The 60741-nt window shown below is 41.9% G+C and overlaps 5 protein-coding genes across 15 annotated transcripts in view; 3 read left to right on the top strand and 2 right to left on the bottom strand.

The window, feature by feature from the left end:
* Window positions 1–3963, top strand: part of LOC139537229 (immunoglobulin-binding protein 1-like) — a 5936-nt gene extending 1973 nt beyond the window's left edge. Inside the window, exons 5-6 of the mRNA XM_071338322.1 lie at window positions 2450–2559; window positions 2708–3963. Coding sequence (XP_071194423.1) covers window positions 2450–2559; window positions 2708–2856 — 259 coding nt within the window. The 3' untranslated portion in view covers window positions 2857–3963. The remainder of the gene's footprint in view (window positions 1–2449; window positions 2560–2707) is intronic.
* A 3566-nt stretch (window positions 3964–7529) lies between these two features.
* LOC139537228 (gap junction beta-1 protein-like) lies at window positions 7530–11677 on the top strand. 5 transcript variants are annotated; one of them, XM_071338320.1, is made up of 2 exons: window positions 7530–7665; window positions 9976–11677. In XM_071338320.1, exon 2 carries the CDS (start codon window positions 9990–9992, stop codon window positions 10710–10712), a length of 723 nt encoding a protein of 240 aa, XP_071194421.1. In that variant the 5' UTR covers window positions 7530–7665; window positions 9976–9989; the 3' UTR covers window positions 10713–11677. The 5 variants fall into 5 exon arrangements, with proteins under 5 accessions (XP_071194421.1, XP_071194418.1, XP_071194420.1 ...); XM_071338317.1 differs by lacking the exon at window positions 7530–7665 and adding an exon at window positions 9382–9553; XM_071338319.1 differs by lacking the exon at window positions 7530–7665 and adding an exon at window positions 9440–9869.
* A 2664-nt stretch (window positions 11678–14341) lies between these two features.
* LOC139537227 (gap junction alpha-3 protein-like) lies at window positions 14342–18828 on the top strand. 2 transcript variants are annotated; one of them, XM_071338316.1, is made up of 2 exons: window positions 14342–14727; window positions 17336–18828. In XM_071338316.1, the coding sequence occupies exon 2, from the start codon at window positions 17360–17362 to the stop codon at window positions 18440–18442; it is 1083 nt and encodes a 360-aa protein (XP_071194417.1). In that variant the 5' UTR covers window positions 14342–14727; window positions 17336–17359; the 3' UTR covers window positions 18443–18828. The 2 variants fall into 2 exon arrangements, with proteins under 2 accessions (XP_071194417.1, XP_071194415.1); XM_071338314.1 differs by having other exon boundaries at window positions 17311–18828.
* A 905-nt stretch (window positions 18829–19733) lies between these two features.
* LOC139537226 (zinc finger MYM-type protein 3-like) lies at window positions 19734–37263 on the bottom strand. 5 transcript variants are annotated; one of them, XM_071338310.1, is made up of 26 exons: window positions 37111–37198; window positions 36661–36757; window positions 35623–36487; window positions 35291–35361; window positions 35148–35208; window positions 34647–35031; window positions 34321–34501; window positions 33243–33455; window positions 33002–33152; window positions 32794–32906; window positions 32096–32182; window positions 31798–31948; window positions 31484–31656; window positions 31011–31185; window positions 30787–30836; window positions 30435–30591; window positions 30122–30237; window positions 29006–29177; window positions 28769–28918; window positions 28528–28628; window positions 26820–26967; window positions 26508–26647; window positions 26226–26331; window positions 25870–26127; window positions 24050–24164; window positions 19734–22824 (listed from the first exon to the last, which is right to left on the bottom strand). In XM_071338310.1, the coding sequence occupies exons 3-26, from the start codon at window positions 36476–36478 to the stop codon at window positions 22638–22640; spliced, it is 4317 nt and encodes a 1438-aa protein (XP_071194411.1). In that variant the 5' UTR covers window positions 36479–36487; window positions 36661–36757; window positions 37111–37198; the 3' UTR covers window positions 19734–22637. The 5 variants fall into 5 exon arrangements, with proteins under 5 accessions (XP_071194411.1, XP_071194410.1, XP_071194413.1 ...); XM_071338309.1 differs by lacking the exon at window positions 36661–36757 and having other exon boundaries at window positions 37111–37263; XM_071338312.1 differs by lacking the exon at window positions 36661–36757 and having other exon boundaries at window positions 29030–29177; window positions 37111–37263.
* Window positions 37264–41466: 4203 nt separating this feature from the next.
* LOC139537225 (TBC1 domain family member 8B-like) lies at window positions 41467–60253 on the bottom strand. Of its 2 annotated transcripts, XM_071338307.1 has the most exons (21): window positions 59966–60253; window positions 57012–57122; window positions 56336–56454; window positions 55696–55921; window positions 55302–55542; window positions 54950–55157; window positions 54683–54850; window positions 54397–54558; window positions 52907–53057; window positions 52531–52745; window positions 52316–52433; window positions 51902–52187; window positions 51591–51723; window positions 51410–51508; window positions 51248–51316; window positions 50821–51061; window positions 50587–50652; window positions 48650–48742; window positions 44573–44620; window positions 44368–44465; window positions 41467–44210 (listed from the first exon to the last, which is right to left on the bottom strand). In XM_071338307.1, the coding sequence occupies exons 1-21, from the start codon at window positions 60090–60092 to the stop codon at window positions 43776–43778; spliced, it is 3414 nt and encodes a 1137-aa protein (XP_071194408.1). In that variant the 5' UTR covers window positions 60093–60253; the 3' UTR covers window positions 41467–43775. The 2 variants fall into 2 exon arrangements, with proteins under 2 accessions (XP_071194408.1, XP_071194409.1); XM_071338308.1 differs by lacking the exon at window positions 48650–48742.
* Between the last annotated feature and the right edge of the window lie 488 nt (window positions 60254–60741).

Here is a 60741-nt window from a genome sequence, read left to right as displayed (position 1 = left end):
CATATCTCAGACTGGCTATTTAATGAAGCTGCCAGTTAAGGACTTGTGAGGCGTTTGTTTCTCAAACTAGACAATTTAATGTACTTGTCCTCTTGCTCAGTTATGCACCGGGGTCTCCTACTCTTTCTATTCTGGTTAGAGCCAGTTTGCGCTGTTCTGTGAAGGGAGTAGTACACAGCGTTGTACGAGATCTTCAGTTTCTTGGCAATTTCTCACATGGAATAGCCTTCCTTTCTCCGTACAAGAATAGACTGACGAGTTTCAGAAGAAAGTGCTTTATTTCTGGCCATTTTGAGCCTGTAATCGAATCCACAAACGCTGATGCTCCAGATACTCAACTGGTCTAAAGAACGCCAGTTTTATTGCTGCTTTAAACAGCATGACAGTTTTCAGCTGTGCTAACATAATTGCAAAAGGGTTTTCTAATGATTAATTATCCCTTTAAAAGGATAAACTTGGATTAGCTAAAACAACGTGCCATTGGAACATAGGAGTGATGGTTTCTGATAATGGGCCTCTGTACGCCTATGTAGATATTCCATACTACAGCCGTTTCCAGCTACAATAGTCATTTACAACATTAACAATGTCTACATTGTATTTCGGCTCAATTTGATGTTATTTTAATGGACAAAAAATTTGCTTTTCTATCAAAAACAATAATTTCTAAGTGACCCCAAACTTTTGAACGGTTGTGTGTGTGTGTGTGTGTGTGTGTGTGTGTGTGTGTGTGTATATATATATATATATATATATATATACATATAAACTCAGCAAAAAAGAAACGTCCTCTCACTGTCAACTGTGTTTATTTTCAGAAAACTTAACATGTGTAAATATTTGTATGAACATAAAAAGATTCAACAACTGAGATATAAACTGAACAAGTTCCATAGACATGTGACTAACAGAAATGGAATAATGTGTCCCTGAACAAAGGGGGGGTCAAAATCAAAAGTAACAGTCAGTTTCTGGTGTAGCCACCAGCAGCATTAAGTACTGCAGTGCATCTCCTCATGGAATGCACCAAATTTGCCAGTTCCTGCTGTAAGATTTTACCTCACTCTTCCACCAAGGCACCTGCAGGTTCCCAGACATTTCTGGGGGGAATGGCCCTAGCCCTCACCCTCCGATCCAACAGGTCCCAGATGTGCTCAATGGGATTGAGATCCGGGCTTTTCGCTGGCCATGGCAGAACACTGACATTCCTGTCTTGCTGGAAGTCACGCTCAGAACGAGCAGTATGGCTGGTGGCATTTTCATGCTGGAGGGTCATGTCAGGATGAGCCTGCAGGAAGGGTACCACATGAGGGAGGAGGATGTCTTCCCTGTAACGCACAGCGTTGAGATTGCCTGCAATGACAACAAGCTCAGTCCGATGATGCTGTGACACACCGCCCCAGACCATGACGGACCCTCCACCTCCAAATTGATCTAGCTTCGGAGTATAGGCCTCGGTGTAACGCTCATTCCTTCGACGATAAACGCAAATTCAACAATCACCCCGGTGAGACAAAACTGCGACTCGTCGGTGAAGCGCACTTTTTGCCAGTCCTGTCTGGTCCAGCGACGGTGGGATTGTGCCCATAGGCGACGTTGTTGCCGGTGATGTCTGGTGAGGACCTGCCTTACAACAGGCCTACAAGTCCTCAGTCCAGCCTCTCTCAGCCTATTGCAGACAGTCTGAGCACTGATGGAGGGATTGTGCGTTCCTGGTGTAACTCGAGCAGTTATTGTTGCCATCCTATACCTGTCCCGCAGGTGTGATGTTCGGATATACCGATCCTGTGCAGGTCATACACGTGGTCTGCCACTGCGAGGACGATCAGCTGTCCATCCTGTCTCCCTGTAGCGCTGTCTTAGGCGTCTCACAGTACGGACATTGCAATTTATTTCCCTGGCCACATCTGCATGCCTCCTTGCAGCATGCCTAAGGCGCGTTCACGCAGATGAGCAGGGACCCTGGGCATCTTTCTTTTGGTGTTTTTCAGAGTCAGTAGAAAGGCCTCTTTAGTGTCCTAAATTTTCATAACTGTGACCTTAATTGCCTACCGTCTGTAAACTGTTAGTGTCTTTACGACTGTTCCACACGTGCATGTTCATTAATTGTTTATGGTTTATTAAACAAGCATGGGAAACAGTGTTTAAACCCTTTACTATGAAGATCTGTGAAGTTATTTGGATTTTTACTAATTATCTTTGAAAGACAGGGTCCTGAAAAGGGATGTTTCTTTTTTTGCTGTGTGTGTGTGTGTGTGTGTGTGTGTGTGTGTGTCTGACCACTGCCACTATATGGCTCATGCACGCAACTAAACCAGCCAAAGAAATCTCAGGAATGGATCTTTAACCATAACAACTGTCTGGATGATACGTTAAAAATAAGTGGAAAATTAGGTCTAACATGCTAAAAAACAAAATATCCCTTTTAATGTGTAATTTTTAATCTCAGAGTATTTGGGGCAGGCTATCCCAGCCTACCTACTATGTCAGTGGATGACTGGTATGAACAGCACAGGAAGAAAAATGCCTTGCCAGACCAGGGGATCCCACGCAGCGCTGGTAGGGTTAACAGAGATGTTCATAATAGTGTTCTATTTACAGTTAACTGTACATCAATTGTTTTCAGGAAAACTCAAATAAATGTTCATCAACCATGTTTTATATCCACCCTGTCTCATTCACCAAATACAATTTGTCTCCCTTTCAGAGGACTTTGATGCAGAAGAGCGAGAACAAGAAGAGAAAGAGAAGCGGGTTGAAAACGACGATGAGGAGGCCTTGCAGAAAGCTAGAGACTGGGACAGCTGGAAGGATACGCATCGGAGAGGCTATGGGAACCGTAAAAACATGGGCTAACAACCATCTAACAAAGCAACAGTGCCATGCCTGGTCTGCAGTGTTCATCTACTCTCTGTCCCTCTGTAATACATAAAAACGTTGCTGGTGTGTAGAGAAACATGGTCTTGAAGAAAAGGGAGGTTTATACAATCCCAGACAGAAACGGTGTAAGTGTCTGTTTATGGTCTCTTTTTATTCTGATGCTGCAAATCACGGCTTTAATTGTGGCCGTATCAGAGGAAAATGATTTATTGGCAGCCATTAATATTATCTGCAGCTTCCATACTAATATACAACCAAGTATTTCCACCAAGGCGTAGTCTGTCGAGATGGTGCAGTGCTATGCTTGAGAAGATTAGTAAAGTGAATTTGATGATCAATTGATTAACAGCTGTTCCCAAGTGGATTCATATTTCCTGAGAGTATCCAACAGTACTTAGAGAGACTTTGTGAAAAACTACAGAGGTGTTGGTAACAATCTACAGTTCCAAAAAACTGCTATTGTATATTGTCATCCACGCTTAATGTGTTTAGTGATGGAAAAGGTAGCTTGTGTGCTTATACAGTCTCCTGAAATGTGGCTCTATACTCCAGCATTTTGGTTTTGAGAATAGTTGTTTTCTGATCAGGTGACAGTACAGAATGTCACCTTTTGTTTTGAGGGTGTTTTCATAGCTGTTTTGCCGTTTAGAAATTAATTTGAAGTCCTAAGTATTTTGACAGATTCACTTAGTGTATTCAAAAGTTGGGTATTTGGACCCATTTTTACGTTTACATTTTAGTCATTTAGCAGACACACCTATCCGGAGCGACTTAGTGCATTCAACCACGTATCTCAGACAAAGTAAGTACATTTTTGTCAAAGTGTTATTGTGCAGTTTGTTTTGGTTGTGCTGTGGCTTATGTTTTGCCCAATAATAACTGAATGGGGTACAACAAAATATGTGGGAGGTTAGCATTTTGGGGGGGGGGGGGGGGGGGTTATGATCTTTGTAACCTCACTCATCATTATTCATTCATGATTATCCATAATCATGGTATCCACATGAATGTCGAAGTATTCAGAAAGATCTATTCTTACAATAAAAATGAAAGTGACTCCAAAATGGCACAAGTCGATCCCGGTCCCTGAATTCACCATTCTGTTCCTATTGGGCAAAACCGCAAATGCATCCAAGTTTGTAGTAGCTTGATGTAGCCATTGTGTGTGAGGAATATGGGACCAAATACTAAACTTTTGACTACTTTAATACACTATAAGTGAATTTGTCCAAATAGTTATGACTTTTTTAAATGGGGGACTAGATATATTAATTTATTTAATTTTTTAATTGTACCACAGACCCTCGCTGCTGGCATTCTGTATTGTCGCCTAATATGAAACATTCTCAAATCTAAAATACTGGAGTATAGAGCCACGTTTAAAATGGTTTGCTTCACTGTCAGAATACATATGGAGTATATACAATATTTTTTCCTCTGATTGATGTCCATTGTAACACTGAATAATGGTTTTGTAATACAGGTGTGATGCACTTAATTACAGAGAGCCACTCCCTTTTCATCTTGTTTTGCTGAATACTTTTTTGTTGTTAAATAACTTGTGTGACAGCCAATTTGCTCTTTTCTCAAAATATATGGCTGACTCATTTGATTTCTTTCCCACCTCTTACACATGTACAGTTTGAACAGGCACTGATTTTGACAGACTTGGTCGATTCCTTTGTCAGAGTTGATAATGACTAGTGGTTGGTCTATTTTTTACAGAATAGCAGGAATGCTGTGTGCAAAACCTGCATGGTTCCCATTGTAACAACAAATTATTTGAGTGTTTTGTACTTTTCTCATTGTTTCTTAAAGAAGTTGCTAGTGTGTATAAAAAATATGGATACAGTCCAGAATAAATATGATAAGCTGCTATGGCCAAGCAAATTGTTATTGGCACACTGATATTCACACGCACAAAATGTGCATGAATCAAAATCATATATATATTGAACATGACTAATATTGCTCCCATGTAACTTGATATGTGTCTTTTGGTGAAAGCATCAATTGTGATCTCAAAATGTATTTCTGTTTCGAAGCCAATTAAATCAATATATTGGACATGCTCGCTAAAAGTTTCCTTTATTTGCTACCCATTGGACAGCTGTGCTAAAGTGAAATCATACCCAGTACACCACCTCAATTCTGGGCCACCTAGTTCTAGCTTCATGTCTCTTGATGTACAGTGATATTTAACCTCAGTCAGTAGCCCGATTTATACCTTGTTCTAACATGCATCCTTTGTCCTGATCTTGTCCACATTCTGATTGTGCCCACATTTCCAGACAGGTGTAGATTATTAAAAGACACATTATGGTCTGATTGTGATCAGATCTTCCTGACCACCTTCGGAGGTAGACGGGCACACGTTATGTCTGGATATCTTACAAGTGTAGACTCACTCTCTCCTGCACCACCTGTCTCTACCTCTGAATGCTCGACTATGAAAAGCCAACTGATGTTTACTCCTGAGGTGCTGACCTGTTACACCCTCTGTGATTATTATTTGACCCTGCTGGTCACCTATGAAAGTTTGAACAACGATTTGACCTTAATGGCCATGTACTCCTGTAATCTCCACCTGGCACAGCCAGAAGAGGACTGGCTACCCCTCAGAGCCTGGCACCTCTCTAGGTGTCTTCCTAGGTTCCTGCATTTCTAGATAGTTTTTCCACTGTTCTTCTATATCTGTATTGCTGTCTCTGTGGTTTTAGGCTGGGTTTTTGTATAAGCACAACTGTAAAAAGGGCTTTATAAATACATTTGATTGATTGATAGATGGAACTGGACAGTGAAACCATTTAAATCAATATTTGAAAGGTGGCACCATAGACTTATGGATCAATATGTGTCTTAAAATAAATAAATATTATTTTGAAAGAATTTGCGTATAGGGAGGGGCCAGGAAATGTGGGCACAATGTGGAAACAGTTGACAGAGACACATTTGAATGCCATGTGTAGACATATTTGACAAAATGTGGGCACAATCAGAATGTGGACAAGAGCAGGAAAAAGTGAAATAAAATTAAATCAAGCTTTATTTATATAGCACATTTCAGACATTACTGCAACGCAATTCACTTCACAGGAAAAAAACAAATAAAAAACAAAGACAATATAAACTGAAATATTTACTGCACAACAAACATAAGAGGATAAAAAACAAATGAATAACAATAAAAACTGAGAGACTAAAATGCACCCTAAGGAAAAGCAATGCTAAAAAGGTGTTTCAGTCTCCTCTAACCGAAGCTAATTGTGTGGATTTTCTTCTATTAATAATGTAAAATTAACAGCCATACAGAAAGACTCATGTGAAGGTGAAATTACAGAGGAACTTCTTGATGCAATTACTACCGTTACTACTACCGTTCAAAAGTTTGGGGTCACTTAAAAATGTCCTTGTTTTTGAAAGAAAATACCCAAAAAATTGTCCATTAAAATAACATCAAATTGATCAGAAGTACAGTGTAGACGTTGTTAATGTTGTAAATAATAATTGTAGCTGGAAACGGCAGATTTTTTATGGAATATCTACATAGGCTTACAGAGGCCCATTATCAGCAACCATCACTCCTGTGTTCCAATGGCACGTTGTGTTAGCTAATCCAAGTTTATAATTTTAAAAGGCTAATTGATCATTAGAAAACCCTTTTGCAATTATGTTAGCACAGCTAAAAACTGTTGTTCTGATTAAAGAAGCAATTAACTGGCCTTCTTCAGACTAGTTAAGTATCTGGAGCATCAGCATTTGTGGGTTAGATTACAGGCTCAAAATGGACAGAAACAAAGACCTTTCTTCTGAAACTCGTCAGTCTATTCTTGTTCAGAGAAATTAAGGCTATTCCATGCGAGAAATTGCCAAGAAACTGAAGATCTCGTACAACGCAATGTATTACTCCCTTCACAGAACAGGGCAAACTGTCTCTAACCAGAATAGAAAGAAGAGTGGGAGGCCCCGGTGCACAACTGAGTAAGAGGACAAGTACATTAGAGTGTCTGGTTTGAGAAACAGACACCTCACAAGTCCTCAACTGGCAGCTTCATAAATAGTACCCACAAAACAGCTGTCTCAATGTCAACAGTGAAGAGGAGGCTCCGGGATATTGGCCTTCTAGGGAGAGTTCCTCTGTCCAGTGTCTGTGTTCTTTTTCCGATCTTAAGCTTTTTCTTTGCAACTCTTCAGCGGCAGGCATAAACAAGGCTAGTGTGTCATACTTGGACCTAGCTCCCTCTAGATGTGGATCTGTCTGAGGCTTCTTTAAGACTATTTAAGAGTATTCCTCTGAACCTTTTGACAGCAGGTGGGTATACAAGGAAAGGTTAGAATGTCTTTGGAAATATCGCACACAGCAAGCATTTATTTCTCAACCGTTATCTATAAGATTTACTCCCTCTGCATGTGGTTAGACTTTCTTTGTTTGGATTTTGTACTTTTTACTCCGTATTGCGTCAAAAGGAGCCTCCACTTCCCTTGCAGCACAGTTCACAATAGATAGGACAGGCTTCTTTGTGTCCACACAGATTATTTCCTTTGCTGAGGGTAGGCGAATTCTAAAGGGGCTTGTTGGATCCAATAAAAGCAGCTATTGTATGTAAATTATTCACACAAGAGCATATGACTGACTGTGCAGGGCAGTGGCTAGTGTGAGAGAAATCATTAGCAATGCAAACTCATGGTGTTTTGTCTCACATAGTCACTAATGGAAAAAACTATTTCTATACTAATGGCAACTCAATTATTGCTTGGTGTGTTTGTGCAGTACTTCTACTGAAGGTAATGTTATGCATTTAATAATTTGTTACAACTGTGAAATCTAAATTAAGTGTACAAAAAACATTTTTATTTTCCTTTTGTTGTCATGATTTACATGTTGGTGAATAGGTTTCTAAAATTCTAAAACTATCCTTAAAAAGCTGTATTTGATGTATTAACATGATTTAAACGCACCATTTGGGTTCTATTTAATTTTTCATAACCAGTAACAGCCACACAATAGATTGCTTGTAAAATAGACTACATGACCAAAAGTATGTGGACACCTGCTCATTGAACATCTCGTTCCAAAATCATGGGCACTAATATGGAGTTGGCCCTCCCTTTGCTGCTATAACAGCCTCCACTCTTCTGGGAAGGCTTTCCACTATATGTTGGAACATTACTGTGGGAACATCCTCCCATTTAGCCACAAGAGCATTAGTGAGGTCGGGCACTGATGTTGGGCGATGTGGCCTGGCTCGCAGTCGGCATTCCAATTCATCCCAACGGTTGCCACAAAGTTGGAAGCACAGAATAATCTAGAATGTCATTGTATGCTGTAGCATTAAGATTTCCCTTCACTGGAACTAAGGGGCCTAGCCCGAACCATGAAAAACAGCCCCAGACCATTCCTCCTCCACCAAACTTTACAGTTGGCACTATGCATTTGGGCAAGTAGCGTTCTCCTGGTATCCACCAAACCCAGATTTGTCCATCGGACTGCCAGATGGTGAAGCGTTATTCATCACTCCAGAGAACATGTTTCCACTGCTCCAGAGTCCAATGGCGGGGAGCTTTACACCACTCCAGCCGACACTTGGCATTGCGCATGGTGATCTTAGGCTTGTGTGCGGCTGCTCGGCTGCTCGGCCATGGAAACCCATTTCATGAAGCTCCCGACGAACAGTTATTGTGCTGACATTGCTTCCAGAGACAGTTTGGAACTTGGGAATGAGTGTTGCACTCGAGGACAGACAATTTTTACGCGTTACATGCTTCAGCACTCAGCAGTTCCGTTCTGTGAGCTTGTGTGTCCTACCACTTAACAGCTGAGCCGTTGTTGCTCCTAGACTTTTACACTATACAATAACAACAGTTGACCGGGGCAGCTCTAGCAGGGCAGGAATTTGACAAACTGACTTGTTAGAAAGGTGATATCCTGTGACGGAGCCATGTTGAAAGTCACTGAGCTCTTCAGTGAGGCCATTCTACTGCCAATGTTTATCTATGGAGATTGCATGGCTATGTGCTCAATTCTATACAGCTGTCAGCAACGGGTGTGTCTGAAATAGCCGAATCCACTAATTTGAAGGGGTGTCCACATACTTTTGTATATATAGTGTATCTAAGAAAATCAGGGGTGCACACTGTAAGAAAATAAAACATGCACATCTTGAATAATAGCTTTAAGTAAAGGTTTTATTTTGGAAATCATAATCTCTTTATTTTGGAAATCATTATATATTGATTTGAATGAGTTAAAGTGAAATAGACCTGAACCCTGTTATTTGTAGGGACAATTTGCATTGACATATCATAGTTTTTGTTATCGCACTTCAAATATTATAGAACATTTAATGAAAGTCACCACTACGACCCCAGTCTGTGGTCAGTCTGGCTGTGGGAAGACAACAGATATACCATGCAGGTTAGTGCCAGTGTCAACATGGCACAATGGTCACATGGGGGCAGTTACACCCTTGCCAGTGACTTTGGGAAAAAAGATCACATGATGTGTTTTGCCAGACCAAAGACTTGCGCTCTTAAGCCGCACACCAAAGTCAGGGCTGGTAGAGAGGCTTGGTTTTCCACTGGACGCACATCAATGTCCATGCTACACCGGCGGGTCAACGTTGTCCTCCACCCTGGGTGCCGCCTATGCCTCTTACACCTCCTGTTGAGCTTGGTAACCTCTCCATCTCTCCAAGTCTCTTCTTCTGGCATGGCAGGAATGACTGGAATGGAATTAAATAGATCTGAAATTTAGCAAGCTGGAGAGAGCTCAGTTGCTGTTGGATTTGAAGAATATGGAATTAGTCTTGGGGGATTCTGCTTTTAAAGAATGGGATGGCTTTATTGAGATTTCCCAATATCTCAGTCGCTGACCAGTGCTGGTCGGACAGTGTTGTTGACTGGTGAATCGGGTTATGTGAGATCTGTGTTTTTAGTAACAATCCGTGCAATTAGTATTTGTATAAAGAAATCTTGTGGAAATAATTAACGTATGTAAGGCACATTTTTTTATGCAAAATTATCAACAAATGATCAACATTGTTGACCTATTAGCTTCTACAATGAAATCATTTTAATGCTATCCTTGTTTTTCAGACCTGGAATCGAAAATGAACTGGGCGTCCTTTTATGCCGTCATCAGCGGTGTAAACAGACACTCCACGGGCATCGGTCGCATCTGGCTCTCTGTCCTCTTCATCTTCCGTATCCTGGTCCTGGTGGTTGCAGCAGAGAGTGTGTGGGGCGACGAGAAGTCCGGCTTCACCTGTAATACCCAGCAGCCCGGCTGCAACAGCGTCTGTTATGACCACTTCTTCCCCATCTCACACATCCGTCTGTGGGCCCTGCAGCTCATCTTGGTGTCCACCCCGGCCCTGCTGGTGGCCATGCATGTTGCCCATCGCCGACACATCGACAAGAAGCTCTATAAACTGTCTGGCCGGGCCAGCCCCAAGGACCTGGAGCAGATCAAGACCCAGAAGATGAAGATCACAGGTGCCCTCTGGTGGACATATATCATCAGCCTGTTCTTCCGCATCATCTTCGAAGTGACCTTCATGTATCTCTTCTACATGATCTACCCCGGCTACAAGATGATCAGGCTAGTCAAGTGTGACTCGTACCCCTGCCCCAACACGGTGGACTGCTTTGTGTCCAGGCCCACAGAGAAGACTGTCTTCACTGTGTTCATGCTGGCTGTGTCAGGGATCTGTATCCTGCTCAACATCGCAGAGGTGGTCTTCCTGGCAGGGAAGGCTTGCGGTAGGCACTTAAGCAATGCTGGAGACTCATCCATGGGGGCATGGATCACCCAAAAGCTCTGCTCTTACTAGAACAAACTAAACGGACCAGGGCAGTATAACTCTAATTGGTTACATAACATGCGCAAAGCTCAAGGTAAGGGCCTTAACAACACTCATTAATCTGCTTACTGCACCATGATGAGGTGTCGACACTTTTTCTATACTTGTTGAAATGACACTTCAAATGGATGTGATTAAAATGACAATATCAATTTGGATATAGACACAAGCTCGACAGAAGAGGAGACCGAAGAAAAGTACGGTAAACTGTTTTATTAACGTGCCCTTAACTTGCAACGCCTCAAATTCAGCTGAATTCAATATACCGTCTTCGGTATGCTCTGCAAGATTCAAGCAACTAAACCATCTCATCATCTATTCTATATTAGGATTTAAACATATTTTTCAATCCCTGACAGCCAATTTAATCACTGATAATGTAGCGTGCTTAGGACAGCTTGGGCATGGGTTCAATTGTCCATTGTAAATATTAACCCAAGAAAACTGTCCAAGTGGTTAATTTAACCAACATCTGGTGGTTGTAGTGGAGTATTACTAATAACAATGAGGCCATTCCAAAGCACCACTAATAACTACCTCACTTTCATAGTGAAATATCAAGTGGGTGCTTCAAGACATCTGAATGGTGGTTTGAATGCTATGAATGAGACTGATTATGCAAGTGTATAGAGTAATATAGAATGGATAATGAATGAGAAAATGTGCTTAACTTTCAACGTTTAAGTTACGATGGAAGAACCGAATGATCAGAGAACATGTTTAAATGTCTATCTCATTGTTTTTCTTACCAGTATATACAGCATTGCTGTATAAGGATAATAGATGTTTAGAATTTGTGGTACTGTAAAGTTTTTACTTCATAATATATATAGCATTTTAGTCCCTGTTTTGTTGTATACCATGCCTTCTTATATTGAATGTCTTGCACTGGTTTTTATTGCTGTACCTAATAAAATTAGAAATTCCTAATAAAATACTCGATTTTAATTATGTACAATAGCCACATGGAAATATTATAATGAGCTGGTAGTAAACACAACTATATGCATATATGCTTGTGAGTGTATTCTGAATGCTTTATGTACAGATAACTGCCAAAATATAGGAAACACCAACATAAATTGCCTTAATAGGGCGTTGGGCCACCAGGATCCACCAGAACAGCTTCAATGCGCCTTGGTAAAGTTGGCATAGATTCTACAAGTGTCTGGAACTCTATTGGAGGGATAAGGCACCATTCTTTCACAAGAAATTCCATCATTTGGTGTTTAGTTGATGGTGGTGGAAAACGTCATCTAAGGCACCGCTCCAGAATCTTCCATACGTGTTCAATAGGGTTGAGATCTGGTGAGACAGATGTGAAATCATACCCCTTTAAGCATCAAATTGTATGGTCAGATAAGTCAACAGAGAACACATAACACACACACACACACACACACACACACACACACACACACACACACACACACACACACACACACACACACACACACACACACACACACACACACACACACACACACACACACACACACACACACACACACACACACACACACACACACACACACACACACACACACACACACACACACACACACACACACACACACACACACACACACACACACACACACACACACACACACACACACACACACACACACACACACACACACACACACACACACACACACACACCCCCCCCCCCCTTTAAACCCCCAATGCTCCTTTGAGACCTCTCTTTCAGTCACAGAGATCTCTTCTTCTAGGATTGGTAGCCAAAACAATGAGCAACTGGGCATTTTTATACATGACCCTAAGCATGATGGGATGTTAATTGCGTAAATAAACTCAGGAACCACACATGTGGAAGCACCTGCTTTCAATATACTTTGTATCCCTCATTTACTCAAGTGTTTCCTTTATTTTGTATGTGGTCTTGCATTACAAGGTGATGTTACCTTTATGTAATACTTCAGAACGCCACAGGAGAGCAGCATTAACATATACAACTAAGCAAAAACATTAGGTACTAATGGTTTATAGATTCTCTGCTGTTATGGTCATCAATTGACAGTGCCATTGAGTAAGAATTGAAGGGGGAAAAGTTTAATTCATAGATTTATTATTTAAACACAATCAAATAATGAAGTCTCGGGAAGCTTTCTAAAAGACAGAGGTAGGCTGGAGTTCTCGTGAGCTGTCAGACCGCCTGTGAGGAAATGTCTGAGGCAGCCTCAGTGATTAAAGACTCAGACAGGCTGGGTAGAGTGCATGGTCCCAGGTTATCAATAGCATAGCCTTGTGAGGGGTCAGCCTCTGAGCCTAAGAAATATTCACCCTTGGGACAGCTGGACCTAGCAGGGGCAAGAGTGAGGGCATTTCTCTTTTTCTAGAGCACGTCAATAGAGACCATATATAGAGTCTATGAGGTGTGAGGTCTGACAGAAGGAAGACATTTAATCACAATGATTTTCACTGTCCGCTATGTATAGCTCCACTAAATGTAGATGTTATCTGGAGTTATTGCTATCAGACTCTTGCTGGATAAATACAGCAAATTTTGGTCATATGAAGAGCTTCATTCCAAAATGGTATATATCCACTTTCAGAAATGTTGTCAGATTAGCTTTAATTGTCTAAAGAAATTCTAAAAGAAATGTGTTTTTTCACTATCTAATCATGGCATGGGGTTCAACGACGATTTGTTTAAAATCTATCACTTGACGGTTTCATTTCAAAAAGATAAATAGTCATGTTTTTTTGCAAAATACTATATATCCACCTCACTCTCAGAGAAATAAGTACTGCTAGGTTTTACACAGTCAAATGTAACAAATATCTACATTTTGTGACATCAATATAATTATAATTGTAATAATTCAATACAGTCATATTTGATCTGTTTGTAAAACATTTAGATTTGACATTTTTGTCATTTAGCAGATGCTCTTATCCAGAGCGATTTATAGTAAATGCAAAAACAAAAAGTAAAATCTATTCATTAAAAATCGGAGAACAGTAATATTTTACACACACGAAAGTACCCATAAACAATCATTTCTGATGGTTAGCATTCATACTGTGCCTTTCAAAGTGCAGATTTGCAATGTACCATATTTTTATTTATTTTACCTTTATTTAACTAGGCAAGTCAGTTAAGAACAAATTCTTATTTTCTTATCTTATATGTGCTATGTGTTCTCTGTTGACTTATCTGACCATACAATTTGATGCTTAAAGGGGTATGATTTCATCCCTACAATGAACCGAGGTCAGTTTAACCAAACATGGTTTTGTCTCTTTTAGGGAAAGTAAATATAACTGCTTCTGTTTGGAAGGATGTCCTCTGCTGAATTTACAACCACCACAGACTGTGAGATTCCTGTCAGCCTGTCAACAATGACACAGTACGTGCCAGTCAATCCCAACCATAACAAAGAAGGGAGGGTCCACCTTTTTCCATTTTCTGATGCTCTCCCACCCCCACACAGCCACAGGACTTGGAACACTTCACCTTTCAACTCCAACCCCCCCCACCCCACCCCACACACACATCCCCTTTAGTGATAGCAAAGTCACTCCCTTCACAGTGAATTATATTTAGAGCCAAACCACGCAAGATTTAAACCCACCCCCCATTGGACTACTTACACGCCACTCAGTTGTAAAGAAACACCACTTTAGCAGTGGGCTTTATAATTCTCTACAGGGAGTGAGTGCTCTCATCCTAGCTAACTGACAGTGAAAAAGGGTTCTTACAGAGGTCCTATTGGTGGTTACTTTTACAGGACACATTTATTGGGCGTAAGTAAGCAGATTCAACAAGAGCTAAAAACTTGTCGAAACCATTTGTAGAAAATATAGCTTAACATTAGAAGTCTAGTGTCATCACTATCCAAGGACATGGTCTTGCCGGGAACAGGATTACCACGGTATAGACTGTGATGGATAGCGACCAAAGTGGAGACGCCACCACTGGATCTGCAATTTCACTGGAGATAAGCATCATGGGAAGGTGGGTCTTGACACACTGTGTCTATAAAAGTTTCAGCTGAAGAAACATACATTGTAAAATCATGTTTATTAGTGGTCCCTGCAGTCATACTGCAAGAGGCCAGTAATTGTGTCATTTCACTGTATCATAATAAAGTGTGTATTACAACTCCAAAAGCAGGTTGGTCAGTATTAGTGTCTGAATTTCTGAAATGGTTCAACTTCAAACTGTAATGAGGGAAGACAGCCATTTCAGTGTAGTTGCAGTCCAGTCTACTAACCAGGCCAGTGTTGTTATAAAATATGATTTATTGTGTAATAAGAGCAGAATTTAACAGATGAAGTCAGAGATGATTAGATCATGGACTATGATGAATGTAAACAGACAAGTCTTAGATTGAGAAAAGTTATTGGTGATCCACATGTACACTGTCACGAAAGGCTATTAGGTAACAGCAGCCTCGTTTTTTTATCATTTTAAAATCCCTGTGGGGAAACTGATCTGGGAATCTGACCGCAACTTCCAGAGGCAAGTTTAACTTGCATCAAGGACTAGGTGTGTTTACTAAAGTATCCACTCAACCCCTGGGAATGTACCATAAATCTATATCTAGGGAGAGGAGAGTTGCAACCTGCCATGTGTGTGTCAGTATGTGTGTCTTGGAGCTCCTCCATCTGATCTTCAGTTTACACTGCCTGGCAGTAAGCTAGAGTGGCCAGGCCACCACCTGCTCCAGGGCATACTCTCTGGGTAGTGGGTACAGTCAGTACTTAGTCTTCATGCAATGGACATTCATACATGATACCTGTATTACTAAAATGACAGGCAGGGGACTATTCACTTTTGGGACTATTAACAGGATCAGTATGAGATACATATACTGCTCTATAACCTTTTAAATGGGAGACAACCTATTTCTATGATCTGTTCCTGATATGCTATCACATACTGTATACACTAAATACAACATATAAAGTAGCCTACCATTAAATACAAGGAGTGTGATTAATATACAGGTAACTGCCAAAATGAAGGAAGCACGAGTAATTGAGGGTTCTGGTGGCTGTTATGGTGTGGGGTACTTTTTCCTGGCATGGTTTAGGTCTGCTCAACCCCTTAGAGGGCAAGGTAAACACCAATAAATACACAGATATTCTGAATGATCGCCTTCAACCTATGGAGAATCATTTTTATCCTGGTGGGAGTGACAAGTGGTCACTGAATGGTTTGATGAGCATGAAAATGATGTAAACCATATGCCATAGCCGTCTCAGTCACCAGATCTCAAGCCAATTGTGGGAGATTCTGGAGCGACACCTGAGACAGCGTTTTCCACCACCATTAACAAAACACCAAATTATGGAATTTCTCGTGGAAGAATGGTGTCACATTCCTCCAATAGAGTTCCAGACACTTGTAGAATCTATGCCAACTTTACCAAGGCGCATTGAAGCTGTTCTGGCGGCTCGTGGTGCCCCAACGCCCTATTTAGACACTTTATGTTGGTGTTTCCTTTATTTTGGCAGTTACCTGTACATCATCCATTCATACATCGTGCTCATATCTCACCTATAATGAATAAAATTACATTGTAAGGCTGCAAACTTTCCGAAATTCCCAGAAATTCTGGTTGAAAGATTCCCGTAATAAAGTGACAAAAAACAGGAAATCTGTAATCCTCCAACCAGGATTTCTGGAAACCTGGGAATTTGGGGAAAGTTACCAGAATTATGCAACCTTAGATAGTGGTCTGCTTGATGGGAGGTTTCTCCTCAAGGAAACAGGTGTTACTTTAAGGGTGGATATCCTGCTGTTGCCTGGGGTGTGTTCATTAAATCAAACATGCTAATAAAAACAGAGGAACTTTGAGGAAAAGTATTTATCTCAGGATAATGAAGGGAAAACCCCAAAATATGCATACACACCATCCTGAGCTTTTCTACAAGACATTTCACAAGCATATGGCAATAACCTAGGAACATGACCAACATTACACAATTTTTCATGTTTTTCAGAACTTCTCACATTTTGGAGAAATGTTAAGGATTAGGGCTCCAGGTTGTGAAAAATAAATTGTGTGGAAATGACAAGGCCATAGGTTGGTAATGATTCAAAGTCTGGACATTACTTTCTCTTCAGATAAATTATGGCAAATTATTACCAGGAAGCACCAATCTCACTTATTAGTTGGTCTCTGCATGGTGCATAGACCAAATTAAGTTATTGACAAATGTTTTCATGCTAGAAGAAACAGAACCACATAAACTTGAAGCAGAACCTCATATATGATAGTGAATCCGGTTAATTTACAGAAACCCTCTCAAAACACCTCAGCCAAAAACTAGAAACAAATTATTGAGTTGGAAAGGCCACAGTAAAAATATTTGGCTCTTATCTTCAAATGCATGAGTTTACAACCAAATACATTACAAATGAAAATGCATCACGTAGGTACATTTATTATGCCACCCTAGGTGTAATGATATAGTAATGGCGAGGCATTTTTCTCAAGCTCTCCAAGTTATTATGCAACGGTTTTCAATGCAATTGTGATGTTGTTTCTTATGCAGTGCATTAGTTTGTATGTTTTTATTCTGATTGCAGGTTCCTGTTTTGGATCTCTCTGTAGGACTGAGCCTATGAGTGAGCCACTATGGGGGACTGGAACTTGTTGGGCAAGCTGTTGGAGAGTGCCCAGGAGCACTCCACTGTAGTGGGCAAGGTCTGGCTGACCGTGCTCTTCATCTTCAGGATCCTGGTGTTGGGAGCTGCAGCTGAGAAGGTGTGGGGTGACGAGCAGTCTGGCTTCACCTGCGACACCAAGCAGCCTGGTTGTCAAAATGTCTGCTATGACAAGACTTTCCCCATCTCTCACATCCGCTTCTGGGTGCTGCAGATCATCTTTGTGTCCACGCCCACTCTGATCTACCTGGGCCACATCCTGCACCTGGTGCGCATGGAGGAGAAACAGAAGCAGAAGGAGAAAGACTTGGCTGCGCAGCTGGCCATCCACAATGACAAGCAGCAGCTGCTGCCCGACACCAAGCCCAAGAAGCCCCCAGTCCGGGACGATCAGGGCCGCATCCGCCTGCGAGGGGTCCTGCTGCGCACCTATGTCTTCAACATCATCTTCAAGACCCTGTTTGAGGTGGGATTTATCGTAGCTCAGTACCTGCTGTATGGGTTTGAGCTGAAGCCACTGTACACCTGTAACCGCTCACCCTGCCCCAACGTGGTGAACTGCTACATCTCCAGGCCCACAGAAAAGACAATCTTCATCCTCTTCATGCTGGCAGTGGCGTTCATCTCACTGCTACTGAACCTAGTCGAGATGTATCACCTGGGGTTCACCAAGTGCCGCCAGGGCCTCCGGTATAGACGTGCCCAGTCCACATTTGAGGCAGGGTACAAGGCCCCCAGCGAGGCAGTAGTGCCCTTTGACCCGAACTATAACTACTTCCCCAGGCACCTCCCAGCCCCCGAGCCCTACCATGCAGACGAGTACATCTTAACTGAGCCTGACACTGCCTACCACCCCTACAGCAGCAAAGTGGCTTACAAGCAGAACAGAGATAACCTGGCCGTAGAGATGAACAGTAAACCAGAAGGGGGTGACACCACAGAAAATAAAGGCTCCAGTTCTGCTCCAGGGTCGCCTGCAGAGAACCAACGGCGACCCAGTCGATCCAGCAAGCACAGCAATAATAAGACTAGACTAGACGATCTAAAGATCTGAGGGACAGTTTTGGCTTATTTCCACCACAGGGTTTTATACAGTGGCTTGGCCTACAGATCTAAACTTTTGTGTTTCCACCTGAGGTGGCGGGAAAAAAGTATTGGGCCTTGGACCTAATCTGACTTGGGGCCAGACCAGAGCGGGACTGTCGGAGATGCATTAAAGCTGGAATTCTTAATGGTGAAACTGCCACGGCTGTTTGCGATATTACTGCAAACAAACCCTGTTTTCCCCTTCTGACATCATTGCACACATGATAGCACATCAGCATATGTATTGGAATTTTTTGGACAATTTCCCAAGTATAAAACCAGGGTTTTACACAACACAGGTATCAGTCAAAACACAGCATTAGCCCATTTCCACACCCTAAACATCACCCTGTACCAAAGTAGACCATGTGCATTTCATAGGAAACATTGTATCAGGAGAGAAAGGTTAGGGAAGGAACAATATGGAAGATAATCTTTTCTCCTCTCGTGACATTCTCTACAAGAATGGAGTCATGTCTGCCTTATCTAAAAAATAAATAAAAATGTACACCAGATTTGACATGAATAAGAAACATTTTAAAGATAACATTTGAGGGGTGAAAACAAAGACTTAAAGCAGGATAAAATCACATTTGTCAGGGTCCAGTTAACAAAAACCTTTTGTAGACGCTTAGGATCATTTTGTTTACTTGTTCGAAGTAGTTCATTCACATTAAACATTTTACTCCTGAAAACAGAACTTCTCCAACTGAAAAACATCAGATGTTTGAGGCATTGACTCAATGCTGTGTCCGATGTGCAGTGCTACAAGCAGAGGTGGGCCCATGTTAGTAGTTACGTTACTGTACAGAGCAATCCCGTGGCCAGCAGACAAGACCCAAGTACGAGGTAAAGGGTACTCCCTGGACAAGTGCCATATCTCTATCTGGAGAGGTTTGCCAGGGAGTCTGCATGCAGAGAGGCCAAACGAACTCCAAAGCTTCATTAATTAATTAGGGCATAAAAATAGCAACAGTTGGAGGTTTCTCTCCCACCATCTCCCAAACATTTACCATGTAGAGTATAATATTTCAAAGTGTTCAAGGCAAGTTGTTTTATGAACCCTTAATAGGCAGATTATTCTGACTGGAAATAATGACAAAGCAAATGCTTGTCTGTTTCATATCACTGCGTAATCCTTTGGCAGACCACATACCAGAAAGAGTTTACATGTGTCTAAGATACAGAACGCATTTCATTGATTTTACAACCATGAATAATGAACTGTATTTTTATGATAGAATTTGTACAAGACATTCTCAATTCTATATGCATCCTTTAATTAGAAAAAGACAGAAAATAAACATTATAGTACATATTCAACTTTTCTCAAGACATTCAGGACTGAAAATGCATTAAAACATACTATTTTGTCAATTAAAAACAATCTAAGCAGGATTAAAATGAAGTAAATAAAAAACTATTCTATCACGATGTTAAGCTTATTTTGTTTAATGAATGGTTATGATTGTTACAATAAATTATTAAACGAGGGGCAATATACACTACATGTCCAAAAGTATGTGCACTCTTCCGGGAAGGCTTTCCACTAGATGCTGGAACATTGCTGCAGGGACTTGCTTCCATTCAGCCACAAGAGCATTAGTGAGGTCGGGCACTGACGTTGGGCGATTAGGCCTGGCTCGCAGTCGGCATCTGCCACAAAGTTGGAAGCACAGAATCGTCTAGAACGTCATTGTATGTTGTAGCATTAAGATTTCCCTTCACTGGAACTAAGGGGCCCATTCCGAACCACGAAAAACAGCCTCAGACCATTATTACTCCTCCACCAAAGTTTACAGTTAGTACTATGCATTCAGGGAGCGTTCTCGAGGCATCCACCAAACCCAGATTTGTCCATCAGAGAGCTTTACATCACTCCAGCCGACGCTCAGTATTGCGGATGGTGATCTTAGGCTTGTGTGCAGCTGCTTGGCCATGGAAACCCATTTCATGAAGCTACTGACAAACAGTTATTGTGCTTAAGTTGCTTCCAGAGGCAGTTTGGAACTTGGTAGGGAGAGTTGCAACAGAGGACAAACTATTTTTTATATTTTTTTTCTCTCCCAAATTTCGTGGTATCAAATTGTTAGTAGTTACTGTCTTGTCTCATCTCTACAACTCCCGTACGGGCTCGGGAGAGACGAAGGTCGAAAGCCATGCGTCCTCCGAAACATAACCCAACCGCACTGCTTCTTAACACAGCGCGCATCCAACCCGGAAGCCAGCCGCACCAATGTGTCGGAGGAAACACTGTACACCTAGCGACCTGGTCAGCGTGCACTGTGCCCGGCCCGCCACAAGAGTCGCTAGTGCTGTGATGAGACAAGGATATCCCTACCAGCCAAACCCTCCCTAACCCGGATGACGCTAGGCCAATTGTGCGTCGCCCCATGGACCTCCCGGTCGCGGCCGGCTGCAACAGAGCCTGGGCTTAAACCCAGTCTCTGTTGGCACACTTCGATGCAGTGCCTTAGACCACTGCGCCACCCGGGAGGCTAGGACAGACAATTTTTTACATGCTTCAGCACTTGGTGGTCCTGTTCTGTGAGCTTGTGTGGCCTACCACTTCGCGGCTGAGTCGTTGCTGCGCCTAGATGTTTTCACTTCACAATAACAGCACTTACAGTTGACCTCTAGCAGGGCATAAATTTTACAAACTGACTTGATGGAAAGCTGGCATCCTATGACAGTGTCATGTTGAAAGTCACTGAGCTCTTCGGTAAGGCCATTCTACAGTCAATGTTTGTCTATGGAGATTGCATGGCTGTGTGCTCAATTTTATACACCGGTCAGCAACGAGTATGGCTGAAATAGCCCAATCCTCAAATTTGAAGGGGTATTCACATACTTTTGGACATGTAGTGTATACACATTAGCTATGAAGTAAAAAGTCTGCCATTACTATGAGCTTCTCGATACTGTACATGTGAACATCTGGCAGCAATAAATGGTTTTCTCCTCACTGGCCACATGGTAAACACAGATTTAAAGTGTTTAAGTTGAAAATGATTGCTTATATAGGGTCCTGTGTCGCTCAGTTGGTAGAATATGACGCTTGCAACACCAGGGTTGTGGGTTCGATTCCCACCGGGGACCAGTACAAAAAAAGTAAGACGAACGTATGCACTCACTACTGTAAAGCCACTCTAGATAAGAGCGCCTGCTAAATAACGAACACGTAAATATCATCACTATCTGAACATTAAGCTTTTGAATGAAACAAACTCCAGTGAGGCTGGCGTAGGGGGTGAAATGCAGTGTCAATTAAATGGATTTGTGAACTAAAGTACTTCTATAATACAGCTGTTCTGTACACTTCATAAAAAAACAAATGTATGAGTTTCAATACGAACAACAGACATGAAGTCTCAACTAGTTGTCGTTGACAGTGCCCAATGTACTTGAGCATTCAAAATAGATTACCTGAACTGATGGTGGTATACTACAGTGCTATTAAGTTTCTGTACATACACTAATTGTACAAAACATTAGGAACACCTGTTCTTTCCATAAAATAGACTGACCAGGAGCTATGATCCCATATAGATTTCACCTGTAAAATCCACTTCAATCAGTGTAGATGAAGGGGAGGAGACAGGTTAAAGAAGGGTTTGTAAGCCTTGAGACAGTGCCATTCTGGTGGTGAATGGGCAAGACAAAAGATTGAAGTGCCTTAGAACAGGTTATGGTAGCACGTGCCAGGCCAACCGGTTTGAGTGTCAAGAACTGCAGCGCTGCTGGGTTTTTACACACTCAACAGTTTCCCGTGTGTACCAAGAATGGTTCACCAGCCAAAGACATCCAGCCAACTTGACACAACTGTGGGAAGCATTGGAGTCAACATGGGCCAGCATCCCTGTGGAACGCTTTCGACACCTTGTAGTCCATGCCCAGGCAATTTGAGGCGGTTCTGGGGACAAAGGTGGGGGGAGGGGTGCAACTCAATATTAGGAAGTTGTTCCTAATGTTTTGTGCACTCAGTGTATAATGGTAATTCTATGGGGGGAAATGCTCACTGAACTATTTGTGTAGGGGTGATATAGAAAAAAAACATGGAACAAAAATGCATTGTAGTTATGCTTGTCATCCCTTGTGCTAGCGGCTTCCATGTCAGCAATGTACACTATATAAACTTGTTGTGCAATCTATCAGTGCGGCTGTCAGTCCATGTCTTCCTGTGCTGGGTGCTCATCATAGACATCCTTGACAGCCAGGATCCTGTTGAGCATAATTCCCAGCCTGCCCTTGTCCATGGGGATGTCAGAGTACCAGCGAGAACTCTCGGCCATACATGTGCCCTCCGGCTGCAGGTAGAATGCACTGCAGCTGCTCCGCACACCATCAGAGCTGTAAGAACACAAAGACAGACACCATATGTGAATCTAAAAAAGAAAACTGTACTGTTTTATTTATTCATTCCAATCAATGTTACCTCTAACGTTTTGGGGCACCGAGCAAATTTTAGGCCTTGTGAGCGGAAACTTGAATGTTGTGAGAATTTTGTGCAACTTCCGGCACGTTTACAGTGAACACTGAGACGGCAGGTAGCCTAGTGGTTAGAGCGTTGGACTAGTAACCGGAAGGTTGCAAGATCGAATCCCCGAGCTGACAAGGTAAAAATCTGTCGTTCTGCCCCTGAACACGGCACTGTTCCTAGGTCGTCATTGAAAAGGTCAAATAAAAACTGAGGCTGTACCACTTACAGTAGCCAATAGGCTATTGTGGCTATTTGATCATAATGTAGGCCTACTAACAAAACCAATGGCACAGATCCCATATTTTCAAATGGAAATAGCTTTTGATTTCTACAATATAGTAGCCTATATGTGATGTTCAATGCAGGCATACATTGCATGAGGCAAAAGAGTATATTATGAAGGGCTTGACATTACTGATTTTTGACTTGGTCTGTAACACCATGGGCCAAATAGGTGACTAAACTGCATAGTATGATGCAAGAAACCACTTTACAAAATACAATTCATTATTACTACCATACAGAGAATTAGACAAATGGCTTATTTGCATATTCAAGCCTGTCTCAAAATAAAACACTGTCACTAATTATGACAAGCTTTTTGACCTGACTGGTTTTTCAAAGACAGCTTGAAGTATAGCCTAAGCCTACACGTTTTGTGCTGACCTATACTTATCTAGAACTGGGCTAATAACTCGCTAACTTGCAAATAATATCAACAAATGCGCACATACACAGCTCTGTGCTCTGATCTAAAAAGCGCATTCACTCCCGGGTTATTGAAAAAACACTCGTGGGCTAACCCGCAATATAATTTTACTCCTTTGCGCTCTGGCTCTGCCTACAACAAAGTCAGACTCAATCTTGCAAAATTTGATTTTTGGGGTTTGTTGCATATAATGTTGATTCAATCACAGTCTCGTTTCTTCTGCACGGCAGTCCTGGAGGTGGTGCGCGGCCACCCGCAGCTTAGGGGGAACATTGGAGTCAATGAATCAAACAAATTCCAAATCTTTGACAGCCAGGGACAGTCCAAGGCCTTTAACTGGCATTTTAAACCCTGCTTTGCATACCTGGACAGTCCACATTGCTTACCATTTGGAGAGGTAGAACTCAAAGAATTTGACGGGGCATCTGAGAGGGTTCATCCGGTTCTCTTGTTGCTCCAGCTCAGAAGCCTCATCCCGTTTCCTCTTTCCCAAGCCGACCTCTGTGTGAACAGAACAGAGTACAGGCTCACTTCCCTGTCTGACCCCTGGGCCTTTAGTTTAACAATTGGCTTCAGTTACAGTTAGGGCTATGTTAAACTGATGAAGAGGATGGCCGGACAGTTACGGGGATCAGTGTTGAGGTTTCTGATGAAAATAACTTTGTTTTTTATAAAACCATGTCATTGTCATACTTATAAAAATTGTTAATAAAAGGAATATTATTTTGCACTGGACAAGGTCTTTCCTACAAAGACCAGGGTACTTTGATGTCATGAATTTGTCAGAAACACACATGATATATTCAACATTGATGTATGGACTTTACTTTATTATGGACTTTATTTATTGTGCAGCTACATCTAAAACACGTTAGAGACATTCAGTCAGATTCTCTAGTATCATGTTGCACGACTGAGTTGCTCCACAGCTACTTTAAGATTCCTGGTTTTCCCTTGGCAAACAGTGTTCTAAGACACATACCACAGTGTTCTGAGATACCATCGTACACCTCCTATGCTGAGACAGCTCTTCAAAAGAACTCCATTCTGTGGTATAAATAGCTGTCAGACACACTGAAAATAGCAGTATGACTGAACCAACCGGGGGGGAGAGAGCAACATCCTTCTCCTACATCAACAGCTGCCTCACATATTTGTAATATTTAAGACAAGCACCCATAGAACAAACTGTCAACAGGTGACAGAATGTAACTAAAAGCTTTTTTTAATTAGTATTTTGTCCATCAGCATAAAACCGCAAAAGTAGTGCCAAACGTATCAATTTCAAACTGACCTACAAAGCCACTGAGGAATCTAGCTAGTGACACTGATATGCAGAGAATGATGGTCGGGCCGAGTTCAAAATAAACCTATGTTTCAGTCAGAACATGCCAGTAAACATAAAAACACTGAGGAGGATAGAGGTGTGGGTCTAGGCTAGCCTATATGTTTTAAATAAACAACTGGCACCAGGCCAATTTCACAGACATTGCAGTGTTATCTTCCAGGCAGTCCAACTCATTAGCAGCATGTTATTTGATTGGTGGAAACCAATGCAATACAGAGGGTTAACAGTTCAACTGTTTTTACTCATTTAGCTTCAGTGGAAGCTCTTTGTGGTCAGCAGCACCATGTTAAGGAGTGGTGGTCTCTCCCTACAGAAATTACCCATCATCTAATTGCACTTTAAAAACACACTTTAGTGATAAGGATAAGAACAACCCAGGCTCTAAGAGTTACTTTAAGACAAAATGTCATCCCATATCATTCCTCAGCAGATAAAAGCAAATGAGTCTACCACACATTGGTCAGGAATATATCCAAATTATATGTACAGTACATTGAGGATGTTTTGGAAAAAAGCCAACATTCTTACCACTCAACTGGACCTCATAACTCTAAACTATACATGTGTACTCAAAAATGACATTTGAGCTAGTTGCAGTTTGTGTAAAACACCTCCATACCCTAGCCCTGGTCAGCCCCTTGGAATTCAGCAGAAAGGTGGCACAACTCAAGATAGGTGACCTGCTTCCCCCCAGATTGGGGTCACGGTCCAAAGGAACTCGATGTCTCAACGGTTACTGGGAATGACAACTAGCCTATCTTTCAATGGGCTACGAAGCATACTGACACTTCTCATTCACTAGGCTTCTTATACCAAAATAATACACAGAAACCACACTGTAATTGTAAACTCTCTCACCTTTGCTGGTTCTCTTGTGATGTGATTTGGGGTGGTAGCAGACACTAGATGACTTGACCATGCCATGTGGTGTAGACCTCCTCTTGGCCTGGCGCGTGACTGTAGCAAAGGAGAGCTGGAGGTGCTGCTCCACGGTGGTTAGGCCAAAGGACTTGGTGTTGAAGAACATGAGGGTGTTGAGCAGGACGAAGGGTGAGTACACACCCAGCTGTTTACATTCCCACAGGTGCTCCTCCAGGACACGAGACACGAGACCACCTGCATCCCCCACAAACACACAAATACATTACATACACCCCAAATACAGCACGTACATAATGTGTGAAAAAGAAATAGAAATGTTATTATGAACCCACCATTAGATGGCAGCCATTTGTTGACAATCTTATTCAGCTCCTGGGCAAAGGTGACATATAACTGGTCTGTGAATATATTCACCATCCGGTTGTTTTCGAGGAGATACTGGAAAATAGGCAAGACAATTGTGAACAAATGTGTTGGTTGAACACAATGTATATCAAAATTGACATTGCTAAACAATCACCTTTTCTAAAAAATGTAATTACTTAAGATTTGAATAAGGGTATTCTTAGACAAGTTGCATAGATTAACTACCTGACTGAAACATTGGGACTGACCTGTTGAACACCAAGACATAGATAAAATATGCTGTCAGGCTTGTAGCACGGTCCTCTGGGATGAACAATGTCTTGGACAAACTGTGACAGGCCATGGTTCAGTTCCTCAGGACTACACAACAGAAGGTCTAATGGTTTCTCTGTATAGGAGAAACATTTAAAAGGTGCCATTGTCAGGATTACATTGAAACGTTACTGCCCATTTTATTCATAGGAGATCAATCAAACTCATAGGAGAGCCATCAAAGAGCTATCTACCAGTTAAGAGGTATCGATTAACTCAGCTTTCAGACTACAGCTGAAAAGTCTTACGTTTTCTGTCATCAGCGTCCGAGTGCTTGCTTTGGGACCATGACCTCCAGGCTTTGACCCCAAGGGAGCTGTTCAAGCCAGCACCAAGAGGCTGACTGTCCAGGGGATCATGTAAGGTCATCTCTGGCATGGCCTGACGCTTGGGACCCTGTGACATAAAGCCTATATTAGACATAAGTGCTATGACCTGTTAAGGGATAATTACTGTAGTTATTTATATTTTCTTCAGAGTGCATTATTACATACATTCAGAGTCCAGTTTATTAGGTACACTCATTTAGTATTGGGTCAGACACCTCTTTTCCTCCATAACAGTCTGAATTCTTCGGGCGTGGAAACGTTGAACAATTGGTATCAAGAGACCTAACGTGTGCCAAGAAAACATTCCTCATACCATTACACAACCAGCCTGTACCCTTGAGTCCATGGGCCCCATCCTGCCTGGGCACATGATCACCAACACTGGACAATTGAGTGGAAAAACATAGCCTGGTCAGACCAATCCCGTTTTCTGGTGTCATACTGATGGCAGTCAGATTTGTCGTAAGCAGCATGACACCAGAAAACGGGATTGGTCTGACCAGGCTATGTTTTTCCACTCAATTGTCCAGTGTTGGTGATCATGTGCCCACTGGAGCCGCCGTTTCTTGTTTTTAGCTGATAGTAGTGGAACCCTGTGTTGTCATCTGTTGCAATAGCCCATCCATCACAAGGATTGACGAGTTGTGCGTTCAGAGATGCCGTTCTGCACACCACTGTTGTACTGCGCCGTTATTTGCCTGTTTGTGGCCCACCTGTTAGCTTGCACGATTCTAGCCATTCTCCTTCGACCTCTCATCAACAAGTTGTTTTCGCACACAGGACCGCCACTGACTGGATGTTTTTTGTTTGGCGTCCCATTCTCGGTAAACCCTATACACTGCCGTGCGTGAAAAGCTCAGGAGGCTGGCCTTTTCTGAGACACTGGAACCTGCGCGCCTGGCACCGATGATCATACCACGCACAAAGCCGCTTTGGCCACTCGTTTTCAATCGAACACTAACTGAATGCCTCAATGCCTACTTAATTAAGCCACGGCCACGTGACTCACTATCTGTAGGAGCGAACCATTTGTGTGAACGGGGTGGTGTCCCTAATAAACTGTACTAAACAAATTCTTCAACATGTGCAACGATCATTAAGACGTTGTCTGGCCTAAGAGACCACCAAAACTCAAGAAACAGTAAGTCAGTAAATATGTCAAATAATTTCCGAAGACACTGTCCATTGGTAAGCAGTCCATCTTGCAGGTTTGGTGACTGTTACATGAGCCGCGTGTTTGGGATCATGCCTGCCTGCCTGCCGCCAGGGATAGATTTGCTTTTCAACAACCATTTCACCTTTGGGACCCTGTTGCACCTGTCTAAGAATGTAGAACATGACCTCTGGTCTCTGGTAAGTCTGACACCAAGTCATTTGTCATGTTTATGCCAGCTATTTTCAGATTTCCAGCATACCATGTGATTCCTCTGTCTCTCTCACATAAGTCGAGAGTCAACTATTTTCTGACACTATTTAATGCAATACAAAATTACAGTCAAAGTTAGGTCTATAAAAGACTGCCAAAACTAAAGGTTTGTCAATTAGGGAGAGGATAATCAAAGTCCTGCCTACGGGGCAGTCAAAGCAAACAGAATGCACTGCTGTTTGAGGCTGTGTTTAATTATACCTTCTGAACAGCGACGTTGGAGCTCTGCTCTGGTGAAGTAGCATGTGGCGGCATCCCACAGTCAAAGAGAAAATCAACATTGGGGTTCAGGTCCAGGGAAGCTAAAGAGCACAAATTAAATGACAAAATATATATCTCAGACATCCCGTTGTTGAGAGTATGTGTGAAATTACAGTGAAAGTTTACACATCGCAGACTGCAAGGCAAATTACACCTTTCATATCATGAAGGTTGAACCTGCCTTTGGTGAGCTCATCTACTGGGTCTTGACCTGGCTCAGTCAGCACATCATCCATATTGACAGCCATGGAGAGGATGTCATCTTGGGATGAAGACTCAAATAAGCTGTAGTCCCTCAGCAACGGGCCTGCTTTCTGTTCACTGTCCAGATCTAAAGATAAACACAATCATAAAGTTACAATTGTATATAGAACAGCAATAGCGAGTTGACTAAGAAGAGTAAGTGCAGGAGCATTACCAGACAGATCAGAGGAGCCCTTGCCTTTACTCTCCTCTGCTATCATGTCTGCCATGGCCAGAATGTCAGCCTCCAGTGGATCAGACGGGATCTGGAGTTTCAGCTCTTTTATATATTCCACAAGCTTATCGATATGATCCAGTGTGACAGGTAGGAACATGGGGACTGGGAGCTAAGAGAATAAGAAGCAAAACAATAAGCAGACAAATAGGGCAGTCACTCTAGAGAACTATACACTATTGCTGATCGATTAACCGAAATTGCATTTATTTTTTGGTTTTTAAACAACTAATTGGCCGACTCAATTAAATTATTAGAATTCCATTTAGTTATTTTTTGTGCGTGAGCTCTGTTCACAGTTCCTCTAGAGATAAATCAGATCCTAGCCCAAACTGTGCAATGCAGTAGGGAGTTGTAGTTTCCAACAGGCCAATATTCTGCATAGTTTAGCGCAGAAAATGTTGTAATTAACTACATTGACCATAATCCATTACGCGCCTACTTGGCCGGTCTGTTTCTCTTTTGTGCCTGCTACGTAAAAGAGAGAAGAATGGGCGCCTGAGAGCAGCTGCTTCATGAGGTATCTCAACGTGAACATACATTATCTGAGTGATTGATAGTTGATATTCAGCAGTCATAAAAGTAATTTACTTTGAAGAACTACTTAAATAGTGAATGTCAGACAGCATAGGCAGCAGCTCTAGAGAGATGAGATATAAAAATAAGGTCATCAAATAAAACTAATATACACAACTGAAATATTTTATTATAGTAATGTGAATAAATTGTTAATAGGTGATACTCAGTAATGGGCAGTCACTACCATCATGGGACTTAATTGTTTTATTTATTGTGTTATAGCACTCAACAAAAACAATGCATAGTGCATTTAATGTTTTTAAAATAATAATAATTGAAACCCGTGATTATATGTTAATAATCAAACAGAAACTGAACCGACCTCAAAATTCGCTCAGCACTAGTGTGCAGGCAACCATATCGAACACATTTGGGTGGATACTAAGAGTTACTCTTGTCTAGACTCTAAATGAATGACGATAACCCTAGAGTCAATTTTGCACAATACTCAACAGGACCTAGACAAAACCAACTCACCGGCAGAGGCAGGGCCATTGTTATGGGAGTGTATTGACAGTACATATTCAAAGGCACAGGAACAAACACAGGCACAGGGACTGGCAACATCGCAGGTGGAGACTGCAAGAAATCATCTGAAACAGACAAACAATTTATGAAAACCATGAAGTTATGTTTTTGCCATTGCTAATTATAATTGTTGTAGGATTTAACAAAAAATGCTCTTAATATATGAATAGGGATATATTGTATAAATAGTATAATACTATACAGTATAAGACTAAATCAGTGAGTCCCATAGAGAGAGACATGGGTTTACGTTAACCATTACCTGTCTGGGAACTCTGGGACTTCATCTCAGGTTTACATGTGACACCGGTAGTAGTCATCATGGGTTTACACATGGAGGATTTGTTCCTTTGGGAGATAGGTGGAGTGACGGGAGGAGCAGGCTTGGCTACAGTCCTTGTCAGTACTCTTTCTGTGGCCTAAAATAAGAGAAACATTAAAAAATATATATCAGAATTGGAATGGTCGCTCAGATGACTGAAACTAAGCAACGTTTTTTTCCCAAGCACAATAAAATGTGTGGTGGTGAAAGCCATGATTAAATGCATTTAGTCATCTTTCGGTGGTATCCCCCCCCCAACCTTTCGGAGCATCGAGTCAAAAAGCACACTTACTTCACTTGTCTTTGTAGCAGCAGGGGGAGGCGTAGAATCTGAGGAATTACCTGTAAGCCCAGTAAACATATAGAATTTTAATAGCCAATTACTGAGAGACGAACACATGTTCACAATTTCACAAAGGCATTCACTGTAACACCAAACAATTACAAAGTGTACTTATAAAAATCATTCCCATGTATGGATTGAGTTTATGAAAAATAGTGTGCGCATTTGTGTACATGTAGCACTGTTGAGCAGGCTCTCAGGGCCCTGCTTGGTGTCTAGGTTGGGCTGGTTCTGTTGGCTGTAGAAGAGCAGGAGGCACGGCTCGTCACAATAGTGTTTGATCTCTCCCCTCCAGTGGATGGTCTCCAGGAGCTGCCCCTGACGCTTGCAGGCATGGCACTTTGCTTCCTAGAAGAACAGACACGGCTCAGAACACCCATACATACAGCACGTAGCATGTTAAAAGAGGACACTGCTCACACAATTTGATCGCATATCATGCATATTCTTCTGATTCATTTTCCCCCCATGCATGAACATATTCTGCCAGTTTGCATTCCGAAGCTACCATTCCTATATCAAGTCTAGAATATCACACACAAATGTACTATGTACAGTGAGAGTGAACTGAATGCAGCCTGTGTACAAGCAGGTATCTAAAACTTATCAGGGCCGGTTATATAGCATTGTGATTGATTAGACATACTTTCAGGGACCACAGGAAGTATTTGCTTTTACAATCTTCGCTGCAGAAGTCCCACGTGTTGCCATCCTGTTCCTCTGTGACCGCCCGTGAGCAGGTCTGAGAACAGTATGTACAAGTTATACAGCACAGGCCCAGTTGTTTAGCAAAGTCTTGCTTGTATAGTAGTATGCAACCTTGGTAAAAAAAAAGATATAAAAAAAAGAGAGACAAAACACTTATAAGTCTCTGCCTAGACACATAGGAAAGTGTTTCCATGTAAACCAACAATCCATTAAATCTGAAAATGCACACAGAAACGCATGCATTATCCTAACCGTCACTGCAGAACGCCTTCTCCACCCCAGAGAACTTCATCTTCTCATGCAGAGGTTTCTCTTGCTTGCAGTGCTCACACACAGAAACCACACCATTCAGGCGCTTGTAGTCCTCACAGCACTCCTTACAGCAAAACTGATATATTGAGTCCTGAAAGCAAATGAAATAGAATGGTGCATGTACTTTTTATTTGAGTAGTCTTGATAAAATAAGTGTTCACTAAACCAGCTGTAAGACACATTTTTGCCACAATGTTGAGACTAGTAAATTAATAAACACGTATGTACAAGGAATTACCTGCCAATCTAAGATTACTGGTTTCCCATTGAACATGTTATGACAGGAGACACAGTTGAAGTAGAGATCTCCATTGGGACTGTTGCGCTGTGAAGAAGCAGTGAGCATATTTGTTAAATTGGGGATTAAACAAGAAAATGAGCAGCAAAGCATTTTAGCCAAGGCAAACAAAACAACATCACAGGACAAGTATCAAAGACAGACTCAAGAATCGCTCAGAGGTTTCGCAAGAACAAAACAAACCCTAATTCATAGGTTTTTAGGTAGAATAAAGGTGAAAGCTTTCAAAAGGTGACCTTCTCCACATGAAAGCGCTTTAAGATGAGCTTTTATTTTAATGGGCTCCAGGATTGAGGCGGAGCGCCCCACTGCAGCCGCTTGGTGTGCATTTTAACTAGCATTTTTCTGTTTACAGGCACCTACGGCCAAGCCTGTACATCACTGTAAATATTAGCCGTTCCTTTTTTAATCACTTTCAGAATCCTTCACCAAAAATCTCCTTTGAATGATTTTTTTTATTGAACAACTGAGGCATAAAAAAATGTACGTTTAAAACAAATCCACATAAAATAACAAAATGTTGTATAAGCATCTGGCAGACATGTTTTAATGCAAAAAACATACTTAGAGTAGACATGACTAAACACTGGATGATGCATATGTTGATTGTTATTTTGTCTCAACTCTATTCAGGGTACCTGAAATGTGCTCCAACAGCTAGGGCTACAGAAGACGTAAATGGTCTCATTTGCTTTACAGTAGTACGGTTCAGAGGGGCTTCTTTTGCAGAAACTGCAAGAGTCACTGGCAACTGGAAAAGAAGCAGATTAGTAATAATGAAGACTAATTCAGGCAGACATCACACCATTCTGATTGTGTAAACAAGCCAAGGAGAGTAGAATGTACCTGTGTCCCCAGAAGTTTTCACTTTATGTGAAGCAATACAGCACAAAGAACAGAAGTGTTTGGTGTTCCCATACTGATCCACTTTAGACAGCATGTCAAAGATCTTACACAGAGTCCTACACCACTGGCACGAGAGCACCTTAGTGTTTTTCTGAAATCAAAAGACAACACAGCAGCCATTGAGATCAACACCATATCATTTTCAGGTAGAAATATGCCTAAAGTACATTCCTCCACCCACCATCTTATAGAGTCTGAGACAGGAGGAGTTACAGAACCTCCTCTGTTGGCCCTCATGCAGTAGGTACTCAGGCCGGGAGGTGAAGGTGTTAATGTAGGTGCCACAGGCGTCACAGCAGCTGGTCTTCAGGCCCTTGGTGGCCCGGAAACGGTTGAAACAGGCATCACTGCACATGAGGTGAATCACATTGCCCATGGTTACCTCATGGTTGATCTGAGGCAGGAGAGGAAATAAATGTAGGACAGGCTCAGAGATCATTTCAATCAAATCTAACTTAAAATATCACTTCCCTTGGTGTTTACATCAGTCCACCAAAATCTTGTAGCTGGCTATGATTTATTCTGGTGCATGCTCATAGCATACAAAGACCCACAGCAGCACAAATGACAGAATTCCCTCCTCCCCTATAATCACAGCATGCAGTACATCTAGTTAGAAACATACAAGTCGGTATTCAATTGTGAAATTATCAACACGAGGACAGTGAAATGTGTTTAGGCATTCTTTATTGTCACTTCTGGGAAAAGCCCATGGTTTGACAAATACTTCACATCAACACAGGTGGTTGGTGGCCCGCCCTAGATAGACTGAGCTCGGATTGAAGCGTGCAGATCAGATCTCTAACCAGTATTTCTAACACAAAAGGCAACTTTAAAGAATGTATACCATAATCACATCATTGTGTGGTTTTGCAGCGCTTGGCATTAAAAAGTGCTTACTTATTTTGAATACATTTTATTGTACTAATTTACAAATGACTAACAGATGGTGGGGGGAAACAAACTAGAATAGGTAAGGCTGGTGCCAGCTTTTCAATAAATTGTTGCAAGAGTAGAAGCTGCAGTCTTTAAAATAGCTTCAATATAAAGTATGGTTCAATATAATGTACACACAAAAAAAGCCTACTGCATTTTCAAATCAAAGGCATTGTGGAAGTGTAGTCATCCTGTGTTAAATCATCATCCTACTGTCTACTGGAGCTCCCTCTTACTGAGACTCCCTGCCACTAATGTGTTCAACATGAAGCCAATCGGCTGGGAGCAGTTCATTCAAAATGTTATGGTCAAAGCTTTGGTACCTCACGCATGTGGTTGCACACACTGCATCTTTGGCCAGGGGTACTTGGTTTGGGGGGCTGTTTCGGACCCTTCTCCAGCCGGGCCTCATACATGGAAAGACAAGTGTTGTTGCAGAATTCTTGGAAGGATTGTGACTGGCCAACCTGTGCAAGCATGGTGTCTTTACTATTCCCCATGTCCCTAAAAGAGACATTTTGTTGAGATCAAAACAATGTACAAGGTTTACACTTTACTGTGAAACATGAGGAATTGGTTATGGATCCACTGTACTTACTGGAAAGAGAAGCTACAAATACATTCATTGAATATCTATTGAGAAGCTTACCTTTTACAGAAAGCACAGGGCTTTTTCTTGGGGGCTTTCTTGCCAAAGGAGTTAAGGCAGGTGGAGCTGCAGAAGAGCTGAGGCTGACCCCTGCGCTGGTAGGCTGTCTGTCCGCTCTGCAGCATTCCACTGCAGTTGGCACAGAGGACTCTGGTAGGCTGGCGAGGGGGTGGCAGCCGGGGTGGAGGGGGTCCTCCAGACCTCTGGGTGTACCCAGGGGTAGAGGCAGGGCAAGACGGCTTGGGAGCAATGAGCCGGGGGGACAGGGTGTTTTGGCTCCTTTGGGAGGCCCTGGTGGAGCGTCGGAGGCCTGACCGTGCAGGGTCAAAGTCTGTGTCCCTCGGATCGTCAGCTGCATCGTCAGAGTCGCTGTCTGTTAGCTGGTCTGCAGCAGGAGACAATGCATTTAGGGCAGCATGATAATCATAAATAGACAAATAGTCATACATAATGAGTTATTGAGACTAAACATAAGCAGCTTGTGAAGTAGTGATGTTTAACCTCCATCAGACGTAATGTTTTTCCTCACTTCTCCACGACGAGGACGGCCTCTCTTTCTCCCCTACAATAAATCAGAGTAAATAAGGTTAATTCACTTACTTTTAAAGAAAATGTCTGCAATGAATGGGAAGTCGTTTTTGTACCGTAGTATTTTGACCACTTTGAGAAACTTTTGGATCCTCAATGGCGACCTCAGTTTCAGGTTGTTCCTCAGCTGAAACAAACACAATCATCAGTAACTAAAGGCTGTTCATGACATAGATATGCAAGCTGTATGTGAACTGTGATGGCTATTTGAAGTAGTGATTTCAAATTTTTTCTAAAAAACATGTAATGTAACCTAAATTAAGTTTTACATTTCACTTTATAATTCTCCAACTATTTCTGTGGCACTGAGACTTCTGTGTGTGACATTGAGACAAGAGTTAATAAAGTACTAGGAAGGAGAAAGATCCTACAAACAAAAGTTACTTACTAGTACACATACCTTCACCTGGTGTCAATGGCTGGGCCCAGGATGATAGTGGGGACATACTGCCCCTCACTGGTTGTTCTCTCTCATTCTTTTTCTCTGCTGTGCCTGTGTCTTCTACCTTTGGCACCAATCCAAAGAATGATAAGGCTTCCTCTTTGCCTGGACCATCCTCAGAGTGTGAACCCTCTACGCTGACTATAGAAGGCATATTTGGATCAACGTCATCTTGAGAAGTTGCAGAGGGATCTTCTAGTACTATGTCCATTCGCTCCTCTCCAGTCTCCGGCATCGGTGTACCAGTTACAGTCTGAGTTCCCTCTGTGACCTCCAGCCTGTCTGTCCCTGGCTCAGCGCCCATTTCTGGCAAGGCTTCTGTGTGGCCCTGCCCGCTCCGCTCATCCTGACTGAGGCCTGTAGCTGGGCCTGAATTTTCGGGAAGGTCTGAGGGCCCGGGAAGGTCTGAGGGCCCGGGAAGGACTGTGCGGCTGTAAAACTCCTCCACCTGGGCTTTGGACAGTTCCAATGAGTCTGGGTCCCCCAGGATGCTCAGGCTGTCCTGAGTTTTCTGCCTCTCTCTTTCAGATTGGGTGAGAATGGTTGTCAGCTCATCAAGGTTCTGCTGCTGCCCACTTTGTCCCTCTGTTCCCTGTGAGCAGGTCACCTCCATATCAGTCTGTAGGTCCATATCACTCTGTGGAGACAGTAGGTCTACATCAGTCTGAGCAGGCAGCAGGCCCATATCGGCATGCCCAGAAAACAGGTCCATATCAGTCTGTGTTGATAGAAGGTCTAGGTGCACATTCTCATTGGCCATCTGAAAAGAGCCAGAGGTTTCTGGATGCTCTGAGGGTTCCATACTCTGCACCTACATAAAGAAAACAAAAACACAATGGTTTGATTTCAGTCTGAGATGTCATGTCAATCAAATGTGGTGGTCGCTAATGTGGTGGTCGCTGGATAAAATTACAGCCATAAGTAGTTTATTGTGGCTCCTCTATTCTAGACAATGAGGTCCCACCAGTGAATGCATCTACTTACCTAAGTACATTTGCTAACTAAAGTTCGCTACTAGCTAGTTCCACCCATATCAATGTTGCTGCCTTTTGGCGCGCCTCACCTGGCGGCGTCTCCATTTCTGTAATTTAGAATGCTAGTTAGCAAGCTGGCTATCTGGAAATCTATCTAGCTACATGTTAGCCCATTATTTGCTACACATAATGCATCTCAATACTAGCAATACAGTAGACATAGCTTGCTACTCGCAAGGGAGGCGTGTGTTTATGACTCTGCAAAGAGACCGGTACTGGCTAAAGTTAGCTAGCTTAAAATAGGCTATCTGCTAACGTTACGAACCTAACGTTTCCTTACGCAATCTAGCCGTCAAACTAATTCACTAGCTGGCTAATTACAATATCGTAACTTTATTACAAGATACTAATAATGATTAAACAAATAATTATAGACTTCAACAATATATGGTGAATTTACCTGAAAATATTAAATGTTACTGTAGCTAAAATGTTGCATGCAAGCGCCACCAAACTGCGGTCTAGCGTGCGTGCCTTATTGGTTAGTTTCAAGCTACAACTTCTTCTACTATGGCAGCCTGAAAACAAACGTTATGGGTGCATGCCGCCACCTACTGTACTGGAGTGTGTGGTCAATCACAGGTTACAGCCTTTAGAAAAAAAGAAAACATACATTAAAATTAAATAATACCTAATCCTGTACTATTAAGAAAATAATAAAGAGCCCTACTAACTTCTAACAAACCCTCCCCCATCACCCAAATCCCTTCCTACCGCCCCCCCCTCCAACCTCAATGACCCTTATCAATCTTTGTCTTTCTTCCACGTACAATACAACAGCACGTGCTTCACCATTTCATTAACCATGCACTCCAGACACAAACCATTTACATGCTTGCCAACCAGATCACAGGAGGTTGGTGGCACCTTAATTGGGGAGAACGAGCTTGTGGTAATGGCTGGAGCAGAGTAAGTGGAATGGTATCAAATACATCAAACACATTGTTTCCATGTGTTTGATGCCATTCCATTAGCTCCGTTCCAGACATTATTATGAACCATCCTCCCCTCAGCAGCCTCCACTGGACCACAAGTTCAATGTACACTGAACAAAAATATAAACTCAACATGTATATAAACTCCCATGTTTCATGAGCTGGAGTAAAAGATCCCAGAAAGTTCCAAACGCACAAAAAGCGTGTTTCTCTGAAATATTTTGCACAAATTTGTTTACATCCCTGTTAGTAAGCATTTCTCCTTTGCCAAAATTATCCATCCACCTGGCAGGTGTGGCATATCAAGAAGCGGATTAAACAGCATGATCATCACAATATGATAATTGACAATCAAAGGACACTCTAAAATGTGCAGTTTTGTCACACAACACAATGCCACAGATGTCTCAAGTTTTGAGGGAGCGTGCAATTGGCATGCTGACTGCAGGAATGTCCACCAGAGCTGTTTCCAGATAATTTTATGTTTGTTTCTTTATAATAAGCCAATAACAACAATGTTGTTTTAGAAAATTTGGCAGTACGTACAACCGGCCTCACAACCGCAGACCACGCCAACCAAGGACCTCCACATCCGGCTTCTTCACCTGGGGGATCGTCTGAGACCAGCCACCAGGACAGCTGATGAAACTGAGGAGTATTTCTGTCAGTAATAAAGCCCATGTGTGGGGAAAAACTCATTCTGATTGGCTGGGCCTGGCCCCCCAGTGACGTGGGCCTATGCCCTCCCAGGCCCACCCATGGCTGCGCCCCTGACCAGTCATGTAAAATCCATAAATTACAGCCTAATGAATTTCTCTCAATTGACCGATTTCCTTATTTGAACGGTAAGTCATTAAAAACATTGAAATTGTTGCATGTTGCGTTTATATTTTTGTTCAGTATACAATGGGCCAGTTCCTTTTGTGCCCCGGGTTGGTGGAGATTTCACTTAAGGACCAATGGAATGGTCTAAAATGTGCAAACTCCGCCTAACCGGGGCACCGGCCCACTGTCCCAGGCGCAACTTCTTAGTGACCCCTTCACGCGGGATTGATTTGACAACACCCAGTGAAATAGCAACGCGCCAAATTCAAAAACAGAAATACTCATAATAATAATTCATAAATCATACAAGTGTTATACACTGGTTTAAAGATAAACTTCTTGCTAATCCAGCCACAGTGTCAGATTTCAAAAAGGCTTTACGGCAAAAGCAAACCATGCTATTATCTGAGGACAGCACCCCATCAAACATACACATGAAAATCATAATTCAACCCGCCAGGCACACCACAAAAGTCAGAAATAACATATAATTCATGCCTTACCTTTGAAGATCTTCTTCTGTTGGCACTCCAATATGTCCATTAAACATCACAAATTGTCTTTTTGTTCAATTAATTCTGTCGTTATATCCCCAAAATGTCAATTTATTTGGCGCGTTTGATTGTGAAAATACTTCGGTTCCAACTCGCGCAACATGACAACAAAGTATCGAATAAATTACCTGTAAACTTGATCCAGACATTTCCAACAACTTTCCTAATCCAACTTTAGGTATTTTTAAACGTAAATAATCAATCCAATTTAAGACGGAATAAACTGTTCAATAGCGCATAAAAACAAAGTGGAGCGAGCATTCAGGTCGCACGCCACAACCACAACAGTACACTTCACTCTACCCTCGTTCTGAACTGCCCTACTTCTTCATTTCTCAAAGGAAAAACAACAACCAATTTCTAAAGACTGTTGACATCCAGTGGAAGCGATAGGAACTGCAAGCAAGTGCCTTAGAAATCTATTTTTTTCACTAATTGGTCTTTTGACCGATCTGATTAGCTCTGATAAAGATCTGACGTGATCGGTCAAAAGACAAATTAGTGGGAAAAAAATCTGAATTGGGCTGCCTGTGTAGATGCAGGCTACCCAATGAAGCAAAACATATAAATTAGGTCTATACCTCGTTTAAAGGCCCAGTGCAGTCAAAATGTTGTTTTTCTTGTTCATTTTGTATCATATTGTACAACAGCTGATGAAACGAACGCTGTAAAAGTGTGAAAACATTTGATCTGTGTTATTTCCTGATTGAAAATACAATCTACACTTCACATGGGTGGAGTTTCAGCTTGCTTGGTGACATCACCAGGAGGTAAATAAGTTAATAGACCAATAACAAAGAAAGTTCCAAACCTCTCTGCCAATTTAAGCTAGTTTCCCTACTCAGACCACTCCCAGACAGTCCTAGCAAAATTCTTGCTTTTGTTTCTTTTAGACCATTTTAATGGAAAACTATTACAGTAAGGTACTTCATTGTTACTCAGAAATTACTTGATATTGCTATAAAACAGCTGCATTGGGCCTTTAAAGCATTTTGGCTCATAGTAGTCCTTTCTTCTTTTGTGTTTGAAAAGTGTAAGGCTTATATAGAGTACCACAGTATGAGTCATAATAACTATAAAACCTAGAGGTCAAACGTAGGGGATTTTAGAAACACTTAAAATAAGGACACTTGAAATAAGGTCTGTGTTTCGTGTAGGCTTAACCTGGTGTGATGTTTTGATAACTGTGTTAATCCCTCTAGGACAAGGTGATTTATCAATAGATTTGCCTGCATTTACCCCCAAAAGTGAAATAAATGCTAATTAGCTGCTAATGTGGCTATCATAAAAACCTGCAAATAAAATGATCTGGACGAGATTGACGAATCGAGGCAAAGGTAAGAATCTCTGGATTAACTATCTAATGTTAGTTAAATGTAATAATGAATAAATAGGCTACATTTCTTTAAATGGACAATTCTGTGAACTGTCTTGTGAAAGTTTTAAATTGACACAATACCTGTTTAGCAAAAGTGTCAGCTAGAGATGACGTGGAGGAGCTTGCAGGGATTTGTAGTTTTGCATGATGTCTACGTTGATGCTAATTAGCATTTTCAAATCTGAGAGTAAATAGAGCCAAATATTAGTAAGTAACCTTGTCCAAGAGAGATTTACATGGTTATCAAAATGTCACGCCAGGGTAAGCCTACACGAAACACAGCCCTTATTTTAAGTGTTTCTAAAATCCCCTATGGGAAAAATGAATGGTGGAAAAACGATTGGAACCATATCCCCGTTTGAGTCCGAAACCAAATATTGTAATTTATATATTGTGGACACTAGATGGCATTAAAGTCATTTACAAACCATAGATCCCAATTTGAAGAAGACAACACTGCTCTGATCATTGGTTGTTGCTCCCAACCTACAGGAATCGCCACCCAGTTGACTACTTTAAAATGGGGGAAGCCCTCAATGACAACTGCTAAAACAGGTTATATCCTATTTGAGTACTCTATACATATCTACAGCAGTTTGGGGGGCACCAAGACAGAGTTTGGGAAACTCTGCTCGAGAGGGATACATGTTAGGTCAAGGGTGTCAGACTCATTCCACGGAGGGCCTAGTGTCTGCAGGTTTTCGCTCCTCACTTAATAAAAAAACTCAAACCTGCAGACAGGAGGCCCTCCATGGAATGAGTTTGACACCTCTTGCTATATGTAAGCATAGCCTACTACAGGGGTAGGCATTTTATGCTTTTTATTTAACTGACCTGGAAGACCAGTTGTTGAATTTATTGAACTGATCAATTAGCTCAGTTGGTCAAGTGTGTTGCCTAGTTGGAACAAAATCCTGCGGAACTCCAGGAACAGTGTTTCCTATCTCTGACCTTTTTTGACCTGGAGTGGTTCAAATCCATCCTGGCTGTTCTGTTCATTCACTTGGCCTATTTGCAAAACAACTCATTCATTCAAATAAACATATTTGATGTCTAAGACAAACTCAGATTTTTTTATTATAACTTTATTTCATTTCAAGACGTTTGACATTCACATAGTGTCACTTGTGGTAGGCACAGGCAGATCAAAAACGACATAACATTTCAACGGATTCATTTTCCTCCAGAAACCCCCCCCCCCACAAAAACAGGCAGTACACAGACTGTAGACAGTCACCATATAAATGTGTTTAAATGAGAGTACTGTAATTAAGACCATTAATTGGAAACAATGCCATTACATTTACAAGTTATCTTAAGTCGGCCTAAATACATTTGTGCTATGAGTCATCTTAAAGCGTAAACAGCTTAAAGGGGAAATAAAAGGTCACGTAATATAGTTTCACTGGTAATAAGTACACCATTATCCTATGTATTGCATCAAGTTGATAAAAATCTGACTACAGATGTCTACTGCATAACTGATAAAGCCCATAGACAATGTCTCTTTATTTCTAAATGTGAGTGTAGTCTACAACAATCTATCATGAGAACTGTGTCATTTCAAATGGCAATTTCCCTGCAAATATGTTAAGACTTTCATTTAGTTGACTTGTTCACAGGTGAATTAAACTTCACACTCAAGAGTCACTACTAATGCAATGTAGAGTAAACTGCTAATTTTAAACAGTAACACTTGCTCTCCCATGAATAAGTATTCATTACTAGATTGATTAAAAAAACTGCAAAATAGCTACATATTGACCATATTTTATGATATTGTGCTGTCAAGTAAATGCTTTAAAGTGACATATTTATATTAACCTTAGCATCTATTATAACAAGGAATATCATTTTAGAGGACTATAATATAACTGCAAGGTTTGATTTTACACACAGATGGCACTGAGGGAAAACGCTCAAATACAGAAAATACAAATCATGTAAAAGTTGCTCAGCTGTCCTTTTCCTGACTCATTTTGAAAATAAATATTTATAACTGCTCATGTAAAATAGAAATATCTATACTACACAAAGGACATTGAAGCAGGTTTTATTCCAATCAACATCTGACTAAAATCCTGCATTTTACAGTCCACCACATCAAACCTAGAAATAAAGTAACACATTCAAAGCCAACTGTGTTGCATTTGGAATAATTAGTTATTGTCATAATTTATCCATGCCCATGCATCCTTTCATGCTTAACAGCATTTCAAAAAAGTCTAACAATTTATAAAGGAATGTGTAACAGGATATACACTACCAGTTATGCACGTGAAAATATTTTTTCTGCAGTCTGACAAATATAATCAAACATAACAAGAATTTCCTGTTACAAAACATTATAAATATAACATTTACTCTGACAAATATTTAGTAATTCCTTTGCAACTCAATTAAATGTACAATATCAAACAAGATAATATAAATCATAAGACAGTTAAGTACATTCTTCTGTATATCAAATTATATATACATTAACTTAATTTCCTTTAGACTCAGACATTAGTTAGAATCTAAATATTGCACAATGTCCTCATTTGTGGTTGCCTCAACAACAACTATACAATTCGTTTTTAGTTTGTGTCCTGAAAGTGATTTGACTTGGCAATGACAACATGCTCTTGTTCCCTCACTCATGATATTTCAGCAAAACAAATGGATATTTGAAGACAAAAACATAAGATATGTCATAAAAAAAACTGAAATGTAGAATTCCAACTATTCAGCACTCTCTTGGGCCTTTAGTAAGTAGTGGTCCCATTGTTTTCAAAAGCCCCCCTCCATAAAATGACCAGAAATAAACTGGCCACATCCCTTCATTACAAAGTAAACCTAGAAATACAATAACAGTGGTCCCTCTTTCATCTCTCCATTCTAGGTTCCATTCATTGCATAATTATGGATGAGCAACAGTAAGGGTCTCATATACAATTATTAATCCCATCTACATGCACCGGTATCAAGCAATGATTGACTTCCATTGTTGGCTTCAAGTGACTACCCTGGAGGGTGCTCCCTATATATTCCACACAGGTCAACTGATCACTCTCCCCCCAATTTGAAAGGCTGGTGTTTCTGAAAATTAGCTGAGAGATTTATGGCTGCATGAGAAAAACCACTCTGGCACATAGAAGCAAGATGCTTGAGCAGGTTCGCTGGTGTGCAGATGACAGGACAAACTATGAATCTACAAGATACAACTGGAATTTATACAAGTATATTTCTACGTTTGGTTACAGTGAACAGGGTTGGCTTAGGATCCTTTCCTGTTACCTGACCAGGCGGAGAAATAACAGTAGAAAATAGAGAGGATAGTGAACAGAGACTTAATGGCTTTGATAAGAGGGTTAAACCCACAGTGGATCCTTCACTTGTTTGTCTTGGCTTTCAACTGAGCACACTTGGCATGGTCCAGCCGGGCTTGAATGTCTACAGGCCTCTCAAAGAAGCGCACAAGGACAGGCTCGTTGAGCAGGGATGCCAGGATCTGCTCAAAAGCGAATGACCACTCGACCTCCTGTGGGATGGAGCCTGCCTCCAGAGTGATGGGAGTGCTAGGGGTGTCAGAGCTGCTCTCAGGAGTGCTGGAAGCCTCCCCGTCAGGTAGAGCCCCCTCTAGGGCAGCCTGGATGGGGCTAGTGCTGGACTTCTGGGGACTGGTGGGCTCCTGGAGCCTGCGCCCTACTTCTTCCATTCTCAGCAGAAGACTGGTAACTCGAGCCACAGCACGGTACAGAGACTCTTCCTCTGGGTCACTATGGAACAGGTTGTAGAGCGTTTTGGAAAACTGGATAAACTGAGCCTGACAACCAGAAAATAAAAGAGATGGATTAAATTAAGACTTTTGTATAAAAGGAATGACATGTGGATTAAATTGTTCAAAGTTGATCTGTTCAAAAGATAACTATTTCATAGTCACCAGATTGACTTCATGTTAACCTAGATAGTGGTGTATTCACCTGGTTAATTCTGGGTAAATCCTTTATGCTCTCCTCTTTCTTTAGTATCTCATCTTGCCATTGTTTCAGGTAGGCCTGCAGATCCACTTTCCCTCTGCCTGTGGGAGTGAAACAGAAAGTGCAATGTGTATTCTGACACTCTGTTCAAATTAGCAACATTGTGAAGCTTGGTAAAATAGAAAAAGAGACATGCCAATTAAAATACCTCTTTCAGGGCTTTTTCTGATCACGCCATCTTCTGGAAGATCAGACACTACATAGTAAGAATGGAGTACATTCACATAAGTCAAAGGAAGTCATACAGTAACTGTAAAGTACATTTTGGCATTCTAAACCATAACCAGTGAGCAATTATATCATATATACAGTTGAAGTCAGAAGTTTACATACACCTTAGCCAAATACATTTAAACTCAGTTTTTCACAATACCGGACATTTTATCCTAGTAAAAATTCCCTGTCTTAGGTCAGTTAGAATCACCACTTTATTTTAAGAATGTGAAATGTCAGAATAATAGTAGAGATTTATTTCAGCTTTTATTTCTTTCATCACATTCCCAGTGGGTCAGAAGTTTACATACACTCAATTAGTATTTGGTAGCATTGCCTTTAAATTGTTTAACTTGGGTCAAATGTTTCAGGTAGCATTCCACAAGCTTCCCACAATAAATTGGGTGAATTTTGGCCCATTCCTCCTGACAGAGCTGGTGTAACTGAGTCAGGATTGTAGGCCTCCTTGCTCGCACACGCTTTTTCAGTTCTGCCCACAAATTTTCTATAGGATTGAGTAGAGCTGGGCAATAAATCAAATATCAATAATTATCGAGGTAATTACTTCCCTCAATAACGAATTTTTTTGGGGGATTAATTTCCGATAATGTCGATATAGAATAATTAGGAACAGCAGTCCATTTCACCTCTGACGCAGCAGGAACGCGAAGTGACAATATGCACGTGGAGAGGTATACGCCCACTAAAAACCACTTAGCATCTCGAGTGATGGAGTAGCCACTATTAACCACACAAAAAATGAGTGATGTAGGCGAAAACAGTGGCAGTGATAGCCATGGAGAAGGAGCAGCTTCCAATTTGGAAATTATTGATATAAAGGGTTAAACTGTTTCAGTAATTTGGAAGTGGTTTGGCTTTTTGAAGTCCGACTCAGACATTAGGCATTCCTTGAGTTTGAAGCAGATATGCACCTTTTAAACATAATTTGATTAATATTGTGATACTTATATATAAAAAATATACAGATATCGTGATCATTTATTTGCCATATCGCCCAGCCCTAGGATTGAGGTCAGGGCTTTGTGATGGCCACTCCAATACCTTGACTGCGTTGTCCTTAAGCCATTTTGTCACAATTTTGGAAGTATGCTTGGGGTCATTGTCCATTTGGAAGACCCATTTGCAACCAAGCTTTAACTTCCTGACTGATGTCTTGAGATGTTGCTTCAATATATCCACATAATTTTCCTGCCTCGTGATGCCATCTATTTTGTGAAGTGCACCAGTCTCTCCTGCAGCAAAGCACCCCCACAACATGATGCTGCCACCCCCGTGCTTCACGGTTGGGATGGTGTTCTTCGCCTTGCAAGCGTACCCCTTTGTCCTCCAAACATAACGATGGTCATTATGGCCAACCAGTTCTACTTTTATTTCATCAGACCAGAGGACATTTCTCCAAAAAGTACAATCTTTGTCCCCATGTGCAGTTGAAAACCGTAGTCTGGCTTTTTTATGGCGGTTTTGGAGCAGTGGCTTCTTCCTTGCTGAGCAGCCTTTCAGGTTATGTTGATATAGGACTTGTTTTACTGTGGATATAGATACTTTTGTACCGGTTTCCTACAGCATCTTCACAAGTTCCTTTGCTGTTGTTCTGGGATTGATTTGCACTTTTCGCACCAAAGTACCAACCTGACTCAGTTACACCAGCTCTGTCAGGAGGAATGGGCCAAAATTCACCCAACTTATTGTGGGAAGCTTGTGGAAGGCTACCCGAAACATTTGACCCAAGTTAAACAATTTAAAGGCAATGCTACCAAATACTAATTGAGTGTATGTAAACTTATGACCCACTGGGAATGTGATGAAAGAAATAAAAGCTTAAATAAATCTCTACTATTATTCTGACATTTCACATTCTTAAAATAAAGTGGTGATCCTAAGTGACCTAAAACAGGGAATTTGTACTAGGATTAAATGTCAGAAATTCTGAAAAACTGAGTTTAAATGTATTTGGCTAAGGTGTATGTAAACTTCCGACTTCAACTGTAGGTATGTAACAGTTTGGGTCTAGAGTGTCTCCCCCTTTGAAGAGGGGGAAGACCGCGGCCGCTTTCCAATCTTTAGGAATCTCAGACGATACGAAAGAGGTTGAACAGACTAGTAATAGGGGTTGCAACAATGGCGGTGGATAATTTTAGGAAGAGAGGGTCCAGATTGTCTAGCCTAGCTGATTTGTAGGGATCCAAATTTTGCAGCTCTTTCAGAACATCAGCTGTCTGGATTTGGGTGAAGGAGAAGCGGGGGGGGGGGGGGGCTTGGGCCAGTTGCTGCAGGGGGTGCAGAGCTGTTGGCCGGGGGGTTGGGGTAGCCAGGTGGAAAGCATGGCCAGCCGTAGAGAAATGCCTATTGAAATTCTCGATTATCGTGGATTTATCAGTGGTGACAGTGTTTCCTAGTCTCAGTGCAGTGGGCAGCTGGGAGGAGGTACTCTTATTCTCCATGAACTTTTGGAATTAGTGCCACAGGATGCAAATTTCTGTTTGAAAAATCTAGCCTTTGCTTTCCTAACTGACTGTGTGTATTGGTTCCTGACTACCCTGAAAGTTGCATATCGATGCTAGTGCAGTACACCACAGGGTTTTTTTGTGCTGGTCAAGGGCAATCAAGTCTGGAGTGAACCAAGGGCTATATCTGTTCTTAGTTCTACATTTTTTGAAAGGGGCATGCTTATTTAAGATGGTGAGGAAAGCACTTTTAAAGAACAACCAGGCATCTTCTACTGACGGGATGAGGTCAATATCCTTCCAGGATACCCGGGCCAGGTCAATTAGAAAGGCCTGCTCGCAGAAGTGTTTTAGGGAGCGTTTGACAGTGATGAGGGGTGGTCGTTGAACCGCGAACCCATAACGGATGCAGCCAATGAGGCAGTGATCACTGAGATCCTGGTTGAAAACAGCAGAGGTGTATTTAGAGGGCAAGTTGGTCAGGATGATATCTATGAGGGTGCCCGTGTTTACGGATTTGGGGTTGTACCTGGTAGGTTCCTTGATAATTTGTGTGAGATTGAGGGCATCTAGCTTAGATTGTAGGAAGGCCGGGGTTTTAAGCATTTCCCAATTTAGGCCACCTAGCAGTACAAACTCTGACGATAGATGGGGGGCAATCAATTCACATACGGTGTCAAGGGCACAGCTGGGAGCTGAGGGGGGTCTATAACAAGCGGCAACAGTGAGGGACTTAGTAGTGACGCCTCAAGCACTGCGATGCAGTGCGTTAGACCGCTGCGCCACTCGGGCGGCATCAAAACAGTTTAACACGTGGTTGCATTTAGAACTGTTAAGCAATTTGTTGCGTAATGACTGGCCTTAAAAAACACATTTCATTCCAGTACCCTCTTTTTAATGAGCTGCTCTCACGCTGGATGACAGGTGATAGGCTATACTGCTCCTCAAACTGGACTATGTATGCTGTGCACGTGTGATAAACAACAAGAGATCCATATAGCACATTGGGGGGATATGAAACAACAGAAGACCATTCATTTTCAATGAAGGAAGCAAAGTGGTCAGGGGACCGTTGGGCAATGCGAACATAGGACTTTGGTCCTGCCCTGGCTGTACAGGGCAGGACCAAAGTTGGGAAAAGTTCACTATAGTTTCCAGACCCTACTGGATTGGCTATTGAAACCTAGCACTAGCTCACCTGCTTGTTAGCACCCACATGAGTGCGAAGCAAGCTTGGCTATCCAAATTTACGCATTAAAAAAGGATCTTGGCCGTAAGATAAATTGGTGTTAGTCGTCATGTAATTCCACTAAATTATGCAAATTAACCTATAGACCGATAAGCATCACCGGTCAAATGCATTTTCGGCGGCTAACCAATTTAGTTAACATCCCTAGATGGTAGTAAAACAAATTGTACACAACAAAAGACCCACATTTAAGACATTGTTAAAGACAGACAGATGAGCATCTACCAAAGAGAAAAGCACAGGGAGGACTAGAGTGAAATGGTTATAGCAGAGAAAGAAAAGAGCAAAGCAAGCTGACCAGTCAATCGACTCAAGAGGGATAGGTCGTCAGTCATTGGAATAAAGTGAGGCAGTCTTTGGGCCTTTGATTGGAAAGGACTACCTGTGAAAGCTGGAAGAAGACATTGTCTGTGAGAGCATACAACATTACAGTAGGGACAGATGTACGGAACAGTTAACAAAGAGATTAGTTGGTGAGTAGAAGAGTAGCACAAAATATACAGTACAGTTGAAATTAGAAAGGCACAGTCTGCAGGAAAATTGTATTGGGATTTGTTTCTTATTATACAGTGCCTTCAGAAAACATTCACGCCCCCTTGACTTTTTCCAAAATGTGGTGTGTTTGTCTGAATTTAAAATGGATTAAATTTAGATTTTTGGTCACTGGCCTACACACAATACACCATAATGTCAAAGTGGAATTATGTTTTTAGAAATGTTTACAAATTAATAAAAAATGAAAAGCTGAAATGTCTTGAGTAGTGCTCTGTGTGAAACAAGTGTTTAACATGATTTGAATGTTTACCTCATCTCTGTACACCACACAATTTTTTTGTGTGTAAGGTCCCTCAATCGTGCAGTGAATTTCAAACACAAATTCAACCACAAAGACCAGGGAGGTTTTCCAATGCCTTGCAAAGAAGGGCACCTATTGGTAGATGGGTAAAAATGAATCAGAGAGATGCAGGGGTTGCATCTCTCGACATCATCGGCACCCGGGAGCAGTTGTTGTTGGGGGTTAACGCCTTGCACAAGGGCGGAACGGCAGATTTTTTCCACCTTGCCGGCTCTGGGATTCGAACCAATGACCATTTTTTAATTACTGGCCGAAACACTCTTAAACACTAGACCACCAGGATACCTACAAATATACAGGCGTCCTTCCTAACTCGGTTGCCAGAGGAAGGAAACCGCTCAGGGATTTCACCATGAGGCCAATGGTGACTTTAAAACAGTTTAATGGCTGTAATAAGAGAAAACTGAGGATGGATCAACAACATTGTAGTTACTCCACAATACTACCCTAATTGACAGAGTGAAAAGAAGGAAGCCTGTACAGAATACAAATATTTCAAAACATGCATCCTGTTTGCAATTAGGGATTAAAGTAAAACTGCAAAAAATGTGGAAAAGCAATTAACTTTTTGTTCTGAATAGTGTTATGTTTGGGGAAATACAATACTTTACTGAGTACCATATTTTCAAGCATAGTGGTGGCTGTATCATGTTATGGGTATGCTTGTAATTGTTAAGGACTGGGGAGTTTATCAGGATAAAAAAGGAATGGAATGGAGCTACGCACAGGCAAAATCCTAGAGGAAAAGCTGGTAGTATGTTTTCCACCAGACACTGGGAGATGAATTCACCTTTCAGCAGGAAAATAACCTAAAACACACGGCTAAATCTACACTGGAGTTGCTTACCAAGAAGACATTGAATGCTCCTGAGTAAATTATTATTATTATTTTTTTTACATCTACTTGAAAATCTATGGCAAGACCTGAAAATTGTTTAGCAATGATTAACAACCAATTTGACAGAGCTTGACATTTTCAAAATAATAAATGGACAATTGTTGCAGAATCCAGGTGTGGAAAGCGCTTAGAGACTTACCCAGATAGACTAACAGCTGTAATCACTGCAAAAAGTGCTTCTATTGACTCAGGGGTGTGAATAATTATGTAAATGAGATATTTCTGTCATTTATTTTCAATAAATGTGCAAAAATGTCTAAAAACATGTTTTCACTGTCATTATGTGTGTCAATGGGTGAGAAAAAACATATACTGAATACATTTTGAATTCAGGCTGTAACAACAAAATGTGGAATAAGTCAAGGGGTATGAATACTTTGTGAAGGTACTTGAGAAGGAATACAGAACAAAAGTATCATAGACAGAATGACAAGTGGTTAATAGAGAAGGTGCTGATGAAGTTATTGGTGATCTTACTTACCTGGTGGCTGATGAAGCTTGAACAGGAATTTCAGTTTGTTGGTGAAAGTGCCGCTGTACAAAATGTCTGTAGTAAGAACAAAATAGGGAAGGGGTAAATTAGCATGAAAGGTTTCATGAGGTTGATGCTGGATTAGATGTGACATACAGTTCCCACAGATAATGTTAGAAGCAGAGGGTGGGAACAGCGTTCAAAGACTTGTAGCTATGCATCAGAGCGCTGGTGTAACCTTACCCAAGGCACAGCAGAACTCTTTAAAGTTGACGAGGCCATCCTGGTTCTCATCCAGCAGGCGGAAGGCCCAGAGGAAGAGGGCGTCCTTTCCGCTGCAGAGGGACCAGGGCTCCAGGAGGGAGAAGAGCAGGCTGAACTGATGGAAGCCCAGCTGGTACTGCTCCAGATAGGCCAGGCTGGGGTCGTGGTGCAGCAGCACTGGGCTGTTCATCGTCCAGTAGCAGCTGAGGAAATGTTGCCTCTGGAAACACATTGAAGTATTCAATCTCCAGCGGTTAACTTTGTGTCTATTTTCAACATATTTACATTTTTCATGCCAGTCATGTCAACTCTGTGTCTATGTCTATAAGAAGGAATATTAATGCATGTAGGTATGCAGTAGTATATTATTATTATTTGAAAAGAGTGATTGAGATATTGCACCCACCTTGAACAATACATAAAGTTCGTCAAGCTGGGAACCACTGAACTTTACTTCTTGTGACACTACCCGCAGCTGGGAAAAAAGTAAATCTCAAATAATCCTACATCAAATTGTAGTAAACAATGCCAAAAAGATGCTATGGAAGTTTGGGGATGAGCAACTCACCACATTTTGCTTGGTTGTATCCTCTAACGTTTGGATAACATATAGTTTGTTTCTTTTCCGCATGCTCTCTACTTCCTCTGATTTCAAGTCTCCATATTTCTGTCAGCAAATTAAAAAAGTCTAATCAAAGACAAGCCTGACATTGAGACATGGGCCCTAGCAACTCTGACTGTTACAGTACCTCATAGGCTTCTTTGATGAGATCACTGACGTCCACCTTGGAGATGGATGATGCTTTGTCGTTGTTCCCTACAGAGTTTTGCTGCACTGTTTGTGGAAGAGGACTGTCCTTATTTGTAACATTATCAAAAAACCTGCCAGGGCAAACAGAGCAGCAGTTAAGTAACATTAATTAAATGGACATTCCTATAGAATTAACTCATTGTTTTGGAGATTATGTTACTTCACAATCCAACCATAACCTAATACGGTACTTTGAAATAACCAATTCAGTTGACCTTCAGACCCCGCCCTCTCTGTGTTGACACTCACTTGTTGAGGATGGTGACTGCCTCAGCGTCGTCATGGGAGCTGATCAGGCCCTCCATGTTGTAGTCGAGCACAGCCAGGCCCAGCTGCAGGATGGCTTTGATGCCGTCGTAGAAGAAGCAATCGACCACATTGACCGCGCTCTCTATTGGCAGGACACTGATAAACAGGGTGAGGAACCAGGACAGGGACACGGAGGAGAAGAAGGTCAGGTCTGTCATGTGCTCCGTCAGCTGGGTGAGGTGCATTCGAATCAGTTCCTCAAACACCGCCTGGTCCACCAGTGCACCTGAGGAAACAAGTTTGTAAACAGGATTTTTAGCAGTTAAGGGGGAAAGTGTAATTCCGTATCAAACACACATACAGTACAAATTTCTACAACTAAAAATTATATTGCTATTCAGCTGCGTCACTCACCGATGATCCTGCGGTTAAAGTAATCAGGCAGCATCCTCTCACAGACGGCCACCAGCAGCCAGAAAGCCTCCTCCTCTTTTGCATAGAGCAAAAGGACTGACGTCAGGATGTTCATGGCCTTCACAAGAGAAAAAGCACGAGCGATGTAAAGGTGCCCATTAGCTTTTTAAAATAAAAAATGTCAGGAAGTGTTATAGGGGTTTCTAGCTTGGTACCTGGCAATAGCCGATTTTGGGGTTCCTGTAGGCGTATGCGGTGAGGACTCTGCGCAGGGCAGAGATGCCTGTGTCGCTCTGGAAGGCAGGGTGCTCTGGTAGGGAGCGGTGCAGGTCTCTCTCTATCTCGTCAGTGGCCAGGGTGCTGGTCCCCAGAGACTGATCCACCAGCTCACTGTAGTACCCCGGGTTAGTGGCCATGTCGTTGACTGCACCTATAGTACAAAGGCAAAACACCCCACTCCATATTTAACGAAACACATCCAGCTTCCTACAGCCATCTACGGCATTAAACATTAAAGACACCACACTTTGACACGTCAGTAAAGGAAACATATGTGCGATTTAACAGTTAATGAGCCATATCAAACAGAACCTGAGAAAAGCATCCAGAGCTCTCCCCTTAAGGCCTCAGGGACGCCACGCACAATCAGGTCTCGTGTCTTCTTGGTACAGAACATACTGGTGCCACGGCCATATTCTGAGAAGTGGATGTTCCATGACTGCTCCTTCATCTTCTCCTTCAGCTGTCAGGCACAGAGATGAAACAGGAGAATAAGAAATGAGCTGTCAAGGCTGGGACACCTCTACAGTACAGGGAGAGCACCTTTAAAAAAAACTCCACCCTATTATCATTCTCACACTGGAAAAAAAAACTGTTCTAGAGAAACTATCCTGAACAAAAATATAAAAACGCAAGATGCAACATTTTCAAAGATTTCACTGAGTTAGTTTATATAAGGAAATCAGTAAATTGAAATAAATTCAATAGGCCCTAATCTATGGATTTGACATGATGGGGAATACAGATATGCATCTGTTGGTGACAGATGCCTTAAAAAAAAGATAGAGGCGTGGATCAGAAAACCAGTCACTATCTGGTGTGACCACCATTTGCATCATGCAGCACGACACATCTCCTCTTCAATGGTTGTGCGAAGTTGATGGATATCGGCGGGAACTAGAACACGCTGTCGTACATGTCGATCCAGAGCATCCCAAACAAGCTCAATGGGGAACATGTCTGGTGAGTATGCAGGTCACGGAAGAACTGGAAAATTTTCATCTTCCAGGAATTGTGTACAGATCCTTGCGACATGGGGCTGTGCATTATCATGCTGAAACATGAGGTGATGGTGGCAGATGAATGGCGCGACAATGGGCCTCCGGATCTCGTCACGGTATCTCTGTGCATTCAAATTGCCATTGATAAAGTGTAATTGTGTTCATTGTCCGTAGCTTATGCCTGCCCATACCATAACCCCACTGCCAGGATGGGGCAATCTATTCACAATTATGACATAAGCAAAACACTCCCCCACACGATGCCATACACATGGTCTTCGGTTGTGAGGCCAGTTGGACAGTGCCAAATTCTCTAAAATGATGTTGGAGGCGGCTTATGGTAGAGAAATGAACATTCAATTCTTTGGCAACAGCTCTGGTAGACATTCCTGCAATCAGCATGCCAATTGCACGCTCCCTCAAAACATGAGACATCTGTGGCATTGTGTTGTGGGACACAACTGTACAATTTAGAGTGGCCTTTTATTGTTCCCAGCACAAGGTGCACCTGTGTAATGATCATGCTGTTTAATCAGCTTCTTGATATGCCACACCTGTCAGGTGGATGGATTATTTTGTCAAAGGAGAAATGCTACCTAACAGGGATGTAAACAAATGTGTACACATTTTAGAGAAATAAGCTTTTTGTGTATATGGAAAATGTAGGGGATCTTTTATTTCAGCTCATGAAATACGGGAGCAACACTTTACATGTTGCGTTTATATTTTAGTGAAATGTTTATATTTCTTCATACTATGAGGAAATGTAATATTTTAGAGAAATAGACCACTTATATCCACCATTTTGGGGTCCAGGTTTTCAGTGTCCTGGGGATGGAACACGGTCATGAGGGCCTCAGTGCTGACCGCCTTGCTGCTGTCCTTCTGTCCCACCATCAAAGCCACCTCCTCTGGGTTGTCCTCAAAGTGATTGATGAGGTTCTGGCACTCCCCTCTGATGACCTGCAAGGCACAGTGAACACACAGTTCTGTTTGTTTTCAACAGCAGCAATTATAGCCTGGCAGATAAGGAGGTGAATTAGAGACAGTTGGAAGGTTGATGGCAAAGGTCAAAACAGTAAGTTACATCAGTTGATGCAGAGTGCTGAGGACTGGCCGTCATCCCACACCTCTTGCGGATTGCATTGGCGAGGCGCTCAAAGTCTCGGACTTCAGAGAACCGTAGAGCCCTCTTACCCCGCACACACACAATCAAAGCCCTGCTGCTACGGTCCGGCTTCTCCACACCAATCACCTGTAAGGATAGGAGTTGGTTTCAACAACACTGGACAAACCACTGAGCAACAGAACATATTTGATCAGAAATTAGTTATGTTTCGTGGAAGCGTCTTGCCTCTCTCATGGGGATGATGACGTGGCACTGGCTGCCATCCTGGCTGGCGAAACACAGGTAGCTCTCGGAAAGACAGATCTTCCCCAGCGTGTTGAAGTGGCTGAAGGGCACCCACAGAAAGCTCTCATACACCTCCAGCAGGTTCTCCTCTTTAGGCAGCCTGAAGAAGGCCCGGAACTGCTCGTTCCTAGCGTGCGTTTCTAAGCCTCTGGAAGAGAGGAAAGTGACTGAGAAGAGCATGGAAGAACTAAACAGAATTATGACTATCATCTCAGTTCACCACGGTGCCCTGATGTAACTGTCAAATAGGAGTTATGTGGAAGAGCGCAGGGACAGTCCGTCAGTACAGTACCTCTTGGTGATCTGCAGAGGGTCTGAGAGGGAGGGCTCTTCCTGGAAAGTCTCCTTATCAAACAGGCGTTTGATGGAGTAGTCAGCCAGCTGCTCCATGATCAGGAAGGTCTCATTGAGATGAAGGAACATGGAGAAGAAGTGGTCCTCTCCATTGGCCAACACATGGATGCTCTCCGTCAGGATGACATTGGACGTTTTCTCCAGCCTCCAGATCTCATTCCAGGAGATAACCAGCTTCACTGAAAAGGAAACAGATTATTTTCAATGAGTAACTCACTGCCATTCTGTCATGACATGGAATGATAATAATATTGTATCCAAATACAATGGATAAGTGACAATTTAGTGACAGTTAGCCAACAGTGAGGGGTTGCTCAGGTCTCTGGTCTCACCCTCGGAGCCCAGCAGGTAGGAGTAGAAGGACAGGAAGTTGGTGCTGAGGTAGAGCCAGCCCTGGCAGGGCACGCGACCCCTCCAGTAGCTGCAGGAGTAGTAGGTGACCAGCTTCTCCTTCTGAGGGAGGTCAAACCATTTCTCAAACCTTAGCAGCGCCTCACGGAACTTCTCAGGGTCATCCTCCTGCACGCATGACACCTTTCCTTCCTCAGCAATCAGACCCTTTATAGAAAGGAGAGGTCAACATCCCCCTATTGGCCACTGAGATAGCTAATATAATTGAGCAGTCTAAACAAGTCAGCATGCCATCTCCACTCTGTAATATGTATCAAGGCATATAGATTAGCATAATATTGTTTCTTAATTCATATTGTTATTAAACCTACTATCCTTTGCTTAGCTTTCAACAAACAGTAAAATGTTTCCATATCATAAAGCAGTAGTGAAATAACAATCACCACCAACTATTTTCAAAGAGTAAGCACGTGCCACTTATCATCAGTAGGCTTCACTACATGAATAAATCATTAAGTCTGGAGGAGGCCTCCATCTCCCGTGAGAGTGGCAGAGATCAACAATAGTATTGTTGATGTCTGTGTCTAACCACATGTTTAATAAGCTTTAGTGATTACTTACTCTGATCTTGCCCTGCACAAAGCTGGTGATGTCATCGCTGGAGTCAAACACAGACAGGGTTCTCATGATGTTCTTCTCCAGCCACTCCCAGTGTTGGCTGATCTCCTCCTTGGTGCCACCTAACCACAGGGAGAACTTAGTCACATTTGAAAGGAAACTGTTGACACTATCCATGACTAAGCCATCTATTTTGTTACAAAATGGGAAATGTGTCTAGACTAAAATATAATCCTAAAGGTTATTACATGATTGTAGCCTGTTATTACAAGACTAAAGCCTATATATAATGTTTACGTTCAAATCAAATGACATTTCATTAGTCGCGTACACATATTTTGCAGATGTTATCGCGGGTGTAGCGAAATGCTTATCTTCCTAGCTCCAACAGTGCATTAATACCTAGCAATACAAAACATGCAAATCACAAAAAGAAAAAGAAAGGAATTAAGAAATAATAGAACGAGCAATGTCAGAGTCTGGAATATAAATATGTATATGATGGTGTGATTAGATATTATGGACAGTATATGAATAAAAATGGTGTATACAGCAGTAGTTACATAGGATGAGCCTTGACTAGAATACAGTACATACATATGAAGTGGGTAAAACACTTAATGTGTGTTGTCTACTCTGACTGAAGAGTATAGTTGAGAAAGTGTAGAGAGACTCTCACCACACGCTATTGACCAGTAGACCTGGGAGTCCGGTGTCTGGTGTAGAATGCGAAACGGCGCAACCTTAGACGTAGAGTCCAGCATCGTATCCAGAGTTCCAACCAGGAGACCTGTCCCAAAAATATGTGGCAATCATTTCCATTAACAGTCAGACATTTTAAAAGACATGATAAGACATTTCAAAATCATGAGTCAATTTCATGTCTATTGATTTACAGTATCTAGCAAACAAAACAGCCCTTTCACCTGGGTTGGATCAGCATGCCATGATAATGTAACATGGAACAGTCAAAACTCAATGGATATTGTGCTGCTTATCATCACATTCAAGTGTCCTGCCTGTCGGTGACTCAAACCAACAGTGTTGTGTTACCGATCTACCCCCATAGTGGCCTTCATAAATTATTAACAAGGTCAGAGCTATACTGCTATCCCAGACTGCATCAGCAGCATCTATGGCTACTCTGGATACGATGGGGATCATGACACAGCTGTAAAGTGGTCTTAACCTCAAACCCAGGCTAATTGCTAACAAGAGCCGACTGGTGGATGAGACACTACATCTGTGAACTGATTTCAGACTTTGTTTTGCCCCATACTGTACATCATCCATGATAAAAGTTTGGCAGACACTCTGACAGAAATTGTGCATCTGCAGTCTGCAAGGGCCTAATTAGGAGCAGGCATCACTGGATAATAGCCTGCCCTCTGCACTGTGGCCATTTGAGATTTAAATCTGGATACTTCAGGATAAAAAGTTAGAGTTGCAGGGGGCTTCCGAGAAGGCGTTGAACAGGAGGAGAGCAGCCATTGGTGGACCTCCATCCATCATTAGCCCAGTCAGAGAATATATCTATTGTGCCCCAAAAATTGTGTTCTCAGTGTCCATCTAATTGACAAATACATGTACCATGACAATCAGTAGGCTATAACCACTGGAACACCGTTGGCTTCAACAGAATAGAAGGCCACCATTGCTATTTTTAGCATTAGAGATGAGAGAAAATGTGAAATTTAGCTATGCTGTTTCAGTCAAGTGGATAACTGTGATCAACAGCTGAGAATTGGCTTATTGGAGCCTCTGCGTGACCATGTGCAAGACAACCTACTATTATTGGGAAACTGACAGCTGACATTCATTGACTGCAATTGAGCAAACAAGGTACCCTACTCACTCTTGGTGTAATGTATACAATGAATGACTCCTGACTTGCACGGTGAAGGAGGATCAATATGTAATGAAATAGGGCAGTATTGAACTCAAAGATCAACAAACATTATTTTTTATAATGTAGAATATGATCATTCCACTTCAAATGCAGGGAATTAGTAGACCAGACTGGCACTATAGAAAGGATGAGCATTGACCTGGCTTGAGTAGATACAGTACATTCTCATACAGAAGTGCACATCAGTATAGCCCATTGCTCCACCCATAAACTAAAGCAAATGTCAGCAACCCAATATTTGACACACACTACCATGTCATAGCGTGTGTGCAAACAACATTGGTGTAATCATCAGTCCAAACCATTGCAACTAAAAGGAGAGTTTCTATTGGACAAATTCAGGTAAGTCCCTTCCTGTTTCGTTCCGTTTAAGAAACTTTTGCAACAGAATTGGCTTAATGAATACGCCCCAGACGTTAAGTGTAGTGACTGTGGTTTGTAAACAGACAGCTCAGTCAGTGTTAACAAAATAACCAATCTGCATCGTAGGTAAGCTACTGTAAACTGTTACATTGTAGAAACACTACATGACCAAAAGTATGTGGACATCTGCTCGTCTAACATCTCATTCCAAAATCATGGACATTAATATGGAGTTCGTCCCCCTTTGCTGCTATAACAGCCTCCACTCTTCTAGGAAGGCTTTCAACTAGATGTTGGAACATTGCTGCGGGGACTTAATTCTATTCAGCCACAAGAGCATTAGTGAGGTCGGGCACTGATGTTGGGTGATTAGGCCTGGCTCGCAGTCAGCGTTCCAATTCATCCCTAAGGTGTTCGATGGGGTTGAGGTTAGGTCTCTGTGCAGGTCAGTCAAGTTCTTTCACACTGATCTCGACAAACCATTTCTGTATGGACCTCGCTTTATGCACGGGGGCATTGTCATGCTAAAACAGGAAAGGGCTTTCCCCAAACTGTCACAAAGTTGGAAGCACAGTATCGTCTAGAATGTCATTGTATGCTGTAGCATTAAGATCTCTTCACTGAAACTAAGGGGGCTAGCCAAAACCATGTAAAACAGTGGGCATGGTGATCTTAGGTGTCTGTGTGGCTGAACTTCCATGGAAACCCATTTCATGAAGCTCCCAACGAATAGTTATTGTGTTGACGGTGCTTCCAGAGGCAGTTTGGAATTCAGTAGTGAATGTTGCAACCAAGGACAGTTGATTTTTACATGCGATGCGAGTCAGCAGTCCCGTTCTGTGGCCTAACACTTCGCAGCTGAGCAGTTGCTACTCCTAGACGTTTCCACTTCACAAGAACAGCCCTTACAGTTGACTGGGGCAGCTCTAGCAGGGCAGAAATTTGACACATTGACTTGTTGGAAAGATGGCATCCTATGACGGTGCCACATTGAAAGTCACTGAGTTATTCAGTAAAGGCCATTCCACTGCAAATGTTTGTCTATTGAGAATGCATGGCTGTGTGTTCGATTTTATACACCTGTCAGCAATGGGTGTGGCTGAAATAGGGGGTGTCCACATACTTTATATTGTGTACCTGTTGCAATCAAAGCTAACATTTGAAGTCCAGGCTCAGGCTGTCAATTTGTCACGCGCATCTGGAGACCTGGCTGCCTCCCTCCCCTATACATGCCATAATCTGGGGGACATTAGAAAATATAACGGAAATATGAGCTCTCGTCTGATGGCGTGAGCACTTCGCTAGACGGTCATTGCGGTGCCACTGGGTTTTAACAGAACAGCAGCGAACAGAACACATACCTGTCAAACCGCCTCCTCCTTCTCCATATCCTCGCCTCCTTTGTAATACGAAATAATCGTTGCCTTTTTCCGTCACCCATAACTTGAATGCATTTTTCAGCAATATCTCTTCAGGTTTAAGCCACATATTTCAATTCACATATATTTATTGCTTCCAGAGGCAGTTTCAATTACCATATATTTATTGAATCCAATGTGCATGTCAAGATGTTCATTTCTATTGCAACCGACATCCATGGACATTTATTTGTTTGTGTTAGCACTGAGCAGACCCTTTCCCACGTCGACAAAAACGTTGCTTAAGTCAACGATACAAGGGCTTTTGGGGATTGTAGTTTATTGACATTAGTGGCTGCATGCTGCAGAACGAGCTCGCTTGATACTGTAGACTTGCTTTCCCATAGTCCTTCTCGTTCGAAAAGTATCACATTTCATAACTTCAGTGCAAAGCAGTGTTTCAAATACTGTAACATAACTTGAGCATCAAGTGCAATGACGTATAAATTAATATGTATTCTGTCTATAGTCAAGTGCCGCTGGTATAATTGACTGACACATTTGTTCAGTATACTGTCTGTACTATGAATAATATGACTTCTAATAATAATGTCCGTCATTGGGGAGGGGACTGTGGATCTGTCTACGTCCGTCCGTACGTCACACGCGATATCAGACTGCACTGGCCCGATTTTGACGAAACTTGGGTTGAATGAAGCGTCTTGCGGTCATTTACAAAAGAACAGTGGTTGACCAGATGGTGGCGCTATAACACGATA

Source organism: Salvelinus alpinus, chromosome 13 (genome assembly GCF_045679555.1).
Source record: "Salvelinus alpinus chromosome 13, SLU_Salpinus.1, whole genome shotgun sequence".
Taxonomy (NCBI): Eukaryota; Metazoa; Chordata; class Actinopteri; order Salmoniformes; family Salmonidae; genus Salvelinus; species Salvelinus alpinus.
This window is presented reverse-complemented; position numbering and strand designations above follow the sequence as displayed.

Coding starts and splice junctions, on each gene's coding strand:
- LOC139537228 (XM_071338317.1), top strand. CDS start 9,526: ATGCCTCTTACACCTCCTGTTGAGCTTG. Junction 9,554..9,975: donor TACACCTCCTGTTGAGCTTG/GTAACCTCTCCA, acceptor CTTGTTTTTCAG/ACCTGGAATCGAAAATGAAC.
- LOC139537227 (XM_071338316.1), top strand. CDS start 17,360: ATGGGGGACTGGAACTTGTTGGGCAAGCTGTTGGAGAGTGCCCAGGAG.
- LOC139537226 (XM_071338309.1), bottom strand. CDS start 36,478: ATGGAACCCTCAGAGCATCCAGAAACCTCTGGCTCTTTTCAGATGGCC. Junction 30,592..30,786: donor CTGCTACAAAGACAAGTGAA/GTAAGTGTGCTT, acceptor CTCTTATTTTAG/GCCACAGAAAGAGTACTGAC. Junction 26,648..26,819: donor GGACGCTGATGACAGAAAAC/GTAAGACTTTTC, acceptor TCTCCTATACAG/AGAAACCATTAGACCTTCTG.
- LOC139537225 (XM_071338307.1), bottom strand. CDS start 60,092: ATGTGGCTTAAACCTGAAGAGATATTGCTGAAAAATGCATTCAAGTTA. Junction 52,188..52,315: donor CTTTAACCGCAGGATCATCG/GTGAGTGACGCA, acceptor TTGTTTCCTCAG/GTGCACTGGTGGACCAGGCG. Junction 51,317..51,409: donor ATACAACCAAGCAAAATGTG/GTGAGTTGCTCA, acceptor CTTTTTTCCCAG/CTGCGGGTAGTGTCACAAGA.